Here is a 71,614-nt window from a genome sequence, read left to right as displayed (position 1 = left end):
CCCCTTAAATATTTTTCTTGGCCTCCTTAGTAACAAAAAGGTGCGCTGGAGCGATGGCCCGGTGTGTTGCGTGAGTTCCGTTCCTTTAACTGACAACCCCGGTTCGAAACTAGCCGCCTACAAAATTTGTTTTTAGCTGTTTTACTTTTTATAACGAAAAATATGTGTCACGATCCAATTTCTCCTATAGTCCGTGATGGCAACGCTACCTATAGGCAAACCAATAGTGAACTAACTCTGTGATCATTTCATTTAAAATTTAAATAGTTGATTTTTAGTTTGTGCATAAGTAAGAACTAAGAATTTAATAAAATGAGAGATTAAGATTTTTAAAGCAAGTGAGATAGACAAAATAACCCAAAACCATAAAGTGTCTACTAGCATGAATCTCCAAGACATGGTGTCACAAGTATATGAGCTAATAGTAGAATATACAAAAGAATACTACACTATTGTCTGAAGTGAAATAGACAGAAAATACAGGGAAAAGAAAGACTTCGACTGCTGTAAAACAGGCTCAGAAGGCACCTCACTGCCAAGTCTCGTAGTAATCACGGATGCATGCCGAACTGATATCCAGATGCACCTGCCTCAGATCCTGCACATTTAGTACAGAAGTGTAGTATGAGTACATAAACAACATATACCCAATAAGTATCTAGGCAAGAAAAATCCCTACATCGCGAACACGAGGGTAGCCTCGCGATCGCAAAGGCTTGAGTTGTCTGGGCATCGCGAACGCGACTGTACCAACCCGAACGCGAAGGGCAATGTGAATTGACCCTCCCCGACCCCTTTCTCTACGCGAAAGCGAGAGGGACTTCGCGAACGCGTAGTCCTAGGATCACAAGACTTCGCGAATGCAAGAGCCTAACTGCGAACGCAAAGAGTAATTGCTCACTGCCCCCGGATCCTTTTTCGCAAACGCGATTGTCCTCCCGTGTTCGCGAAGAAGGAAACCAGAACTGGAAAAATCTGATATCCTCAACTTAGCTCCAGGCGATCCGAGATACACCCGAGCCCCTCGAGACGCCATCCGACTACACCAACATGTCTATAAACATAATACGGACCTGTTCGAACTCTCGAAATGCGTAAAACAACAATAAAACCAAGAATCACACCCTAGAACCAAAATTGAATCAAGATATAAACTTCAAGTTTCCAAATCGCTCCGAACGCGACAAATCATACTTAGACTGCTCGGAATGACACCAAATATTGCGTGCAAGTCTTAAATCACCATATGAAACTATTCTCGATCTCGAATCCAATTTGGAACTCGATATCACCAAAACCTACTCCAAACCAAATTTAAAAAACTTCAAAGAACCAACTTTCACTATTATGTGCCCAAATGCTCCCGGGTCATCTAAAATCTGATCCGAACATGCGCCCAAATCCGAAGCTACCATACGAACCTATTGAAACCGTCAAATCCCGATTTCGAGGTTATTTACTCGAAACATTAACCGAAGTCAAACTTAGCTTTTTTAGTCAATCTCTAGGAACCAAGTGTTTCGATTTTAACCCGAACCCTTCCAAATTCCGAACTAACCATCCCCCCAAGTCATAAAACAGTAAAAGCACGTATGAAGAGTCTTATTTAGGGGAACGAGAATCTAGAAAAAAAGACTGATCGGATAGTTACAATATGTATTAATACTGCAGTACAACTATACTTTTTATTAGTTGACTTATTTATTTTTTTTATCTTCCTTTTCTGAATTTAACTTTATTGTAATAATTATACATAATAGTCAACTTTATTATTTTATTCGTTCTCCAAAATCCTACCTCCAAAATAGAGAAGGGAATATAAACCCTTCTTCTCAATTTCTCTCATTACTTAGAAAAAGTAGCATGCATCAAATTTCTGTTTAGTGTTTTTCTTACTTTGATACTTATTTTTTTATTTATTTACAAGAGCATGGAGAATTGGAGATGGAGGTTATACGATTTTATTTAGCTTTCAAATTTTTGGTTCAACAATCGTTAGTAAAGGCATTTTCAGTAAACCCTAAATCTATAATGTGATTAACTCTTTAAAAAGTTTCACTCTATATATTGTGATTACTTTTGGAATATAGCGTATAGGTAACACTATTATTGAGTATCACTGTCCATTTTTGGTTTTGTGTGGTTTTCGAATGGAGACATATTCACTTGCTTATTTACTTGTGAAGTTAACTCTAATTTTAGCTGTCGCGACTGCAACGGTAGAAAGAGCATTTTCATCCAGTATATCAAAGATGAACTGCATAGTAGTATTAACGATGCATTTTTAAATGATTGTTTAATTTGTTACTTTGAAAAAGAAGTATTTGCAAATGTAAGCAATGATGCTATTATTGACCATTTTCAGAATATTAAAACGCATCGAGTTTAAGTATGAGTGGTTGATATACTTTTGTTATATTAGTATCAAATTAGATATTCTATAACATTGAAGTTTGTATTTTGATGTAAGTTATGCCTTCTTTAGTTCTCTTTTTGGGACAACCGTAGATATTAATGTATGTCGCAAATTGCTATTGAGGCCACTAAGCTAGTTTTACATTTTAAAGTTTATTCCAGTTTAGTCCATGTGTGTGCAAGGATGTGCAGGAAAACTTTTTTATTTATTGGAAAGCTTATTTTAAAATTTGTGTTCGCAGGTCAATTGGGAAGTCTGATGAAATCAAAGTGTAAGCTCCTCTTATTTTATTTTTGCTTTTTGCTTATCAAGTTTATATTATATAGTGGATTATGTTGCTTATTTGGTCTATCTTAGAGTTTATATGTATTCTTTTATTGACTAATAAAATTTTAGGTATGTCACTCTAATGACAATGGTGTCCTGTCGTATTCAAATCATGGGTCCGCCTAATGCTATATTTCATTGTCATCTCCACTAACTTTTGAAAATGATCAAAATAACGCCTATGGACGAGTGGGGATTAGAACTTAAACATCAAAACGAAGACAGAATTAAAACACCCTTTTCAAGAAGGAGGAACGTTAAAATGAAAGATTCTTTTTCAGATAGGAAAGATCCTATTTTTTATTATTTTTTTCAAATTGCAGAGGTGCATAAAAATATTTAAAGAGGTTATAAAAAGACAGTCAATATTAAAATCCTAGATCCGTCGAAGAAAATAGTCGTAATCTAACCCAAATAGGAATCGAAATCCTAAATCTGATCCACAAGTCCCATCCACTTGAGGTTTTTAAAAAAAAATACTAATCAGTAAGTCAGAAGTTGCAAATTGTACATAAAAATATCTTGGTCAAAAGGCACAAGTTGCAACATTCCTACTTCCTAGTCATGGCAAATTTTGGTGAAGGTTGACCCCTCTCTCGTCCCATCCTTTGACAAGAATAATTTGTCCCTCCTATTATGTATCTTCAAAAACAAAATTTAGGCCAGTTTAGTATTAAGTCTAATAGTGTTCCACATGATAAGTGAATTTGGAATTTAATTTTAATACTACAATACTATAATAACAATATCAACGATTCAGTAAAATTCCACAAGGATCTAGGGAGAGTAATGTGTACGTAGACCTTACTCCTAGTCTGAATGGGGTAGAGAGGCTATTTCCGATAGACCCCCGGATCAAGAAAACGAAAAGAGACAATATATCAGTACCATTAACAGAAACCATAGAAATAATAACAACATCATAAGAACCATGAAATAGATGAAAAGTAAAAATAATAACCAGTAAATAAGGCCTGACACTTTGAAAACAGAAGGGAAGTGTGAACACAATATTGACCACTAGCCGTCTAAGATAAAATCCTATCATACTAGCCTCACACTCGTACGAATTAGAAATATTTTCAACTATCTCCTAACTTACAACCTTAATGTTCGACCTCCACGGCTTCCTATCAAGAGCCATGTCCTCGTAGATCTGAAGCCACGTCATATCCTGCCTGATTACATCTCCCCAATACTTCTTAGGTCGCCCTCTACCTCTTCTCGTACCCACCAAAGCCAACCGCTTGCACCTACTTACCGGGACATCTGGGCTTCTTCTTTGTACGTGCCTGAATCATATGAGCCTCGTTTCTCGCATCTTGTAATCCATAGGAGCCACGCGTACCTATCCCCGAATATCTTTATTTCTATTCTTATCCATCCTAGTTTGCCCGTACATCCACCTCAACATTCTTATTTCTGCTACTTTCATCTTCAAGTTATGCTGGAATTTAATTTTAATGCGTTCAAAATTTACGTTTTTTTTTTTCTGAAACATCAAGTTGAAAACATAAAACCATATAATATACGTATGTTATAAATTAATAAATAATGAATTCGATTAAACCTAAGCTTAAAATTGTAGCACTTTGGTGCAAGCATTTGCGTTTTCTTTCACCTAACCTTTGTTCCCCTTTGGGCAAAAGAAAATTCTCTTTCTCTCTAGGTAAAAGTTATCTTTATGTTACTTACTATTGTTGAGTTTTTTAAGCTTAATTTAGCTTTAAAAAGAGTGAATGAAAAATGAAAGGAAAAATAAAATATTTGAGTTTGTCTCCTTGACAAAGAGACATTGTCTTATATTGGAAGAAGAAAATTTTTTTGATGAGTATATATATAATTGCTCTTCTTCTAGCTCTTAAAGAGTTAAGAAAAAGGCAAGCCTCGCGCCGTCGTCGTCGCTCGGCTTCGGCTTCAGCTTCGAATTTGGTCAATTGATTGATTAATTTTTCGGACCAAATTTATTTGTTAATAGTAAATATTAACGTAATATTATTAAATATTCGGTTTGTAAATGAAAAATTAGTATTAAATTCAAAATATCAGTTTTTCTTATTATTTTTTTTTGTAACGAAAAATTAAGTTCCCTTCCCGTCCGTTTTCCCTTTTTGTAACGGAAAAATAAGGTTTTGAATTCCCATTTTATTATTGCGTAAATAGCCATTTATGTTATGGCCGTTTTGCGTAAACGGTCATGATAGCCCTTCTGAAGAGTTGCATATCTTCAATTTGAACTCAACATATTGGCTATATATATCAACTCATTCTCTCAAATTTTCCATATGAACTTCTGAATTCTCTTCCTTTCTTCTGCATTGTTTTAACTACAAAGAAAGCAACAGTAAATGTGATTTGTTACCGATCTTTGTGTTCGCTGAAATACTGGGGTTTGTAGTGCCGCTATACTAGTGTGTAATTCGTTCTATCCTGGGAGGAAATAATCCACAACCTTGGATACTAGGAGGGGATTAAGTTTCTTAAGGAAACACTGTGAATTCAGTGAGCTCGAATTAAATGCTATTTCATTTACATTTCTATTTATATGTTATTTTATTTTCTCCAGAATTATTTTACAAAAACAGTATACTAACAAATGTTTGACCACGTCCTTTTCTTTTTTAAGACTTAACATGTCTAATTTTCTTACTATATATTCCTCTGGCGTAGGCTTATGTAAAGCATATGTTACAGTCTTCCTAAATGCTAAAGTGATACTAATGCACAGGGAGTTCAATTGAGGAGTAGGTTTTTATGCTGTCAATATTAATATTCGACCTAGTCATGATGCAATAACTATAAAGTAAAATCCAAATATTTACAAATCTTAAGCTAGTCCCTCTTTATAGGCCTCGTATGAGTATAAATTTGAGAATCCAAATCCAACTTTGATTTTGTGGGTATAGTTTCTTCTCTTTAAATCAATTTCTTCTCTTTAAATCAATTTCTTCTCTTTAATTTTGTGGGTATAGAAACATGCATAAAATGACAAAAAAAATTGTTCCTAAAACAAAGAATTAAAGGGCTTGTGCTTTATTGTAGCAGCCACACCCAATTTCAAGATCCAACGCTTTTTTCACAAAAGTATAAGATTTGTATCCAAGCAAAATTTTGAATTAGACAATAAATAAGGATATTTTGAACAAATAATCAGTCGGATTCATTATTAGTTTTTTTAGTCCATATACATAGATTATATATTAATTAAATATAACTATACACATATTATACATCTGCCGATCATTTTTCGTTTAAGCGGTTGAGTAGCGACTAATTCGGTTAATTCTTCAATATAATAAAAGAAACTTTTTATTGAATCATTCTTTATTGAAGAATTTATGCAGCAATAAGTGTACTGTGCACTTAATTAGCAGCCTCGTAATACAGCTGCTAAGCACTCTTATAATATCCATCACCTTTATTTTTCCGATTAATATTCCTTCTTTTATCCGCGCTAAATTATTAGATTCCAACTTTGATGGAGACAAATCTATATTTAACATGTTTGATTATACTCGTGTTTAATTAAGTGAAAATTGTTAATTTAAGTCTGGCTTAATTTAACAAAGACTACGCCAAAAGAGATTTACTTTAGATCTTCCAATTGTAGATAGAGATTTGCTTCCTATTTTAATTTTTACACAGTGGACGTGATCTTGTCTGGGTTGAGTGCGCGTGCAAGTGGGGAAAAGGGAACGAGAAATTGTAGATCAATAGATCGTATTATCTGAAAAATTATCAAAATACAGCCTAATCTTTATTACTTTGGTAGTTGTTAGGGACCTCAAACTTGACATCGGACGTGGCGCGGCTGTGGTGAGAAATGGGCGTGATAGCCTTGTCATTGGTCTATGTGTGGGCAAAACGACCATGCGGGCAATGGACAAAATAATGTCATGTGGGCTGTTGCGGGCAAGTATTGGCCAAGGTCTTGGGGCAGGCAAGACACGCTTGGCAAAGACTTGACAAGGCAGTGTGGGCAAAGTTGGGGCGACATGGCATGGCGTGCGCGCCAAAATCTGTGGCACGAGCACTTTGGGTTGTGGCAACGACAAGTGCGGGCTAAGCTAAAGCACGGCAGAGCGGGATGAAGTCAAGGCTTTCAATAGCTAAGGCAAGGCTATGTAAAGGAAAATACAAACAATGGCACGGGTAAAACAAGGGTTGACATAGGCAAGGCAGAAACTCGGCCAAGGCATATGCGGACGGCAGTGACGTCAGGCGTGTGCGGCAAAATCATGGGCGGCAGGTTGCGAGCAAGGCATTGGTGCGAAGCAATGTCAAAATGAGCCAAGGCTGGGCGCAATGCCAGCCTTGGGCGTGCAGCAACTGACCAAGTCAAAGGGCACATGTAGTGCACATGCCAAAGCAGTTGGCGGTTTCCTTTTTGTAACCACTCGTACCCATATCTGATTTATGCTTGTATCCACTATCATTTCGTGTAGAACATAGCCTATGTAGTTTGGGATGTCAATTACAAGGTAGGAACAGATTTAGTCTTAGCCCGCCAAGTGACAAAAGCTGTAGACAATAAGTGTCCATGTGCTGTCAAGTCCCAAAGGCTGCCTATGTGCTATAAATAGGTGCCTTTGGACTAGCTTAGCCAGATTTGAGGGTGGAATTTCGCGTGAAGTTCAAGTGGGAAACAAGAGAGAGAAACGTGAGGGTTTCTAAGTGTTTCAAAAAGGGACTAAGGCTAGGCATTGGGCAGGTCTTAGTGTTGGCTAAAGAACGACTTGTGTTCTTTATCAAAAGTGAGGCTATGGTTGACTTGTGATCATAGCCAAGTAAGGGTTCCTTTGTAAGTTTTCGAGATTAATACAAATGTTGGGGGTTTTCTCGTATTTTGATTGTGTTCTTTTAATTTGCTGCCAAAATTCATTTAAGGTCAAACTTGCTAAAAAATTGGCCAAGGGTTCGAAAAGGCTGAGTCAAGTGCGCAACTTAACTGCCGCACGGCGTGTGATTTTGGGCTGATCAAAAACGCCTCGTGACATTAGTCATACTTTAACTCCCTTATCTTTTAGATTTGGTAAACAATACCCCTTCATAATTAAATAGAATAGAGAATCATATTGACTTCAAATTTAATTGTAAAAATTAAATAATTATTGTCAGAATTTTCGAAGGTCAAAATGACCCTCAATTAGTGGATTGTAATAATAATTTCGCAAACAATGAAAAGGTGCAAAATTGGAATTTCAGACGTCTCTTGTTCTCCCTCAACTTTCTTTTTAACTTTGAAGCTTCATTTTATTTTATGGGATTCTTTTGCCTCAGAAATTCAAGATTACGTTGATTTTTATTTTTTCTTTTTCTCTGATATCATATCCATCAAAATCGTTACTGGCTTTGGTGGAAGCTCTTCTTGGTCGCTGGACATATTGGTGGTAATTTTATTTTTAGATAAAAATAAAATATAAAACAAGAGGTTCTAGCATTTGCTTTATCTAGAAAGTTTGGTACCCAAAGTGTTCAAACATTTGCTAGAGCTCCTTTATAAATGAAGGACATTTATAATAGTTTGGTAATGACAAGATTATTTTTAGAGCAAATTTTTAACTAAGGACATATCGGTGTGGTGTAAATAGTTGGTGTTGGTAAATATTTACCGACATGAATTTGTATTTCGATATGTTTACTGGCAAATTTAGACCTTTTACCAAAAATTACCATATATAGGTGTGTCTGTGCCAAGTCAAAAATGGGTGTGTTTGGATCGGTTGTCACAGAGCTAGTCTCTAAACCAATTAAATGGAGAAAATTCTTATTAGGGGTGTCAATGGTTCGGTACAGGTGGTTATATTATAAAATTTATACCATCCCAAATTTTTGGTTATTTATTTTGAATAACCAAAATTATACTTTTAAAAACCGTCCTAGTTATTCCGAATTCTCTTTGGTTTGGTATAGTTCGGTTAATTTTAGGTTTTTTAAAAAAAAAATAGAAGTTAGAATGTGATAACGTGTACTTGCATAGGACTTCGGCAAAACTCTCTAAACATTTTTAGTATTTTAAAGGTGATGATCATAGGAACATGAAAGGTGTCCATAATAGAGATTCATGTCACTATTCTACGATAGCGTAAAACTAATTAAGCAAAGACAAGAGAATAATAAATCATGCGAGTGAAAAAATACTAATCAAGTTGCGACTCAAGAATAGAGCTTATTAAAAGATTAGTATCCAACAAGAGAAATCCAAATCATACGAGAGGAAAGATATCCAATACCTTGTGGCTTGCTACTGAAGATCACTGGAATACATGGTGGCTTGCTACTCAAGATGTTAGAACTAATTCAGTTTCGATATCAGTAGTAGAATATGTTTGAAAGTTGGGACTTTGGATATTAATTATTTGATCACTTGCAACCATTTCCATAATCCCAAGACCCAAGAAGAAAACTTAATCCTTTGTTTGTTTTAAACTTAGCATATAAAATATATTTTTCATATATAAATTTATTCGGCATGGTTCAGTATTTTTTCGGTTTATTTTTGTAAAATTAAAAATGTATCATATGATTCGGTACAGTTATACGTTTATATAAAAAACTACAATTTTATTAAAATAAACTTAATAATTAATTCAATATTAGAATAGTCGCTTCTTAAATATCCATTGATACCTCTAATTCAATAATTAATTTTTCATTATATTCGAATATTTCCACTTACGGTTTCCCCGGGACTGCAGATGTTGAGCCCAAAGCTTTTGGACGTCCGATCCAATAAAACTGCTTGCAATGTAACACACCAATGGGCCTATATGTTGAGCAAATTGGGAGAATGACAAAAATAGCATACTTTGCTGCTACTATTGATTTTTTAACCCTAGTAACACAAGTTTGGGAGGGAAATCACATGACAGTATCTTAAAGTTTGCTAGGCAGGATTTTTATCCATCACAAGAAATTTAAAGCACTCAGCAATTATAGTGATTCTCATGATTTTGCTACATATTTTGATAGATCACAAGAATATCGGATATCATTGAGAAAGAAATAGGAAGAAGTGTTATCGAACGATTTCCTGCAATTCTTCCCAGTATGGAATGAGTAAAGAATCAAGTTTTAGCATTGTGGTAGAAAATTTTAGTGATAGTCATATTTTTTTGGTACTTCAAAATTTTGGCAAGTGTGTTTTAAAATTCTGACACAGAGGTATTCCTTAAAAAAAAAATTCTTAACATGGTCAAATTATAAAACAATAGTTTAAAAAAGATTCACCTAGCGCAATTTTTAGGAATAAATTTATGGAATTTTTACCTCCTATAGCAAAGGTTAATACCTTATTTATTTTAAATAAATACTATTTAAAAAAATTATGTTCTATAGATACCTTTTAATGTTTATAGCAAAATATCTAATTTGGTTACCTTCTACCTCTAAGCCACTAAATACGCTATTCAGTTGCACTATTTTCTTTCTCTCTCTACTTTGATACATGCCATTCTCTTCCCCCCATTCCCTGAAAACACGATGTCCAATCTCAAAATTCCTCTAACTCACATCACCTACTATTAGTCACAAACGGTGATTTTGCCTGGTATACCACGAAGACTTCTCTAACGAACCAACTCTGAAAGACGGATAATTCGTGCTTAGTTTGTGAACTCTCTAATAATGGGGACGCCTTTGTTGTTGGTGATTGCCATAATAATTGGGTGAGGAATTTCGTTTGTGATTATGGGGAAGTTAGGAAGAACGATGAGTTTGCAGAGTACTCATAGTTTCTTTGATGGAGAAATAAACGAACAAAGTTGTGGATGTTCTTTGAGTTCTTGAAAACAAACAAAGAGCAGCATAAACTAATTGTAATGAGAGCTGGAAATTAAGGTTTGTTCTTGAACAAAGACGACGAAGTTTGGGGCTGAGCAACTTGATTTTTTGTTACTATATTTCAATGTATTTTCAACGTATCACGCTGTATTTTTATGTATTTCTTTGTATTCATTGTCTTTTTTTTTCCATTGTAATTCAATGTATCTCGCAGCATTCCTTGTATTTCATTATATTCACTGTCTTTTTTTTCATTGTATTTCAATGTATCCCGTTGTATTCTATGTATTTCATTGTATTCACTGTCTCGCTATATGCCGTGAATGTATTCATATGTTTTTTTAATTAATATAATTTATGTATTCAGATGCATTATATAATTTCTCTGAAGATTGCTATATTTTCGGGGTATTTTTCGGTTGACAATCTTTTTTATAACTGGAAATACAAAATTTGTGTGTTATAATTGAGTTTGTTGAGTTATATTAGGAGTCTATTATGTTAATTGATTCACTTTCCGTTTAAAAACAGTGTAACCCCCTATTTCACGTCGTGAATACAGTCGAATACAATAATCTGTCCAGATGTAATCCCATGTTTCACGCCATGAATACATTCGAATATACCCGAATACAACAACTAATTAGCTGGACTTTCCTGATTCACGCCTATTTTTGCTACTATATTCATGAATACAATAGCTTAAATACATCTAATACATCTTATAATAATAGAAAACGTATCTACAATCCGTAATATAACAAATAGTATCTATAGATAGCTAATTACCACTAAAAGATAGTGTTTTATGAAAATTTCTCTAAATTTATTTAGAATAAGCCCAATTCCAAATACTAAATGCAATTCCTCATTTTATTTCTCTTTGAAGATACCATGCTACTCTAATAGGTTAATAATGTTTTGGTTAATAGTGGTTAGGCATGAAATGCTATCCTATATGCTAACAATATTTAGGCAAACTGTGGAAAGTCTGGCTGGATTGGGGGGGGGGGGTAAACGTGGCGAAACTCATTGGACCCGCCCATATTTTAATGGGTTGATAATGAGCTACTTTAATGATGAATTAAGTTTGGGCACAACCTAACTAAACCCATTTATTTTCATAATCTCAAATCAACCCATGATTTCAATCTAAACTGACCTATGAAATATGAATAGCATTTGCCCGCTAAAGCTTCTAAAAGGAAAATATTTTCCTACAAAATGAGTGATTTTATCACTTATTTTCTCATGTTTGATTTGTGAGTGAAAATATTTTTTCGAAAAATATTTTCTTATGTTTAGTTAGATAGTCGAAAATATTTTTTAGGAAAATAATTTTCTATGTTAGTCTCCTCACCCTCCCCCTCCCCCTCCCCCGCCACCCAATTCCCCATGTTTCTTGTGCCTCTCCCCCTCCCCCAAATGCCTAATGTTTTCATGATTCTATTTTCTTCAAGAATCCAATTATTCTTCAAAAAATTCACACAAATTCAAAGGAATTAATGTGCTGCTTTACTTTTTATACAAGAACAATGTTGAAATTTTAGTTTCATAGCAGAAAAGAAAATACAATTTTTCTTGTTGAAACAAAATAAAAATACTATTTTTAAACATTATAAAAAGTGCTCATTTTATTGAAATGGACGAAAATACTTTTTTACCATATGAAAAGAAAGTAATCTTTTTGTTAAATTAAAAAATACGTTTTCTACAATATGAAAAAAAAAGTACTCATTTTGTGGGGAAAAAAAATTCTACATTATGAAAAGAAAGTACTTATTTTGTTGAAATGGTGTCACACCTCCTTTTTGCGCGCCCGCCCCGAAAGGTTAAATGCGCGAGGGAGAGTTTTTCCAATTTAAGTGACAATATTCGAAACGGGATTATTTATTTAATTCACAGTCGCCACTTGGGAAAGGTTTGGTTTTTTGGTGTCCCAAGTCACCGGTTTATCTTGAATCCCAAATCGAGGAAATTTTCGACTTTTCCAAATGAAGTCTGCAAACCAGAAATTCTAAGTAAGAAATTCTGTTGACCCGAGGGAAGGTGTTAGGCACCCTCGAATCCCGTGGTTCTAGCACGGTCGCTGAAATTGTTATAATGGCTAAATATCTGATTTAAATACATGTTGTGACTTATGTGCTTTTATTAAGTTTAAAACCGCTTTTATTATTATCATTTATTTTTATAGAATTGCAACGTCGTAAAAATGCATCTTGAACCACGTCGCAATCAATGCACCCGTAGTTATTAATACATTTCGACTCCGTTGAGATTTGGATTCGGGTCACATCAATGTGCACCCGAGTTTAAGAATGTAATTTAATTAAGCCGCACCTAAAGGGCCTAACGCGTTATTATCTTTGGGGAAGGCCATGAAATTCACTAAACGGCCTGTCCTGAATTCTAAATATTTATTATGTTTAGTTATTGAGGGCCCCGCAATTGACATTTTTATTTGGCGAGGCTCGTCTCATTATTCTAGAAAAGGATATCCTGAAACGACTACATTTCTATTACATTTGTCTCTAAAAAATAAAAGAGAAAGATACCAAACTTACTTGTTTAAGCAACTAACATACTAAATCTCTACTATGTGTGACGAGTCCGGATTTTGCTTGATTACCTAATTGGTTGTTTTATGAGGTGAGAATTATTTCATGCCTTGTCTTCAAAGAGTGAATAAGGTTTGTTAATTTGATAAGGGAGATTGCAAGCAAACAAATAACACATACTAAATTTACATTAAACAAACCTTAAGTTTGAATTTTAAAATTAACTTATTTAGGCTTGATAAATGAAATCCGCTATTTATTAAGAAAAACTACTATTAATTGGATTCGAAAATGCTTATTAGTTTTCCTAAAAAAGTCATCGTATTATTTCGAAACAATGAATCTATATTGAAGCCCATATCGAACCTATATAGGAACAAGTAATCTAACAAGAGGGTTGGCATACATTATCACCCTGTTAACGTAACGCTGCATGAGAATTAGTTTGGGGTACACTTATCTTGAAATTAAATGGAACCAAATATAACAGATTTGACAGTTCAGAGATCTAGACAAGAATACATACAGATGCTTGCTATGATTCTATGTTATAATGTCATAACTAAAAACAAAACCTAATGGTTGTATGCATTAAAACACATCTGATCTAACAAGCAAATGCTATCTAATAGTTCATCTCAAATCAGAATGTATGTTAATTCATACAGAGTATTTGCAGTTTGAAGTTAAACAAATACAGGCTAAACTAACATTCGACCTATTTGAACACAAGTATTATAAAGTAAACAGACATTCGTTTCTTTATTTCTGCTCCCAACTTCAAACTTTCAACAACATATGGTTTCAGAAGTTGTGTACCTGGAAGTGTTTACAATCGAAGAAGAAAGGAAGTCAGTAGAATGACAATGGCAACAGAAACAGCAGTAGTAACAGCAGGTAGCAAGCAGAACAACTCCCAGTGCAAGATACAGTTAGAGCCGATGAAAAAATGGCAGAAAGACAGCAATAACCAGTAGCATAGAAACAGAGATCCAGGCAATCCAATTCCGGGAGAAACAACCAATACAAACCAAACAAATAGACTTAGCTGATGCTTGAAAGAAGACATCACTGATTTGAACAGTTTGAACAAACTAAGAATCGAACAAACAAGCAGGAAGAAAACAGTTTCTGATTTTTGTGATATCCCTCTCACTATCTCCTTTCTTTTCAAAATCCAATGTCAATTTTCCAGTCTTGAAATCTATTTTAACTCCAAGAGAATTCTTTCTCAGTATTCTCTCCCTTTTTCTTTTAGAACTTCAGTTCTCAAATGCTCAGTCTGAGTTCCTCCCCTCTGTCTCTATCTGTGTGTATCTATCTATTTCTCCCTTTTTATTATCAATGTCTCGTCCTCCCTCTAATGGAAACCCCCCCCCCCTTTATAAGCTCCAAATCAGGCCATTTGAACAGCCTGTTAATCAATCAGGACCCCTCCCATGTGCTGTCCCTTTTCAGTTTCCTCTTAGCTATTTAAGTATAAACCCCCCCCCCTCCCCCATGATATTCCATGGCAGACTTACCTTTTAAGTGAGGTTTCATATTTCTAAACTAAAGCAGGGCATGGGCAGCAGGGGTGTGTTATGATAGCACATGCTGTCCATTACATTGTAATGCACATGCTGCCCAAGGCTGAGAGATGAGTAAACAATGCTATCAACTAAATTAAAATCTGAAACCTAGCTAATAAATCAATCCTTAAACGTTTTTCTGATTTGGCTAAACAAATTAATACCTAGTGGTAACAAAACTAATCTGATTCAACAATGCTTCAGTAAATCACAAAAGCCTGAGTCAAGTCGCTACCATTCTAGTATGAAATTAATTGACGACGTATATCGATTCGACTATACTAGTTATAACACATACAATCGAAACCAATAATCAGAAATCCAACAGTATCAACACGGGGTTCAGATTGCACTGTCAAAACAAAAATGGCCCTGGGAACTAATTAAACGAACCAGTTCAAATTCGTTTGATTGTACAGCTTACACATACACACATTGTCCGTAAATGGAAGAAAAACTCGATCAAACAGAGGGGTACAGGCAAGGTGGACAATCAACAGTTGATAAAAATTCAAAGACACAAATTACACAAAACATTCGGCCATACGAACAAACCTTTAAACCACACACGTTTTGAATAAAGAAGAGAAAACAAACTTACCTTAAAATCTTTGAAAGAAGAATCAGAAAAATCAACTTGTGTTTGAACAGACCCTTCTCAAGGTTGAAAGGACTTTAATCGAAGTGTTTCTTCGATTAAGGTCCATTAGACCCTAATCTCTTGGCTTGAACAGACACGGACCAGGCTTGGGGTTTCTAGGGTTTGTAGATGGTAGATTTGGGACTTGGTTTTCCTTGGTTAGATTCGGACCAAACCAAGCATAGTTTGGTCACGATGGAGGTCCGGGGACTATCTGGTATGAAACTGGGGTGCATCGGTGTAAGTCGAGTTTTGACTCGAATCTTCAAATGAAGATTCGAGAAGGTGGGATGGGATTCGAGCTGAACGGTTGGTGGATTCATGTTCAGGGTGTCAAGGTGGTCCTAGGGTGTTAAGGTGAAGGCCACCGGCGTTCATGCCGCCGGGATTAATGGTGAGGAATAAGGGGGCGGCTAGGGTTTCGTGGGGAAGGGGATGAGGACGAAGGCGGGGGTCTTGGATAGGGGGGCAGGGTATGGTAGGAAACTTATATATGGGATGGGTGGATTGATTTCGGCCGTTGGATGAGGCGAGATGGATGGCTTGGATTTGAAGGCTTAAAAGAAACGGTGTCGTTTGGCTTAGTAGGGGTCAGAGTTGGTTCGGGTAACGGGTCGGGTAATGGGGTTACGGGTGAGAGATCCAGACCGTTGGATCAGCTTGGTTTGAATGGTCGAGATGGATTGGCATTAAAACGACGTAGTTTTGGTGTCAAACTACGTCGTTTTGTGGCATGGGGGTGGGCTGTTTGGACTGGTGGCTTGGGCTGCTCGTTTGGGCCTCAGATTTTGAAATGGGAATCGGCCCAAATTCATTTAAAACAAGTTTCACCCTCTTTTTCTTTATTTCTAATTTTCTTAAACACACAACCTAATTAAATAAAACTAAACACCATTAATTAACACTTAATATTTTTTATTACACGCATATAAAAAATGTTAAAAGTAGGTAAAATTGAACAAGACAATAATCACGGACAAAAAATGCATATTTATGATTTTTCTATTTAACAACCGGATTACGGTTCAAATTACGCATGACACATACATTTTTTTTGTATTTTGTTTTAATAAAATAAAAAATGGGCAAAAATCATAACTAATTAACAATGTGCCACGTAAAATCCAAAAATTGTACAGCAGGAACATTTGTTATTTTTTTATTTCTTTTGGAGCGATTGTCGCGTAACACAAAAATCACGTGCTCACAGCTACCCCTCTTTGTTCGGAAACACGAAGAATTTTCGTGCAAAGATAAAGTGAGCGGATATGAGCGATTTTTGCCTATGGACTAACTCCGTGTGAAGCATGTTTTGAAAGTTTTTGACCGAATCTTGCTTCAAAGATTTCCTACATATCCTGGGCTAAACAGGAATCAGGTCAATGTAGTTCGGGAAGTTTTGGCAGCTGGGACTACCATGGGATTGCAATGCTTGCTGTTACTGCTGTTGCTGTTGTCACCGTTGCTTTACTGACCGCCTTATTACAACTAAAGAAAAAATTGAAACTGAATTAAATACTTATATGCATGTCAACTGCTAGTTACAAGATCCCTATCTATGATTCTTTTGCGACTTGATCTTGGGTCTTAGCTGATTGTGCTTGGAGACCTCGATCCGAATCTTGATGCTTGCGAGTTGCGGTGACTTGTTTAATCACTGGGATACTGAGTGAGACGCGACTGGCGGAGTTCGGGACCTTAACCAAAACTTGGAACGATCCGCCTTCCATTTTCTCCGGTATCTCGGGACATCTTCTCTTTGTCATTTTCTTCTTTGACTCTGAGTTGAAACTCATCTCGTGGGTCATTTCGATCCGTGTGGCTCGAGGTTAGACCTGCGGGAAAAACAAACGAACGAAATTTTCTGTCCCGGTGTCACTAGGAAAATTTCGTGAATTATTCGCCAGGAAGATCATAAAATCGATGAAAGAAGATATGAATGCTCAGTTCAGGGTTGGAGCCCTAATACCGACTAGCTGGGGAGAAGTTCAGTTTTAGAGTTGAAACTCTAATACCGACCAACTGGGGAAAAGTTCAGTTTAGGGTCAGGGCCCTAATGCTGACTGAAGGAAAGGTTCAGTTTAGGGTTTAAAACCCTAATGCTGACTGAATGGAAAAAGTTCAGTTTAGGGTTTAAAACCCTAATGCTGACTGAAGAAAAGAGTTCAGTTTTAAGGTTTAAAACCTTAACGCTGGTTAAAGGGAAAAGTTCAGCTTAGGGTTTAAAACCCTAATGCTGACTGAAGGAAAGAGTTCAGTTTAGGGTTTAAAACCCTAATGCTGGCTAAAGGAAAAAGTTCAGTTTAGGGTTTAAAACCCTAATGCTGACTAAAGGAAAAAGTTCAGTTTAGGGTTTTAAAACCCTAATGCTGACTAAAGGAAAGAGTTCAGTTTAGGGTTTAAAACCCTAATGCTGACTAAAGGAAAAGTTCAGTTTAGGGTTTAAAACCCTAATACTGACTAAAGGAAAAGTTCAGTTTAGGGTTTAAAACCCTAATGCTGACTAAAGGAAAGAGTTCAGTTTAGGGTTTAAAACCCTAATGCTGACTAAAGGAAAAGTTTAGTTTAGGGTTTAAAACCCTAATGCTGACTAAAGGAAAGAGTTCAGTTTAGGGTTTAAAACCCTAATGCTGACTAAAGGAAAAGTTCAGTTTAGGGTTTGAAACCCTAATGCTGACTGCAGGAAAAAGTTCAGTTTAAGGTTTAAAACCCTAATGCTGACTAAAGGAAAAGTTCAGTTTAGGGTTTAAAACCCTAATGCTGACTGAAAGAAAAAAGTTCAGTTCAGGGTTTAAAACCCTAATGCTGACTGAAAGGAAAAGTTCAGTTTAGGGTTTAAAACCCTAATGCTGACTGAATGGAGAGAGTTCAGTTTAGGGTTTAAAACCCTAATGCTGACTAAAGGAAAAAGTTCAGTTTAGAGTTTAAAACCCTAATGTTGTCTAAATAGAAAAAGTTCAGTTTAGGGTTTAAAACCCTAATGCTGACTGAAGGAAAAAGTTTAGTTCAAGGTTTAAACTCCTAATGCTGACTGAAAGGAAAAGTTCAGTTTAGAGTTTAAAATCCTAATGTTGACTGAATGGAGAGAGTTCAGTTTAAGGTTTAAAACCCTAATGCTGACTAAAGGAAAAAGTTCAGTTTAGGGTTTAAAACCCTATTGCTGACTAAAGGAAAAAGTTCAGTTTAGGGTTTAAAACCCTAATGCTGACTGAAAGGAAAAGTTCAGTTTAGGGTTTAAAACCCTAATGCTGACTGAAAGGAAAAGTTCAGTTTAGGGTTTAAAACCCTAATGCTGACTAAAGGAAAAAGTTCAGTTTAGGGTTTAAAACCCTAATGCTGACTAAAGGAAAAAGTTCAGTTTAGGGTTTAAAACCCTAATGCTGACTGAAAGGAAAAGTTCAGTTTAGGGTTTAAAACCCTAATGGTGACTGAATGGAGAGAGTTCAGTTTAGGGTTTAAAACCCTAATGCTGACTAAAGGAAAAAGTTCAGTTTAGGGTTTAAAACCCTATTGCTGACTAAAGGAAAAAGTTCAGTTTAGGGTTTAAAACCCTAATGCTGACTGAAAGGAAAAGTTCAGTTTAGGGTTTAAAACCCTAATGCTGACTAAATGGAAAAAGTTCAGTTTAGGGTTTAAAACCCTAATGCTGACTGAAAGGAAAAGTTCAGTTTAGGGTTTAAAACCCTAATGCTGACTGAATGGAAAAGTTCAGTTTAGGGTTTAAAACCCTAATGCTGACTAAAGGAAAAAGTTCAGTTTAGGGTTTAAAACCCTAATGCTGACTAAAGGAAAGAGTTCAGTTTAGGGTTTAAAACCCTAATGCTGACTAAAGGAAAAGTTCAGTTTAGGGTTTAAAACCCTAATGCTGACTAAAGGAAAGAGTTCAGTTTATGGTTTAAAACCCTAATGCTGACTAAAGGAAAAGTTCAGTTTAGGGTTTAAAACCCTAATGCTGACTAAAGGAAAGAGTTCCGTTTAGGGTTTAAAACCCTAATGCTGACTAAGGAAAAGTTCAGTTTAGAGTTTAAAACCCTAATGCTGACTGCAGGAAAAAGTTCAGTTTAAGGTTTAAAACCCTAATGCTGACTAAAGGAAAAATTCAGTTTTGGGTTTTAAACCCTAATGCTGACTGAAAGAAAAAAGTTCAGTTTAGGGTTTAAAACCCTAATGCTAACTGAAAGGAAAAGTTCAGTTTAGGGTTTAAAACCCTAATGCTGACTAAATGGAAAAAGTTCAGTTTAGGGTTTAAAACCCTAATGCTGATTGAAGGAAAAAGTTAAGTTCAGGGTTTAAAACCCTAATGCTGACTGAAAGGAAAAGTTCAGTTTAGGGTTTAAAACCCTAATACTGACTGAATGGAGAGAGTTTAGTTTAGGGTTTAAAACCCTAATGCTGACTAAAGGAAAAAGTTCAGTTTAGTGTTTAAAACCCTAATGCTGACTAAATGGAAAAGTTCAGTTTAGGGTTTAAAACCCTAATGCTGACTGAAGGAAAAAGTTCAGTTCAGGGTTTAAAACCCTAATGCTGACTGAAAGGAAAAGTTCAGTTTAGGGTTTAAAACCCTAATGCTGACTAAATGGAAAGAGTTCAGTTTAGGGTTTAAAACCCTAATGCTGACTAAAGAAAAAAGTTCAGTTTAGGGTTTAAAACCCTAATGCTGACTAAAGGAAAAAGTTCAGTTTAGGGTTTAAAACACCCTAATGCTGACTGAAAGGAAAAGTTCACTTTAGGGTTTAAAACCCTAATGCTGACTGAAAGGAAAAGTTCAGTTTAGGGTTTAAAACCCTAATGCTGACTGAATGGAGAGAGTTCAGTTTAGGGTTTAAAACCCTAATGCTAACTAAAGGAAAAAGTTCAGTTTAGGGTTTAAAACCCTAATGCTGACTAAATGGAAAAAGTTTAGTTTAGGGTTTAAAACCCTAATGCTGACTGAAGGAAAAAGTTCAGTTCAAGGTTTAAAACCCTAATGCTGACTGAAAGGAAAAGTTCAGTTTAGGGTTTAAAACCCTAATGCTGACTGAATGGAGAGAGTTCAGTTTAGGGTTTAAAACCCTAATGCTGACTAAAGGAAAAAGTTCAGTTTAGGGTTTAAAACCCTATTGCTGACTAAAGGAAAAAGTTCAGTTTAGGATTTAAAACCCTAATGCTGACTGAAAGGAAAAGTTCAGTTTAGGGTTTAAAACCCTAATGCTGACTGAAAGGAAAAGTTCAGTTTAGGGTTTAAAACCTTAATGCTGACTAAATGGAAAAAGTTCAGTTTAGGGTTTAAAACCCTAATGCTGACTGATGGAAAAAGTTCAGTTCAGGGTTTAAAACCCTAATGCCGACTGAAAGGAAAAGTTCAGTTTATGGTTTAAAACCCTAATGCTGACTAAATGGAAAAAGTTCAGTTTAGAGTTTAAAACCATAATGCTGATTGAAGGAAAAAGTTAAGTTCAGGGTTTAAAACCCTAATGCTGACTGAAAGGAAAAGTTCAGTTTAGGGTTTAAAACCCTAATGCTGACTGAATGGAGAGAGTTCAGTTTAGGGTTTAAAACCCTAATGCTGACTAAAGGAAAGAGTTCAGTTTAGGGTTTAAAACCCTAATGCTGACTAAAGGAAAAGTTCAGTTTAGGGTTTAAAACCCTAATGCTGACTAAAGGAAAGAGTTCAGTTTAGGGTTTAAAACCCTAATGCTGACTAAAGGAAAAGTTCAGTTTAGGGTTTAAAACCCTAATGCTGATTGAAGGAAAAAGTTAAGTTCAGGGTTTAAAACCCTAATGCTGACTGAAAGGAAAAGTTCAGTTTAGGGTTTAAAACCCTAATGCTGACTAAAGGAAAGAGTTCAGTTTAGGGTTTAAAACCCTAATGCTGACTAAAGGAAAAAGTTCAGTTTAGGGTTTAAAACCCTAATGCTGACTAAAGGAAAAAGTTCAGTTTAGGGTTTAAAACCCTAATGCTGACTAAAGGAAAGAGTTCAGTTTAGGGTTTAAAACCCTAATGCTGACTAAAGGAAAAGTTCAGTTTAGGGTTTAAAACCCTAATGCTGACTGAATGGAGAGAGTTCAGTTTAGGGTTTAAAACCCTAATGCTGACTAAAGGAAAAAGTTCAGTTTAGGGTTTAAAACCCTATTGCTGACTAAAGGAAAAAGTTCAGTTTAGGGTTTAAAACCCTAATGCTGACTGAAAGGAAAAGTTCAGTTTAGGGTTTAAAACCCTAATGCTGACTGAAAGGAAAAGTTCAGTTTAGGGTTTAAAACCCTAATGCTGACTAAAGGAAAAAGTTCCGTTTAGGGTTTAAAACACTAATGCTGACTAAGGAATAGTTCAGTTTAGGGTTTAAAACCCTAATGCTGACTGCAGGAAAAAGTTCAGTTTAAGGTTTAAAACCCTAATGCTGACTGAATGGAGAGAGTTCAGTTTAGGGTTTAAACCCCTAATGCTGACTAAAGGAAAAAGTTCAGTTTAGGGTTTAAAATCCTAATGCTGACTAAATGGAAAAAGTTTAGTTTAGGGTTTAAAACCCTAATGCTGACTGAAGGAAAAAGTTCAGTTCAAGGTTTAAAACCCTAATACTGACTAAAGGAAAAGTTCAGTTTAGGGTTTAAAACCCTAATGCTGACTAAAAGAAAAAAGTTCAGTTCAGGGTTTAAAACCCTAATGCTGACTAAAGGAAAAGTTCAGTTTAGGGTTTAAAACCCTAATGTTGACTAAAGGAAAGAGTTCAGTTTAGGGTTTAAAACACTAATGCTGACTAAGGAAAAATTCAGTTTAGGGTTTAAAACCCTAATGCTGACTGCAGGAAAAAGTTCAGTTTAAGGTTTAAAACCCTAATGCTGACTAAAGGAAAAGTTCAGTTTAGGGTTTAAAACCCTAATGCTGACTGAAAGAAAAAAGTTCAGTTTAGGGTTTAAAACCCTAATGCTGACTGAAAGGAAAAGTTCAGTTTAGGGTTTAAAACCCTAATGCTGACTGAATGGAAAGAGTTCAGTTTAGGGTTTAAAACCCTAATGCTGACTAAAGGAAAAAGTTCAGTTTAGGGTTTAAAACCCTAATGCTGACTAAATGGAAAAAGTTCAGTTTAGGGTTTAAAACCCTAATGCTGACTGAAGGAAAAAAGTTCAGTTCAGGGTTTAAAACCCTAATGCTGACTGAAAGGAAAAGTTCAGTTTAGGGTTTAAAACCCTAATGCTGACTGAATGGAGAGAGTTCAGTTTAGGGTTTAAAACCCTAATGCTGACTAAAGGAAAAAGTTCCGTTTAGGGTTTAAAACCCTAATGTTCACTAAAGGAAAAAGTTCAGTTTAGGGTTTAAAAATCTAATGCTGACTGAAAGGAAAAGTTCAGTTTAGGGTTTAAAACCCTAAGGCTGACTGAAAGGAAAAGTTCAGTTTAGGGTTTAAAACCCTAATTCTGACTGAATGGAGAGAGTTCAGTTTAGGGTTTAAAACCCTAATGTTGACTAAAGGAAAAAGTTCAGTTTAGGGTTTAAAACCCTAATGCTGACTGAATGGAAAAGTTCAGTTTAGGGTTTAAAACCCTAATGCTGACTAAAGGAAAAAGTTCAGTTTAGGGTTTAAAACCCTAATGCTGACTGAAAGGAAAAGTTCAGTTTAGGGTTTAAAACCCTAATGCTGACTGGAAGGAAAGAGTTCAGTTTAGGGTTTAAAATCCTAATGCTGACTAAAGGAAAAAGTTCAGTTTAGGGTTTAAAACCCTAATGCTGACTAAAGGAAAAAGTTCAGTTTAGGGTTTAAAACCCTAATGCTGACTGAAAGGAAAAGTTCAGTTTAGGGTTTAAAACCCTAATGCTGACTGAATGGAGAGAGTTCAGTTTAGGGTTTAAAACCCTAATGATGACTAAAGGAATAAGTTCAGTTTAGGGTTTAAAACCCTAATGCTGACTAAATGGAAAAAGTTCAGTTTAGGGTTTAAAACCCTAATGCTGACTGAAGGAAAAAGTTCAGTTCAGGGTTTAAAACCCTAATGCTGACTGAAAGGAAAAGTTCAGTTTAGGGTTTAAAACCCTAATGTTGACTGAATAGAGAGAGTTCAGTTTAGGGTTTAAAACCCTAATGCTGACTAAAGGAAAAAGTTCAGTTTAGGGTTTAAACCCCTAATGCTGACTAAAGGAAAAAGTTCAGTTTAGGGTTTAAAACCCTAATGCTGACTGAAAGAAAAAAGTTCAGTTCAGGGTTTAAAACCCTAATGCTGACTGGTTGGGGGTAAAGTTCGAGAATGCTAGCTAACCTCTTTTTTTTGGATTTTCTTGTTTTAGTAGAAGATAAAAGGGAGTCTCGTGGAAACTTACCTTTCGAGTGAGTTCCTTATTGCCAAGATATTTCTTGTACCCATGTACCTTCTTCTTTGGGTGACACCTGCCGCTTGCACGGTTGTCTTGGATTATACCTGTTTCAACTTTTCAGACAAAGAACAATTGTTAGTTTGGAAATGACGGTCGGTTCGGTGACCTTGATCGTTCCCAGTTACTTTGTTGCGTCCTTATTCCTGTTGCAAAGTCCTGCCATAGATTGGATTTAAATGGCGAAACCCTTTAGACTGCTCAGGCTTGTACTTCCGGATTCTGTGATGATTTGCCTCGTAAAGCTCCTTTTTTTGTTGTCCCGTTTTGCTTGGAGATTCTCAATGGGGATTTTATTGGAGCTATTCTGCGGGGATTCGTACAAAAGGAAACTCTGTGGGGGGAATATTTACAAAGTGGATTCTTTGTGTGGATTTTGTACAACGGGGCATGCTGGGGATTTGTTTCAAAACGGGCTTTCTAGGATTTGTTGGGGTAAACTTGTTGGGGAATTTTTACAAAGGGACTCACTGGGGATGTGATGGGGATTTGTGTCCCATTTTTTTTTTTTTTGACAAAGGGAAGACCCTGTGGGGATCTGTACAAGAGAAAATCTGTGTGGATTTCGCTGGAGCAGACCTTTTGGGGAATACTTACAAAGTGGATTCTTTGTGCGGATTCGTACAAAGGGAAACCCTGTGGGGATTTGTCCGAAGCGGACTTGTTGTGGAAATTTCTCTTTTTCCTCTTTGCTTCGACGCCGTCAAACGTCATGATTCTTCAGGTTTAGACAGACATACCAACGAAACGAGGTGTTATCCTTCATTAAACGGAATTCCGTGCAACCAAACCTGCCACCTGTCTCCTCCGGTATGTCTAGAACTTGGGGTTAAAAAAGAGAAAAACAAAGAAAAGATAAAACAAATTTCAGAAAGGGAGTGCCCCCTTCGGGACGAGAAAGACTTATCTGAGGAAGATAATGTTGGCTTTAAATGACATGACATGCTCTTTGGACTGGATGCCTGACCTTCCATGAGCTTACGTTTCCCCGAACCAAAACGGATCTATGATTCCAAACCGGTGGAACTTTGCCGAGATCTCCTTGGGTGGAGTCATTCTTTCGGCCAACAGCGCCCTTTGCAGGTTTTCGCTGGCTGACCTCTGTCATTTCTCTTCCTGTCATCGCTTGATAGCACTCTTTGTGAGTTTTTACTAAACAAGCTCTCTCATTTTGGTCTCTCTACTCCCGTCGCCTCGCGGTGCCCGAAGGTTTTCACCGGTGAGACTCTCTCATTTTATCTCTCTCAATTTACAGTGTAGCGGTCTTCATTTGTGACATTTTTGGTTCCCCGTTACCTTTGGTAATTGATCTGAAGGCTTGGGCTTGGTAAAGAAGGGTAGATGATACTAACTTCTAAACCGCTCGACGTGCCCTGGTTTCAATTTCAGGGCGAATAGGATTTTATTGTTGGTGTGACTGAACCTCAGGGAGAGGCTGCCTACGTATCCTTTCGGAATCAAGTCAAACGTAGTTCAGGCCTCAATCAATGTTTTTTTTTGTAAGCGGCTCAAAAGCTTGTAGAGAGAGTTGGTAGTGGAAATAAAAACCTTCAGCATTTCAAATGTGTCAGGATTGCCGAGGCGTCGCTCAGACGTAGTATCTTTTGACTGCATCTGCATTTACTGCTGTTTCGGGGTCATTTCCTTCGATATCACCTAGATACAATGCTCCTCTCGGCAATATTTTCCTGATGATGTATGGGCCTTTCCAATTTGGAGCAAATTTCCCTTTTGCTTCCTGGTGATGTGGCAGAATACGCCTCAGTACCAGCTGACCTACTTCGAAATTCCTGGGTCGAACTTTCTTGTTGTAAGCACGGGCCATTCTTCGTTGGTACAATTGTCCGTGACAAACCGCGGCCATTCGCTTTTCATCGATCAAAGTCAATTGCTCTAACCGAGTCTTGACCCACTCGCTGTCTTCGATTTCTGCTTCGACAATGGTTCGAAGCGAAGGAATTTCTACCTCTGCCGGTATTACAGCCTCGGTCCCATAAACCAAAAGATAAGGAGTCGCTCCTACTGATGTGCGTACCGTAGTGCGATACCCTAACAATGCAAATGGTAACTGCCCATGCCACTGTCGGGAACTTTGGATCGTTTTCCTCAAAATCTTCTTGATGTTTTTGTTCGCCGCTTCCACAGCACCATTGGCCTTCGGCCGATAAGGAGTAGAATTCCTATGCGTTATCTTGAATTGCTCGCATACATCTCCCATCAAGTGACTGTTCAAGTTTGCTGCGTTATCTGTAATGATAGTCGTAGGAATACCGAAACGACAGATAAGATTTGAGTGTACAAAATCCACTACAGCGTTTTTAGTGACCGACTTGAGAGTGACAGCCTCTACCCATTTTGTGAAGTAATCGATGGCAACCAGTATAAATCTGTGTCCATTTGAAGCCTTTGGCTCGATTGGTCCAATGACGTCCATGCCCCAGGCGACAAATGGCCAAGGTGCAGACATGGGATGCAGTTCCGTGGGAGGTGCATGAATCAAATCACCGTGCACCTGACACTGATGACACTTCCGAACAAAGCTAAAACAGTCCATTTCCATGGTCATCCAGTAATAACCTGCTCGAAGGATTTTCTTCGCTAAGACATACCCGTTCATATGAGGTCCGCACACACCTGCGTGTACTTCGTGAATGATCTTTCTTGCCTCCTCGGCGTCGACACATCTTAGTAGGTTGAGGTCCGGGGTTCTCTTGTACAACAATTCACCGCTCAGAAAGAAACCGCTTGCATGTCGCCTAATGGTTCTCTTTTGATCTCCAGTAGCATGCTTGGGGTATTCTTGCGTCTTCAAAAATCTCTTGATGTCATGGTACCAAGGCTGCGTATTTGATCCCGCCTCGATTACATTGTAGTAACCGTGTCTTTCCCTGATTTGGATTTCCAAAGGATCGACGTGGGCATTGCCCGGGTAGGGTAGCATTGAAGCCAGAGTAGTAAGTGCATCTGCCAGTTCATTGTGACACCTCGGGATATACCTGAATTCTATTGATTTAAAACGCTGGCCGAGGTCCTCCACGTGCTGTCGGTAAGGGATAAGTTTGACATCCCGAGTTTCCCATTCACCTTGGGCTTGCCGGATAATCAGGTCAGAATCTCCCATAATCAGTAAGTCTTCGACATCTTGATCGATCGCCATATGCATGCCCATAATGCAGGCTTCATACTCAGCTGTATTATTTGTGCAAAAGAAATGCAGTCTAGTTGTGGCGGGATAATGCTAACCAGAAGGCGAAATCAAAATTGCCCCAATCCCTACACCTTTGGCGTTTACAGCTCCATCGAAGAACATCTTCCAAACAGGAGCGTCCTCCAAGACCACTTCTACAGTGTTTACTTCCTCATCTGGAAAGTAGGTACTCAATGGCTGATATTCCTCATCGACTGGATTTTCGGCCAAATGATCCGCTAGCGCCTGGGCTTTCATTGCCGTGCGAGTGACATAGACTATGTCGAATTCAGTAAGCAAGATTTGCCACTTAGCCAGTCTCCCAGTAGGCATCGGTTTCTGAAATATATACTTCAAAGGATCCAGCCTGCTTATGAGGAAAGTAGTGTGGGCTTGGAGATAATGTCTCAGCTTTTGAGCAACCCACGTCAGAGCGCAACATGTCCTTTCCAGCAGAGTGTATTTGGCCTCGTAGCCGGTGAATTTCTTGCTCAAGTAGTAGATTGCTTGCTCCTTCTTTCCGGTTATGTCGTGTTGCCCGAGGACGCAACCGAAAGAGTTCTCCAAGACTGTCAGATACAAGAAAAGTGGCCTCCCTGGTTCTGGAGGGACCAAGACTGGGGGATTCGAAAGGTATTCTTTGACTTTATCAAAGGCTTCTTGACACTCAATTGTCCATTTGATCGCCGCATCTTTCCTTAAGAGCTTGATTATGGGCTCACACATGCTTGTCAGCTGGGCAATAAATCGACTGATGTAGTTCAACCTGCCCAACAAACTCATCACGTCTTTCTTCGTTCTCGGGGGAGGTAGATCTCTGATAGATTTTATCTTAGTTGGATCTAGTTCGATACCTCTCCTGCTTACAATGAAGCCCAAAATCTTGCCCGACGGAACTCCAAAAGCACATTTGGCTGGGTTCAGCTTCAAGTCATACTTCCTTAGTCTCTCGAAGAACTTCCTCAAATCTTGGATGTGATTGTCCTGCGTCTGGACTTGACTATCACGTCATCCACGTACACCTCTATTTCCTGATGCATCATGTCATGAAAAATGGCAGTCATGGCCCTCATGTAAGTAGCCCCGACATTCTTCAGACCAAATGGCATGACCCGATAACAGTGGGTGCCCCAAGGCATGGTGAAGGCAATTTTCTCGGCGTCCTCTTCATCCATCAATACCTGATGATATCCAGCGTAACAATCTATGAAAGACTGTATCTCGTGTTTGGCGCAATTATCAATGAGGATGTGGATGTTTGGCAGTGGGAAATTATCTTTGGGACTTGCTCTATTCAGATCTCGGTAATCTACACATACCCGAGTTTTCCCGTCCTTTTTCGGTACTGGAACCACATTTGCCAACCACGTCGTATACTGGACTACCCGAATCACTCCCGTTTTCAGTTGTTTGGTGATCTCCTCTTTAATCTTGTCACTGACCTCAGTTTTGAACTTTCGTTGCTTTTGTTGAACTGGGGGACAATCAGGATGAATCGGCAATTTATGAACCACTAGATCAACACCTAGTCCCGGCATGTCATCATATGACCAAGCAAACACATCTTTAAATTCAAAAAGAAGTTGAATTATCGCATCTCGCATTTTCTTGTCCGTGTGAATGCTTATTTTGGTCTCCCGGATTTCTTCAGGAGTTCCTAGATTAACCGGTTCAGTGTCATTCAGATTTGGCTTAGGTTTATTCTCAAAATGTTCCAACTCTCGGTTTATTTCCCTAAAAGCTTCTTCTTCATCATATTCTGGTTCTGGGTTCATTAATTCACAGTTAAATAGCTCGTTGTGATCTGGGCGTGAAGTCCGCAAGCATGTCATATTTAACGCCGCATTATTATAACTGAAAGGAAAGATAAAAGGAAAACTAACAAAAATCAGAACAAAAGAAAAAATGGGAAAGCAATGATGATTTTTTTTTATTTTCTTTGGGAAATTGGAAGACAACAACGTTTACAACTTAGGAATTCAAAACAACAATTGAAAGGAAGAAAACGTTCAAGTTATGTCCTGGAGATAACTTGCACAGGAAAGGTGGCAAGACAAGTCTACCCGGACTTCCGTCTAGTCGGGAATGGCGTGGCCTCCCAGTTTCGAAGTTTGGCGTTTGGCCCCACATACAACATCTCAGCAGTGCTTGTGCCTTCACCTGGTTGAACCATGTGAGTCTCGTAGAGCATTTCTCTCATTGCCCCACATATCTCCTCGATTTCCTCAGTCGTGAAGACCTCATCGTCTTCCTCTTCGGTGTATCTTGTCCTGATGAAAGTTTCATATAAATCCAGCAATGGTTGAGGTAACTTCCAACCCTCATTTCTCCTTTTCTTCGCCAACTCTTCGTCTCCTGGAGTGGGTTTGAAACCTAGTCCAAAAGGTTTCTTGGTGACTGGCAAGGTGATGGGTTCTGTTATTCCCTGCAGGGTTCGTCCAAGCCCTTTCCCTGGCCTAAATCCGTGCCGGATCATCTCTTTGGCCACCATAACTGAGGCGTTAGACAAGAAAGGCTGGGGGCAGGGTATTCCCTCTTCATACTGCTCTGCCAGTACAATCTCGAAAGCTTGATAGACCGTATGTTCGCTCCCTTCTCTTGGTTCAAGATATGGGATGGATGGGTCCCGATAAATAGCATGCTCGTCCTCTCCATGGACCACGATCTCTCGGTTTTCGTACTCAAACTTCACCATCTGGTGAAGAGTGGAAGGCACAGCTCCTGCCGCATGGATCCAAGGTCTGCCGAGGAGAAAATTGTAGGATGTATCCATGTCGAGCACCTGGAAGGTTACTTCAAACTCGACTGGTCCTATGACCAACAACAGGTCTATTTCCCCCATGGTATCTCTCTTGATGCCGTCGAAAGCCCTTACGCAGACATTATTGGGTCGGATTCTTCCGGTCCCAATTTCCATTCTTTGTAGCGTGGAGAGCGGGCAAATGTCAACACCTGAGCCCCCATCCAACATTACCCGCTTGACATAGTAGTCCTCGCATTTAACTGTTAGATGTAAAGCCTTGTTGTGTGTCGCTCCTTCTGGGGGTAAATCGTTCTTGCTGAAAGAGATTTGGTTGACGGCGAAGAATCTTTCTATCATCCGCTCCAATTGTTCAACCGAGGTTTCAACTGGCACGTATGCTTCATTCAAGGTCTTCAGTAAGATCTTTTGATGCTCGGCCGACCTCATCAACAATGATAGCATGGACACTTTCTCGGGGCAGTTGCGCAGTTGATCTATCACTTCGTAATCCGGCATTTTCATTTGTTGGAAGAACACTTCCGCTTCTTCAACTCTCACAGGCTTCTTTGGTGGGAAGCGCCTTTGTGTGGCGTTGTTCAGCTCTTGGGTATTTGAATACCTTCCAATAAAAGTATTTTCTGGAAGTTCTCCCGTGACCTCTTTACCTTTGTACATCACCAAAGTCTTTTGATAATTCCATGGCACCGTGGATGGGTTGATTATTGGCTTTTGTGGCACGCGTCCGATAACTACTGGCTCATTCAGCCGAAGTGGTTGAATCGTCCCCCGGACCACATAGGCCCCTTTTGGCACGTACATAGGTTTTGCCTTTTTGATCCCGAAGTTCTGTGTCTTCTCAGCTCGACCTCGTGGTATGTAAAGAACTCCATCCTTTACCATTACCACTTTCTTCTCCACCTTCTTTTCAGGCTCGCTCTTTATAGCATTGGCCTCCTCCCCCTTTTCTGGTTTCTGGTCTGCTTCAGGCCTTTTCCCCGTGTCGACAATGGCAATTATAGCTTTCAGAGCAGGGTCGAATTCTTTGTCTTCGCAAATCATTCCGATCAGCGGCCCATTATTGTGAGCAGGCAACGGATTGTTAGTCACATTTGGGATCTCCTCGTCCCTTAACACTATTTTCCCTTGCTCTATCAAATTCTCGACCACTCTTTTCAACGACCAGCAGTCATTTGTATCATGTCCCTCGACCCCTGAATGATAGGCGCATCTGACTCCAGCTTTGTAAGAAGGTGACGTCGGGTTTTGCCTTGTTTGAGGGATTGGTTGCAAGAAACCCAACTGGACTAGCTTCGGGAACAAAGTAGAGTATGGTTCACCGATGGGCGTGAAAGTCTGCCTTCGAGGTGGCTCCTGAGGGCAGAAGTTATTCTGCGGGGGTTGTGGGTTATAGTGGTTGCGGTAAGGAGGCTGATTTCTGGGAGGTGGAGCTGGGCCTCGGTTGGCTTGTTGCGGCGGATGGGCATAAGGATGGGCATTCATGACCATATAGGGTTGATGAGCATATGCCAGATTTGAGTGGTGGTAGTAGTGTTGTGGGGTTCTTTCCGGAAAACGGGGCCTGGGATGATGATATTCTCTCGCTTCTGAGGCTGCCATGGTCGTTTCTTCCTTTTTCTTCCCTCTTACCATTCCTTCGGACCCGCTTTGGACGGCTTGGGAGGTCGCCCTTATGGCTGCTTGACTCAGAATCCTACCTGTTTTCAGACCATTCTCCACCATCTCTCCAATCTTGATTGCTTCTGCAAACGGCTTTCCCATGGCTGACATCATGTTTTGGAAATAGTCAGACTCTTGAGCCTGAAGAAAGGTAGTGGCCATTTCTACCTCATCCATGGGAGGCTTCACCCTCGACGCCTGCTCACGCCACTTAATAGCATATTCTCTGAAGCTTTCTGAAGGTTTCTTCTTCAAATTCGACAGAGAATTTCGGTCTGGTGCAATGTCGATGTTATACTGGAATTGTTTCACAAAATCTCTGGCGAGATCATCCCATATATGCCATCGGGACATTTCCTGGTCCATATACCATTCCGAGGCTATCCCTACTAGACTTTCCCCAAAATATGCCATTAGCAGTTCTTCTTTTCCGCCGGCTCCCCGCAATTGGTTGCAGTATTTCTTAAGATGTGCAACGGGGTCACCGTGCCCATCGTATTTCTCAAACTTTGGGGTCTTAAAACCTACTGGCAGGTGCACGTGAGGGAACATGCATAGGTCGGCGTAAGAGACGCTCTTCTGTCCGCTTAAACCTTGCATATTCTTCAAACTTTGTTCAAGGCTTCTCATTCTTTTGGCCATCTCATTTTGTTCTGCAATTCTGGGGTTCTGATCCTGCCTGGGTGCAAGGTCGCACTGAGGCGGTGGAGGATTAGTGCTGGTAGCGAACCTAGTTGGTTCTATTGAGAACGAGGGTGCTTGGAATGTAAAAGAGGATGAGTCAAAGCTTGGCTTGTACGTAGCAGGATGTGCCGTAATCGGGCAGGGCGGTGCAGTAAAGATGTTCATGCTTGCATCGGTGGCTGACATTCGGGGATGAGGCTCAGAAGGCGATCCAGCAGAGAAGGCTGAGGTGGCTGGGTACCCGAATGGGGTAGCAGGATAATTTATGGGGACATTAGAAGTCCCACTTGACCTGGAGAATAATTCAGGGAATCCGGGGACGACACTTGGCGGCTCTTTCCCATTATTCCAGTCGTCCAGCATTTCCAACATGCGGAGCCGTAGGATTCTATTTTCCTCCGCAGTTGCGGATTCAGGTGTGAGGACGGCTGAGATCGAGCTCTCCTCGGAAACAGGGATTGTTTGCAATGGAATTTCTGAAGACATTTCCACACTTCCTTTTGACCTGGTGAAGTAAGTGTGAGTACTGCTTCTGGTCCTAACAACAGGTAGTTGAACACTTCTCTTCGAACTCGTAAAGTATGAGTGCGAGGCCAGACTTTCACCAAACCAACCGTCTTTTCCAAAGACTTGGGAGAACTCAACGACACACGAGTGGTTAATTCGAAATAAATAACAGATAGGCAACCTCACGTTGAGCATGATGCACCTATACAGTTAAGTGAATTCTACATGTTTGCGACGAAAGCATGCGTCATTCCGGCATTCTTTTTAGGCTTCCCTTTTCTTATCAATTTTCTTCTCTTTTTGTTTTTCTTTTATGTTTTTATTTTGCGGTAAAAATACGACCGGATCCGATGAGGATTGCCTACGTATCACGACGCCACGTGAATCAGATCATTACGTAGTTCAAAAACACAAATGAGCGTAAAAGAAACAACCTTTTATTGTTGAAACGGTCTATTACAAACTACATTTTGCAAAAGAAAGAGCAAACTTTGAAAATAAACCTAGACTCAAAAAATAGACTAAAAATCACCCTGATGGGAAAAACAGGCAGAAGATGCTAAGATACAGACTTGACTTATGAGTACATTATGGATTTGAAAATTTGTGTCCGCGGGGCATCGTTCGGCCTCGCCGCGGTCCTAGGTGTGAGATCCCTCTCAAGTTGCTCCAGCTCATGCATGGTCTGCTTGACATAACTCATCACTGCCGAGAGGACGGTAACGTTGGTCATGTTCTCACATCGTAGACATCGTCTGGTGATGGCATGGGCAATGGCCTTGATCCTATCTCTTGTTTGCTTCTTCTCTATGAGTAGGCGTTTTATCTGATCGCTACATATCTTGAATACCTGAGCATCCTGTATATGCTGATGCTTCAGTTGCCGTACTTCTAACTTCATCTGGGCCAACAAATCGTACCAGTATCTGCTCTCAATTTGGAAATCCTTGGCCTGATTAGCTGCTTTGATCTCAAGTGTAGCCATCTCTCTCTTCATTTTAGCAACAGTTTTCTCGTGGTCGCCTTCCAATTGATTCAAGTATCGGCGATGCTTATCTGCTCTTGTATCCCACTGTGCCCTGAGCTCTGCTATGACGTTTTTAGATTTCTCTAAATCCTCTTTCCATTCCCTGACTTTGCTTTTTAGCCTTTTTATCAACTGCTCATCTGATCGACGCCTTGGATGTTTATCCGCATCCATCCTTATCTGTTTGATCTGGGCTTTGAGCCTTTCGTTTTCCTGAATCAACCGGTTCCGTTCTCCCAGATTGGTAGCAACTTGCACGTTGTGATCATATTTCAGGCTTTCCCACTTATTGCTTCAACCTGCCGATTTCGGCGCAATAACCTCTTTCTTTTGCTAGCCAATCCCACTGTTTTCGCGACGATTTGGCGAAATTCAGGATGTGGGGTCTCTTAGCCGGCCTTTCATGCTCAAGTTCCATTCTATACCATGCATGGTAACCTGGCGCCGTCTCACCTTTGGCTCGATCCCGCACGCAAGTATCTGATTTCAAATATTGATACTCACTCCAGATTTGGCGAATTTTCGCCTCTGGAAACTGTCCGTTAGGACTTATCTCAACTGCTTGAGTGCTAAGATCTTCCTCATGAGGTACTGTCTGGCATCTTCCGAGCTGTCTCAAAACTCGGCAGGGCGCGTAAGGTTGAATGCTCTTAAGCCCCATCAGTAAGAAATGAATTTTCGTTGCCGGCATATATATGACCTCATCAACAGGCAACCATCCCAGCGTCCATTGTATTTGGTTGGCAGTAAGAGCTTGAAAGAACGAGGTCCATGCCAGGACTCCTTTGGGCAAACTGATCTCTTTGGTTCTCGTGTAAAATTCTTCTATGCAAGTCTTTTCCGGGGAACCATGGCTCAAAATCTCGGAACGATGGCAGAGGTGCTCGGTCATCCACATTTGTAGGAGCAAGTTACAACCTTCGAAGAAATTTCCCCCAGCTTTACAAGCTGTAAGAGCTCGAAAGATGTCAGATACCACCATAGGCGCGAGAGTACTGTCACTTTGCGTGAGTAAAGTGCTGACGACCCCGGATATCTTCAAATCAATGTTTCCGTCTTTCCTTGGAAATACCAGAAGGCCCAGGAACATCATCATGAAGGCTACCCGTCTGTGTTTGTCCCACTTCTGACGAATACCTTTGCTGCACAGTTTGTTGATTGGATTATTGAATCCCTCTTCATGACCGTACCTATCATATATGAAGCATGGAGTACAAAATCCGGCTGCCAGATCCGGGTTGTGGACCGTTCTGGGTATCTTCAATGAATCTAGGAACCGATGTACCGTGACAACTCTTGGGGCGACCAAGTATTTTTGCCTCAACGGAAGTTCAGCATTCCCGATGTACCCGGCCATTTCTTCCAAAGTCGGGGTGAGTTCAAAATCAGAGAAATGGAAAACATTGTGCGCCGGGTCCCAGTAGGTAACCAAAGCTCTTATGATATCTCCCCGAGGCTGGATTTCCAACAAACCCACGAGACCTTTCAGATATTTCTTGACCTCATTTTGTCCTTCAGCACCTAGATCATTCCACCATAGCCGTAACTTGACAGGGATTTTGGTCATTATTGAAAAATGTTCATTTTGCATTGTGCTCATCCTGCACATTTATTAAGGTGTTCTTTAACAAAAATAACTTGACTCAAAATATTTTACAAGGAGGATCAAGTTTTCGAACACGGCCTTTCAGCACTTCGGGGACGAAGATTTTGAGGCTGTGTGGGTCAATTGGATGAAAATCCTAAAAAAATGACCCGAAGGCGGTTATTTATGCAAAGTCAGCCTTCCGGCGTCCCTTTCGGGAACATTCGGCTATTTATGACAAAACAACATTACCTGATTTATTCGTGACAAAATTAAAATTTTGACACATTTTTTTTTATTATTATTACTATTTGTTCCCTTTTTTGTTTTTAGTAAAGGTGGGGTTGAACCCGATGGGGGTTGCCTACGTATCTCACATCCGGTGAGAATCAAACCGGCGTAGTTCGGTAACATCGTGAATAGAGAAAATTAATTAAACCCAGAAAGCAAAAAAAAAAAAATTCTTTATTATTTTTTTTTTAAAAAGAGATAAGGACTAAAGAAAATATTTATTTATTTTAGGAAATATTTGGACTATTAGTCTGAATTTATAACAGAGGTATTAGGAAAGAAACAACATTTTTTTTTGAATTATGAATTTTCCGTTTTTTTTTTACTTTTAAATAAATACCTTCTTTTTTTTATTTTGAAAGTGATAAAAAGAAAATTTTTACATATTTTTTTTTAATAATCAAACAAGAAGACTAATTTTGTTCTTATTTATTTTTTTTTAGAAAAATTCCGGCGAGGTTTTGACACTACTTGGACATTGGTTTTATTTTTTCAAAATAAGTAATTATCTCCCTACGCTGCTATTTTCCTTTTTTAGAAACCGGTCAGCATGCGGAACCGAAGCAAATAAATGCGCAAAACAAATAGGATGCAGCAGGATGGTCTTTTCATTTCAGGTTGTCTGTCCTAGACAGACCCAACCCCTGTGTTGAGTCCCCTAAGTCAAATGCAACATGATGCAAATAAGCGTTCCTACTAGGGATCCGGCATGAAGTTTCGTTATACTAGGTTTATAACCTGGGTATTTGTTCTAGACTGTGTACTCGAGCGGACAACTCGAGTCGAGGAGGGGGCTACGTACCGGGGACCCGCGAGATCGTCCGGCTTTGTAACTTGTCCGACCTCTTTCTTATTTCAGGTATTGACACTAACAGAATAGGGAGTCTCGACCAGCGAGCTTCTCCCCGGAGGTAAGAAGAGAAGGGTTTCGGCACAGTTTATATATAGTTCAGATAATATCAAAGCGGTAAAAGACAACATTTAGCACGTTATGCAAAAACATGTAATAAAGATCAGATAATAAAGCCAAATATAACAATTATTCTAAGCTCTAATTCTTGAACCCTGAACCAGTGGTTCTGGGTTAATACATCCCCAGCAGAGTCGCCAGAGCTGTCACACCTCCTTTTTGCGCGCCCCGCCCCGAAGGGTAAAATGTGCGAGGGGGAGTTTTTTCAATTTAAGTGACAATATTCGAAACGGGATTATTTATTTAATTCAGAGTCGCCACTTGGGAAAGGTTTGGCTTTTTGGTGTCCCAAGTCACCGGTTTATCTTGAATCCCAAATCGAGGAAATTTTCGACTTTTCCAAATGAAGTCTGCGAACCAGAAATTCTAAGTAAGGAATTCTGTTGACCCGAGGGAAGGTGTTAGGCACCCTCGAATCCCGTGGTTCTAGCACGGTCGCTTAAATTGTTATAATGGCTAAATATCTGATTTAAATACATGTTGTGACTTATGTGCTTTTATTAAGTTTAAAACCGCTTTTATTATTATCATTTATTTTTATAGAATTGCAACGTCGTAAAAATGCATCTTGAACCACGTCGCAATCAATGCACCCGTAGTTATTAATACATTTCGACTCCGTTGAGATTTGGATTCGGGTCACATCAATGTGCACCTGAGTTTAAGAATGTAATTTAATTAAGCCGCGCCTAAAGGGCCTAACGCGTTATTATCTTTGGGGAAGGCCATGAAATTCACTAAACGGGATGTCCTGAATTCTAAATATTTATTATGTTTAGTTATTGAGGGCCCCGCAATTGGCATTTTTATTTGGCGAGGCTCGTCTCATTATTCTAGAAAAGGATATCCAGAAGCGACTACATTTCTATTACATTTGTCTCTAAAAAATAAAAGAGAAAAATACCAAACTTACTTGTTTAAGCAACTAACATACTAAATCTCTACTATGTGTGACGAGTCCGAATTTTGCTTGATTACCTAATTGGTTGTTTTATGAGGTGAGAATTATTTCATGCCTTTTCTTCAAAGAGTGAATAAGCTTTGTTAATTTGATAAGGGAGATTGCAAGCAAACAAATAACACATACTAAATTTACATTAAACAAACCTTAAGTTTGAATTTTAAAATTAACTTATTTAGGCTTGATAAATGAAATCGGCTATTTATTAAGAAAAACTACTATTAATTGGATTCGAAAATGCTTATTAGTTTTCCTAAAAAAGTCATCGCATTATTTCGAAACAATGAATCTATATTGAAGCCCATATCGAACCTATATAGGAACAAGTAATCTAACAAGAGGGTTGGCATACATTATCACCCTGTTAACGTAACGCTGCATGAGAATTAGTTTGGGGTACACTTATCTTGAAATTAAATGGAACCAAATATAACAGATTTGACAGTTCAGAGATCTAGACAAGAATACATACAAATGTTTGCTATGATTCTATGTTATAATGTCATAACTAAAAACAAAACCTAATGGTTGTATGCATTAAAACACATCTGATCTAACAAGCAAATGCTATCTAATAGTTCATCTCAAATCAGAATGTATGTTAATTCATACAGAGTATTTGCAGTTTGAAGTTAAACAAATACAAGCTAAACTAACATTCGACCTATTTGAACACAAGTATTATAAAGTAAACAGACATTCGTTTCTTTATTTCTGCTCCCAACTTCAAACTTTCAACAACATATGGTTTCAGAAGTTGTGTACCTGGAAGTGTTTACAATCGAAGAAGAAAGGAAGTCAGTAGAATGACAATGGCAACAGAAACAGCAGCAGTAACAGCAGGTAGCAAGCAGAACAACTCCCAGTGCAAGATACAGTTAGAGCCGATGGAAAAATGGCAGAAAGACAGCAATAACCAATAGCATAGAAACAGAGATCCAGACAATCCAATTCCGGGAGAAACAACCAATACAAACCAAACAAATAGACTTAGCCGATGCTTGAAAGAAGACAACACTGATTTGAACAGTTTGAACAAACTAAGAATCGAACAAACAAGCAGGAAGAAAACAGTTTCTGATTTTTGTGATATCCTTCTCACTATCTCCTTTCTTTTCAAAATCCAATGTCAATTTTCCAGTCTTGAAATCTATTTTAACTCCAAGAGAATTCTTTCTCAGTATTCTCTCCCTTTTTCTTTTAGAACTTCAGTTCTCAAATGCTCAGTCTGAGTTCCTCCCCTCTGTCTCTCTCTGTGTGTATCTATCTATTTCTCCCTTTTTATTATCAATGTCTCGTCCTCCCTCTAATGGAAACCCCCCCTCCCCCCTTTTATAAACTCCAAATCAGGCCATTTGAACAGCCTGTTAATCAATCAGGACCCCTCTCATGTGCTGTCCCTTTTCAGTTTCCTCTTAACTATTTAAATATAACCCCCCCCCCCATGATATTCCCTGGCAGACTTACCTTTTAAGTGAGGTTTAATATTTCTAAACTAAAGCAGGGCATGGGTAGCAGGGGTGTGTTCTGACAGCACATGATGTCCATTACATTGTAATGCACATGCTGCCCAAGGCTGAGAGATGAGTAAACAATGCTATCAACTAAATTAAAATCTGAAACCTAGCTAGTAAATCAATCCTTAAACGTTTTTCTGATTTGGCTAAACAAATTAATACCTAGTGGCAACAAAACTAATCTGATTCAACAATGCTTCAGTAAATCACAAAAGCCTGAGTCAAGTTGCTACCATTCTAGCATGAAATTAATTGACGACGTATATCGATTCGACTATACTAGTTATAACACATACAATCGAAGCCAATAATCAGAAATCCAACAGTATCAACACGGGGTTCAGAATGCACTGACAAAACAAAAATGGCCCTGGGAACTAATTAAACGAACCAGTTCAAATTCGTTTGATTGTACAGCTTACACATACACACATTGTCAGTAAATGGAAGAAAAACTCGATCAAACAGAGGGGTACAGGCAAGGTGGACAATCAACAGTTGATAAAAATTCAAAGACACAAATTACACAAAACATTCGGTCATACGAACAGACCTTTAAACCACACACGTACTGAATAAAGAAGAGAAAACAAACTTACCTTAAAATCTTTGAAAGAAGAATCAGAAAAATCAACTTGTGTTTGAACAGACCCTTCTCAAGGTTGAGAAACACTTCGATTAAGGTCCATTAGACCCTAATCTCTTGGCTTGAACAGACACGGACCAGGCTTTGGGTTTCTAGGGTTTGTAGATGGTAGATTTGGGACTTGGTTTTCCTTGGTTAGATTCGGACCAAACCAAGCATGGTTTGGTCACGAGGGAGGTCCGGGGACTATCTGGTTAAGAAATCCACCTTTTAGCATTAATTAACAATGTACTTAACCATATTAGCCTTAATTTATTTATTGAAAATACAACAAATACTCATAGGCTCTTCACTCCAAGAGTAATTTTAGAAAAAAGAAATTAATTCTTTTTTAATATTTAAAAAATCAAATATTATGAACGAAGACTTGAGAGTCAACGAACGGACATAGTGCATATTGGGAATATTCCTAACAACCACCCTTAAATTCCATGTTTTCCCGTTTTCTAAAAAACTTTTAAATCCATTATTAATTAATATTATATCTCATAGCCACAATGGAACAGTTCAGTGGTCAATAGGTTGTAATTTGAACCCTTTTTTTCCCTTATATCATTTTAAAATGAGGTAAGAAAGTTCAGCCGTTTATTTTATAGACTGAAAATATCATAAAGTCAAAAGATCCTAACCAACAAATGCGACCCGACCCACGCAAGATCACGGCATTTTCAACGACTTTACACTTTTTAAGTATTTTTTATCTTTCAATTAAATAAGTTCCACGAAGGAAGCAAATCATATCATGTTGTTTTCAGTGGGTTCGGGTTCTAATTTTTTTAAGTTACTAAGTTCTAAATTAATAATTTGTACATATTCAATGGATCTTTTACGATAAATACATGAATTGAACCAAAGTAACTAGGTTCGACCGAACCCGTACTCGATGGGCTAGCTCCGCCCCTGCATACGTGGTGCCTATTTTTCCTGTAGCTAGTAAGCAAGAATGCATTAACACTCCCCAAAATTACATTACACTGGAAATTTAAATCATGCTATATTATAAGTGTGAAGCCCCAAAGTAAAAAATGAATTACTAAAATATCCCATAAAAGCTAAAAGACCATTTTATCCTTTTTTTTGAATGCTATTTTTATAAATTATTTTTGTACTAAAAAGTGTAAGGTCTCCCCAAGACCAAGAGGTTGTGAGTTCGAGTCTCCCCAAGAGCAAGGTGGGAAGTTCTTGGAGGGAAGGATGTCGGGGGTCTATTTGGAAACAGCCTCTCTATCTCAGGGTAGGGGTAAGGTCTGCGTACACACTACCCTCCCCAGACCCCACTAAGTGGGATTATACTGGGTTGTTGTTGTTGTTGTACTAAAAAGTAAATTTAGCTTTCAATAAATAACAGTGTGTACTATAATCTACATTAAATCAGATAATTGAGAAGACAATAGTTTGAAAGATAGCTACGGTAAATAATAAATGTGTATGTTGCACCCTTACAACTCATAGATGAAATTGTTTACTCTGCAACCTTTAAATTCCTAAATAGAATTAGTTCATCTTCTCTCTTTCACTGGTCACCATGTCAAATAAGATATATCTTTTTCTTTCATGTTATTTTTTACAAGTGTTTTGTTAATACCATACATTTATTTTATTTATTCCTTCAAACTATATTCTTATATAAGGTAGTTGGACTATGTTTTGAAATTTTAATATAACTGATTAATCTGGAAAATATTTTATGACACTAAAAAGCTAAAAGTTGGACCGGGTTTTTGGGACCGAAGTAGTAAGACAATTTAATTAATTGCCAACTTCATCATGGCTCCTAACTGGTGTAATTAATAATTTTTATTATGTTTCATGGTTTGTTTCTGTTTAAAGAATATCTTTGTTTATGAAGAACTTTTGCGACGATACGATTTATCATTTGATCATATGATTCTTAATCTTTGTTACTAAAATTATAAGGCTCTCTTTGCTATTTTTTCCAGTAATCATATATATAAATGCCAATTTTTTAAAGGGCACATTTAATAGTTTTGCTCTAACTTATAAGAAATTATTTGAATTGCATTACAAAATTAGATCGAACCTAAATTAGTTTTCCTTTATTGGTAATAAATATTCTTAAAAATTGCCGACTCTTTTGCTCAGCATTGTTTATAGAAGTATCAAACTATTTTGTTAATATATTGTGTAATTACTCAAATATCTGTGCTCATTTTTTTTGTGTTTCTATTTTATTAAACTTTATTTGTTTACTCTTTGAAAAGGTGATGCTTCAATACTAATAATTAAGAAAGCAGTAATATAATGGTGCTAAAAATATATTGTTGTCAAATATATGTTATCTTTAATTTTCTCCTATTGATTTTTGCTATTGAAAAATCAACCTCCACTTCCAACCGAGAGGTTGTGAGTTCGAGTCTCCCCAAGAGCAAGGTGGGAAGTTCTTGGAGGGAAGGATGCCGAGGGTCTATTTGGAAATAGCCTCTCTACCCCAGGGTAGGGGTAAGGTCTGCATACACACTACCCTCCCCAGACCCCACTAAGTGGGATTACACTGGGTTGTTGTTGTTGTTGTTGTTGTTGTTGTTGATTTTTGCTATTGAAATTGGTCTTCCTTTTCTTCTTATTAGAATTATTTTCTGCTCCTTATTATCCCTTCTTTATTTTAAGCCTCCAAATAGTTAGAGACAAACTTTTGGCTTTTCATGTAGCTATATTTTTTAGATTCTGAATCCTCTTCAAAACAACAATTTTCACTTGAAAATAGACTCCACGAGAAATAAATTTGTTTTCTATGGTATACTTAAAAGATAGATTAGGTGTTCCATGTATATTGACATTTTAAATATATGAAGCAAAATTATATTCAAAATTTTATATTGGTATCTCCTATAAAGCTTTTTTAGTAAATATTTTTGAAGCGTGATGTACAACGGACGAGTCAAAATGCTACATAAGTTTGGTTTGTGCTTATATGTATACATCACATCTATCTAACTAAATTTAGCTAATTATTTTTATTCAATAATTAAATTTGAGCCTGTATTTTTTATTTTTAAAATTTGTGCCTCTTATAAAAAGTTTATTTAATATTCTTTTATATTAATTTAAAAGTTTATATCGATTGTTATGGAATACACGTGCAATGTACGTATTCAGAAACTAGTAGGATAAAATAAAGGTAAAGCTACATATATAAACAACCATTACCTTACTTGAAGTAGCGTTAAAGTTAGTATTTATAGTTTATGGTTAACTTGCTATTGAATTCCATAACTCATCTTAATTATTAAATTTATAATTAAATATTTACATATATATTTAATGAATTCCTAAAACAATTAGACTTTTCTATAATAATCCTCCTTTATATAGTGGTACTTCACTATAACGATCACGTTTTCTTTTATACTATTTTTCATGTTATATTATAATATTTATTTTTTATAATAGTATTTTACCATATTATCCAAAAATGTCGGACAAACAAAATTATTATAAAAAAAATTAATTGTACAAATATAATAGAAACAAAAATTACTAAATTCGGTCGAATCAATAAGTCATACCCTACCTCCGCCCCCTTGATTTTAAGAAATGTGAATACTACAATGTGACGCAAATTTGTGTATCTTTGTATTCATGTGACAAATTTGCATTTGCATTGGTGATAAAATTGTCCGTAGCTTTACAAATACAACAACAACAACCCAGTATAATCTCATTTAATAGGGTCTGGGGAGAGTAGTGTGTACGCAGACATTACTCTTACCCTGGGGTAGAGGGGCTGGCTCCAAATAGACCTCCGGCATCCTTCCCTCCAATAACTTCTCACTTTACTCTTAGGGAGACTCGAACTCAGAACGTTTTAGTTGGAAGTGGAGGTTGTTTAGCGTCGTAAACCCTGTTGTCGTAGCTTTACAAATGACATAAGCACTTAGCTCAAGAAAATGTATCTTTATTCACAGCAGGGATAGAACATGGGGTCTCGCGTCTTGGTCTCCAAGAAATTCCCAAGCACTTCCTTTATAACCTATCAATGCTAGACGACAATTTCCTTTTTTCCAATTATATATAAATAAAAAATACTGCATATAAGACCTTCCCCTCATCAGCTACCCATCTCAGTTTCTGGTTTTCAGTTTGAACTTAAAAACTGTAGCGAGCGAGCGAGCTCAATCCATGAACTACCATTCAGGAATGCATGGCCATGGCCATGGCCTTGGTGGTGCGCGAACTCCTCTCTTAGATAGAACTGATGTAAGTTTCTTTATATTTTTCTCAACTCTGCTATTTTTCATCTTTAAATTAAATTCCCCTTTCTTGTTGGTTTTTTTTTGCAAATTTACATTCATAGGCCTCTACACGTCCATCATTTTTATGTCGTCAATCCTCTTTCATCGTACGTAACATTTATTTTATTGTGTCACATAGCATGAGCTGCGAATTTAGGTTGTTAGGTCATGAGGTTCTATATTGTTGTAATTAGCCAAGTTTCAATTGTATTTGCATGGGGTTTTATGGTTCAAGGCAATCTCAGAGTAAATGGAACTGTCTAAATGGAACTTACAGTCATAAACTTCCTGGTATTTAGCTTGGTTAGAAAGGCAGAACGCCAATTTGAACATTAAGGGTTTCAATTCGAGATTCTATCACAGCCCATTTGATTTACTGGGTTCTAAATCTATTACTACATATTTATTTATTTATTTAGTAAATTTTAATACAGAGGCAGAGCCAAAGCCATTGGGTTCGGATGAACCCATTAGTTACCTTCTACGCCGCCCTTGTTAGAAGTTAGAACATCGACATGAGCAAGAAACTTGACTTAATCCATCTCTCTTTGGTTCGACCTAAGGGAAACTTGTCCATTGAAGTTTATTGCATATAAAGGCTGTCTCTAGTTTATAACTTATTTGAGATTCCTATCATTGAGCATGTAGTTTTCTTTGTGATGCACATGAGTTGCTATTGTAAATAATACTTTGTTAATGGTCAGGAGCATCACATTAGTAGTTTCAGAATTTGGCTTGGGCAAGAAGATCATTTGTCTATTAGTAGCATCACATTAGTAGTTCCAGAGTTTGACTTGGGAAACAAGATCATTGGTCTTTTAGCAGATTAATTTTTTGGTTTTTACTGTTCATATCTATCTTTATAGTTAGGGAGAAAGAGAAATGGTGCTGAAAATGGTCAGCTACAAGACCTTGAGCATGGTGATTCTGTTCCGGTAATTTACCTTTTGCTTTCAGTTTTCAAGTCATGTCTTACGGTCCATTGTTAGTGTACAAAGAGCTAACTTCATCTTCATCTTCAGGCACCAAATATTGGATTTGGCAGAGTCCTTTCACTTGTAAGTGGATGTTGTTTGTGTATGTACTGGCAAACAGTGTGTACACTTGAATTAAAGCAAACATGCTCCTGTTTTGCAGGCGAAGCCTGAAGCAGGAAGTTTGGTAATCGCGACAATTGCCTTGCTGATTGCGTCAACATCAAGCATTTTGATTGTAGGTACCTCTTCCAATTCACTGCTTTTATACTGAAGCGAAAGCTGGATTTCCTGGATTCTCTTATCACTGACTTTATAATGCTCAAATTTGCAGCCAAAATTTGGGGGCCAAATAATTGATATTGTTTCAGGTGATATCCAAACACCTGAACAGAAATCAGAAGCTTTGAATGCAGTCAAGAACACAATACTTGAAATCTTTCTGATTGTCATAGTCGGGTATCCCCTGCAACTTTTGGCCAACTTTCTTATTCTCTCTTTTCATGCTGCTAAAGAAAAGCTTCAGTATCTTTATTTTCATTATCAGTAACTTGAGATTGGAGATTGTATTTCTATTATTTTAGGCTTTCACAGGAGGGTGACATAATGAGACACTTAGTTCTACATTATGTTTTTTGCCTTCAATTGCATTTTGTTATTTCTAATTTTGCAACAATTGCCTCTTTCAGTTCTGTTTGCACAGCACTCCGAGCATGGTTGTTCTCTTCTGCCAGTGAAAGGGTTGTAGCCCGGTTAAGAAAGAACCTGCTCAGTCACCTTGTTCACCAGGTAAAGATATACTCTTGGCTAATTTCCCCTAATTAGTTTTTTTATATCATTCTCACTTTGATAGGGTAGGTCTTGTTTTTTCTTTCCATCCTTGAGATCTTTCTGAAAGACAAAATGCATTCTTCAGGAGATAGCGTTCTTCGATGTTACTCGAACAGGGGAGCTTCTCAGTAGGCTATCTGAAGATACCCAGATCATAAAGAATGCTGCAACTACTAACCTTTCAGAGGCTTTGAGGAATCTTGCTACTGCATTTATTGGACTAGGGTTTATGTTTCAAACATCATGGAAATTAACATGTAAAGAGATAAAATCTTCTTAAGAGGATACTATTTGTTCCAATCTTTTTCTTTTTATTATTTTGTATTTTTACTAATTTAAACAAAAAATACAAATCTAGTGTTGTCGCTAGCTGTTGTACCAGTCATATCAGTTGCAGTACGCAGATTTGGTCGCTACATGCGTGAACTTTCCCACAAAACTCAAGCTGCTGCAGCAGTAGCCTCGTCCATTGCTGAGGTTTGTTACTCTGCTCGTATAGGTTGTCTATTTCTTCCTGCATTCTAAATACATCAGTTGTATTCTAGTTGAAGTTCTTGCAAAGTAGACTTCCCAAATTTGCATGGATACAGTGATTGTTGCTTGGACCCTACCAATAAACCATTGTCTTTCAAAGGGAGTTTGTAGGGATGACGCGGGGCCGGGGTGGGTTGATTTTGTTTTTAAAAAAAGATCTTGGCGGGTTGCGGGTTGACGCGGGTGTTGGTGCAGGTTTGGCAAAGCTAGAAACATATACTGATTTATGCAATCACCAATAATGACTCTGGCTTGACAGAAGAGCTTTGATGCTTACAATAGTCTGGTGTTGTAGTATAAAATCCTAATATCATATTTGCATGCTTATGATTAATATCAGCTATTGTTTTCTGGGTAAGTATTAATATCAGATTCTTCACTCCTCCTACTGCTTCTTCACTTGCAAATTTCAGCACATTCTTTTGTTGACCATTTTAGTAGTTGTTACCTCTCAATTCTCACCATTGATGTTGATTAATTGTGAGTGTCTTAAATTCATCATTTTTGTTATCGGTGGTTTTGATTTATGCATTTTATCACTAAACTGAAATAGTGAATTACTTGTTGAGAAGTTAATGATAAGAGTGGTGTCATATATTTTTTAAACATCTCAAATGGAAAGACAAAAAAATCAGAGGAATTGAGACATGATGAGTAGCGTCTGATGGTTCTTTAAAATCTATTAACTATTTTCTTTTTCTCTCTTATTGTCCATAAAAGAAAAAAGAAACTTAGTAAAACAGTTTACAGTTGCACCCACGTTAAATCCTTAACTGACATAGAGAATTCCAATCAAAAGATAAAAAAGAAATAAAACTGACAAAATGAAGAAGAAAAAGTTAAGCAGGGCGGGGCGGGTGGATGCTGGGTGTGGGATGGGTGGACGCGGATGAAAATTCTATGCAGGACGGAGCGGGTTGAAATTTTGCGGGTTAAGACAAAATCCGCACACGCATCGCTTTCCGTCCCTACCAGTTATAGAAACTAAATCTTACATCCTTTGAATATGAACGTTTGCGTGGAGTTTTTCATTGAAGTAGTGCTAAAGTAGTTCATAAATGCGCCATCACTGTTGGCTGCCATCATGTAGGCTTGTTATGTGTACTCCCTTGAAGCAGTGTGGTAACTATCAACAGAGAAATGATACTAGAAAGTCTTGTTACTTAATTCTGCTGAGTTCAAGTTTCTGCTGGGATCTTGCAGTGTTATATGAACTTTCACGTTGCCGGGGAGTACATGTTTGCTGGCAATTAATATGTATCCTTTATTTTATTTTATTTCAAATTAATATGTTTCCTTTATCACCTCACTTTTTTTGTTATGTTTCCGAATATTGTAAGAAACATAGTATCCTAGAAATTTATCAATGGTTTATTCTCATGTAATCAAGGTGAACTTTGTGTTTAGGAAACTTTTGGCGCTATACGCACAGTGAGATCATTTGCACAGGAAGATTATGAGATTTCACGCTATTCAGAGAAAGTTGATGAGACCTTAAAGCTTGGGCTTGGACAGGCTGTGAGTTGCTTAATTCTTCCACCTCTGCACAAGAAAAGAAGAGAGAAAGAGAGAGATTTATGGTGAAAGGATGAGAAGGAAAACCTGATATCTCGTTTTTTCTTCTGCAGAAAGTGGTTGGTCTTTTCTCTGGAAGCTTAAATGCAGCATCTACTCTATCAGTTATTGTAGTAGTAATATATGGAGCCACTCTAACTATCCAAGGCGCTATGACACCTGGAGCTCTTACATCCTTCATACTCTATAGCTTGACAGGTGACTCCCTCATTGGTTGTCTTGAGTGAATTGTACCTCTGGATGCCCCATAACTTATAGTAATATTTTAGCATTTATCAATTTCTATCTTAGATCATTTGTTCACTACTAATATTTTAGCGTTTATCAATTTCTATCCTAGAACCTTTGTTGCCTAATATTTTAGCATTCTATCTTAGATCCTTTGTTTACGTAAACAATTGAATATGCTTACAGTTGGATCATCAGTATCTGGACTATCTGGATTATATACTGTAGCAATGAAAGCTGCTGGAGCCAGCAGACGGGTATTTCAGCTCTTGGATCGTACGTCGTCCATGCCAGAATCAGGAAACCAATGTCCTTTGGGGTTTGTTCCTTTATTCTCCTAATCCAACAGTTTTCTTTTTGTTCTTTTAACAAGTCAATAGTTAGTTGTTCAATACCTCTTTACCGCTAAAAGATTTCAGCAATGTCAGGGTTTGTGGCATAAACACTAATTAGTGTCACTGGAAGACATTCTATGAACAGATGCTTCTCATCTGGTAATATGTAATCAGTGACCCATGGTGAAAATGCCTTTCATTTTTCTGCATGTTAAGAAGCTATGTTTAATGGAATATTCAGGTTTTTTAAAAATAGAAGCATGCCTTTTGATGGGTGTTCTCATTCATTGGTTCTCACATTGTGTACGCAAATTCCATTTCTTTTATGTCTGCCAAAATTTCGATTAAAGCTGGCCTATGCTGTTGCAACTTCAAGCTGTTCTTGTGCCTTCAATTCTGATATGCATCCATGCTCACGTACCAATATCTTTTAATCCGTCATATCAGATTTTGCATTGTGAAGCAATTAAACCTCTCTGATTCTCAGGATCAGAGACAATTATCTGACTATTATACTCAAATTATGTTTCTCTAGCCAGTCACACTCCACATGACTAAATTAAATGTCGGTTGCTTGCTTTTGTTACAGTGATCAAGCTGCAGAGGTAGAATTGGATGATGTCTGGTTCGCCTATCCGTCCCGTCCTAGCCACACGATCCTCAAGGTTAGGAGCATATCTTTTTATAAAATACCTATATGAACAAAAATGGCTGTTGACCAAAAAAACACTGTTGGTTCAGGGTATAACATTGAAGCTGCCATCTGGTTCAAAGGTTGCACTGGTTGGTCCAAGTGGTGGTGGAAAGGTAAGACCCTCTGTTATTAAAGTTCCATATCATGCCTATGCTGTTCCACACCTCCAGTTTCTGTTCATTAAAAAGAAAGAGTTATGACCGCTCATGAATTCTTTGCTGCAGACCACAATAGCAAATTTGATAGAAAGATTTTATGATCCCATTAAAGGGAAGGTCTTGCTCAATGGGGTTCCTCTGGTTGAAATATCTCATAAGCACCTACACCATAAGGTAATGCTGGAAATAAATAGAGTGTTTGTGAAGCTAATATTCTCTTTGCATGAAAAGTAGCTCAGATATTTCACCGTACAATTCCTCAACATGGAGGCACCTTAAAGGCTTCGCCCCTTCCCCAGTCTTTTTTAAGATAAAAATGACGTTTTTCAGCTTTTACAACTTGTAGATTCCTAAAGTAATTCATCTCTTCCAAAAAATGTCAGGTTAGTATTGTGAGCCAGGAACCTGTTCTTTTCAACTGTTCCATTGAAGAAAATATTGCCTATGGATTGGGTGGCAAAGCAAGCAGTGATGATATAGAAAAAGCAGCTGTAAGTTTCAGAGTCTTTAATGTCTAATTGCATTCTTCTGCAATTATTCTAACTGTTATCACGTTGCTGTTTGAACAGAAAATGGCGAATGCTCATGAATTTATATCCAATTTTCCTGAAAAATATCAAACCCATGTCGGAGAACGAGGATTGAGACTTTCTGGTGGTCAGAAGCAGAGAATTGCAATTGCTAGAGCGCTGCTGATGAACCCAAAAGTTCTATTGTTGGATGAGGCCACGAGCGCTCTGGATGCTGAAAGTGAATATCTTGTTCAGGTCTGCTTTTTATCTGATACTGCCTATCTTATATCTCCCTTGATTGTTTAACTAAATGACTTGAGATCTCTTGTAATAGGATGCCATGGATTCCCTAATGAAAGGCAGAACCGTTCTTGTCATAGCTCATAGGCTTTCGACGGTCAAGAGTGCAAACACTGTGGCTGTTGTTTCCGATGGTCAAATAGTGGAAAGTGGCACACATGATGATCTTCTAAACAAGAATGGGATCTATACAGCACTAGTGAGGAGGCAATTGCAGGGACACAAATCTGATAGCTAGTTCTCACCTTTATTCAAAGCCAAGTGATAGACTGAGTTAGCAAGAAGAAATGTTCAATGATTTTGCATTCACATATAGAAAGTGTAAGGAACAGCAATCATTCCATAAATGACGATTTGTAAACAGTAGTTTCATATCATATGTGCAAATCATGCATCACTGCTCTTTGAGCGAGTTATGAGCATCCCCCATGTCATTAAACCTTGGAATTGGCTGGTTTTGCCCCTAAAGGGTCATTTGTTTAGCATCTAATAGCCTGTTTAGCCAAGCTTCTTTGGCCAAAGTGCTTTTTTGGGCCAAAAGAAGCTTTTGGAAGGAAAAAAAATGTTTTTGAGGAGTAGCAGAAACAGTTTTAGAGAAACAAAAAAAAGTAGCTTCTCCCCAAAAATATTTTTTTGAGAAGCATTTTTGAGAAAAATACACTTAGAAGCAATTTTTTAAAGTTTGAGCAAACACTAATTGTTGTTCAGAAGTGTTTTTCAAACTAATTAGTCAAACACAAACTGCTTCTCAGCAAAAATACTTTTGAGAAAAGAACTTTTGAAAAAAAATACTTCTCAAAATAAACTGATTTTTGCAACTTGGCCAAACGGGCTATAATTCCGGTATAAAATTTGGAACTACTTTTATCGATTATGGTTATTAGTTAATATCGGCCTAAATTAATATCACATTGAATGCGAGATAATAATCCCCTGATAGATATGTACACAATACTTTAATAATGAGGTCGTCCTAATGGACAACTCACCCTGAAACACTACACTTTTTGTCAGTTGGTCAATTGTTGTACAGTACAGTAGAGCCAATTCTGCGAGCTTAGACTAGGCATCCTTAATTAACTTTCTGAAAAAGAACCCTATTGGCAGGCGTTTCCATTAATTACCTCCTTCACTTTTGTTACTTCTTAATCAGACCCCGTCATCTTTACTTCTTGGTGGAGGTATGCATAGGTCGGGTTGGTTCGTATTTTATAATTATCAAACTAAACTAATTGTGTCAGATTATTAAATTTAAAGACCAAACCAAACCAATAAAATTCGGGTTTTTCACTTTCAATTTTTCTCGGGTTTTCGGGTTTTTCCGGTAAAATATTCGTAAAACAAAACATATAAATTATGCTCAAAATATTTCTTTAGTCCTAGTAAGATACAAATATATAATGTATTTTCCAAGAAAATAATACAAAATATGAGATATATCATGATATTATTCTAAAATATTCAATAATAAAATTATGTAATATAAATATTGCTAATTAAAAAGTCATATTAAAAATAAACATAATCTAAGAGTACTAAATCATGCTAAAATAAGTAGACTAATAAGGGAGTATTAAATATATGACTAAACGCTAAAGAAAAAATAAAAATAGGTTATGCATTTTCCCATTCGTAGTATTGAATTAAATTAGCAATAGTATTGATTTGATTTTGGTTTGGGCTTTTGTTAGCACTATTTAATTTACTAATGTTAATGGCTATAAAATTTATTAGAACATTCAAAAGTTCTAAGTCCAACCTTGAAATAATACATCAAAAAATAAAATTATTAAATCTTTTAAGAAATATTTATAAATTACATCACAATAAGTATATTTATATATTAAATATATCTAAAATTTCTATATATGTAATGTCGGGTTGGTTTGGTTTCGGTTTGACTTTCTTTAGTGTTAATTTGTTGAATCTACACTCAATGATCTTAGATTGATAGCATGCAATCGAATTTGGGAAGAGTTATGAAGGATCTAGAAGAAGGAAATGAGGAGAAGACAAATGCATTTTTGCTTCTGTTGAAGAAGAAGAAGCAGTACAGCTGATTTTTGGAGGGGCACTGTTTATTTAACAGAAAACACGTGCCCGTTTCCACTTTCTAACACTATGACCCTCAACTTCCTTTCTTTACATTTAGGTCCATCTATTAGCTTTCTAACTAACTAACAACTAACTTTAATTAGTGTTCCTGATACTCCCCCTCAAACTGGAGGATGGAAAGCATCGAACATTCCCAATTTGGACATCAACATTTGATGCTGAGCTACTCCAAGACCCTTTGTCATCATGTATGCTACCTGTTCTCTTGTACAAATGTAATGAGTAGATATTAATCCACTTTTGATCTTTTCTCTCACGAAATTGCAATCAATCTCAATGGGTTTTGTCCGTTCATGGTAAATTAGATTTGCAGCTATTTGTAAAGCTGTTTTACTATCACAAAAAAACCTTTACTGGCATTTGCAAAGATACATCAAATTCCTTCAGCAATCCAACTAGCCATACCAATTCTTCACTAACTGCTGCCATGCTTTTGTACTCTGCTTCTGCTGAACTTCTACTGACTGTCTGTTATTTCTTGGACTTCCAGGAAATCAATGATTCGCCAAGCTTAATAACATAGCATGTCACTGATCTTCTGGTGTTTGGGCAAGATGCCCAGTCTGAATCACAATAGGTTGTGATCTCTTCCAATGTCCCCATCTTCAATAGTATTCCTTTTCCTGGTGATCCTTTTATATATTTCACCACTCTCATAGCTACCTCCAAGTGCGACTATTTGGGATGTTGCATGAATTGACTTAGGAACTGCACTACAAAGCATATATTCGGCCTTGTTATGGTCAAATAAATCAGCTTTCCAATCAACTTTTGATAGCTTTCTATACCTGTCAGCTCTTCATCTCATTTGAGTCCTGCATGCTTATCATAGTCAATGGTTGTAAGCTTTTGATTTTGTTCAAGAGGTGAACTTGTAGGCTTTGCCCCACTAAGTCCTAAATCTGATATGAGCTCTAGTGCATACTTTCTCTGATTCAATAGTATGCCTTTGTGTGACCTCATGATTTCAATCCCCCAAAAATACCCAAGTTCTCCTAAGTCTTTGAGTTTGAAGGACTTATGTAGGGTCCTTTTAACTTCATCTATCATCTCACTGCTGCTGTCAGTGATCATCAAGTCATCAACATATATCAAAATGATCACCAAGTCTGTTCCTGGCTTCTTTGTGAACAAGGAATAATCATAGGCATTTTGCATATATCCTGCGTCAGTCAGAGCATTGGTTAGCTTGATATTCCATTGCCTTGATGCCTGCTTGAGTCCATAAAGAGACTTAAGTAGCTTGCAAACCTGAGACTCCCCCTGCCTATGGAATCCTTGTGGCAAAGTCATGTAGACTTCTTCATAAAGATCACCCTGCAGAAATACATTGTTTACATCCGTTTGGAATAACTTCCAACCTTTAGAGGCTGCAAGGCTAATCACAATCCTTACAGTGACCATATTTTCAACAGGAGAAAAGGTCTTATGGTAGTCAAGACCTTCCTGTTGGGTGTAACCTTTAGCAACTAAGCGTGTCTTGAACCTATCAACTTCCCCATTGGCCTTGTATTTGATTTTGTACACCCACTTTGAACCAATTGCTTTCTTTCTTGGTTGCAAGTCTACAATCTCCCAAGTGTTGTTAGCCTCAAGTGCTTGAATTTCTTCTTGCATAGCTTGAATCCATCTCCCATCTGTAGAGGCTTCATAGAATGTCTTAGGTTCTGTGAGAGTAGAGAAATTGGAGAGGTAGGCTTGATAGTGTTCTGGCAAATGTGTGTAATTGATATAGCTTGAAATTGGATAGGCAATATCCTGATGGTTTTAGACCAGTGACATAATCTTTGAGCCAAATTGCTGGTTTTGTACCCCTGGTGGATTTCCTAAGAATAGGAGCTTCTGCATTGATAGCAGGTTCAACTGACTATGATTGTTGAGTGGTACCTTGTTGTTCCTGCAAATCTGCTTCAACTTCCTGCATAGTGGCTAGAGGTTTAGCTACAATATCTTCAGATGCATTTGGAGTAGGTGCATCAACTCCTGTTGGCTCAACCAAAACTGCATCTGATAGTTCAATAGCAGGGATTCCTTCTTCCTCCATGTTTTCATTGCCTAAGTCTTCTTGTGAGTCAAGAGGGACACCATCACCATATGCTCCTAGTGTATTAGTGTTCATATCTGTTGGTGCAAGAATAAACAAGTCCTCCTGGCAAACTTCATCACCTTGGAAAGGAAAAATATCTTCTCTAAAAGTCACATCCCTGCTGACAAAGAAAGTGTTAGATTCTAAGTTAAAAAGGTTGTATCCTTTTTGTGTCTCTGAGTACCCCATGATTACTACTCTTCTGGCTCTAACAACAAATTTGTCACCTCTAGGAAGGGTACTTGCATAGCATAAACAACCAAACACTCTCAAATGATCTATGCTTGGTTGTTTGCCATACAACAGTTCATAGGGAGATCTTTTGTTCAAAACCTGTATGGGTATCTTGTTGTTGAGATACACTGCTGTTTTAATACATTCTCCCCAGAATCTGATTGGCACATTACTCTGTAGCTTGAGTGCTCTATCCACATCAATGATATGTCTATGTTTTCTTTCCACCACTCCATTCTGCTGTGGAGTGTATGGACAAATGCTTTGATGAACAATCCCAAGTGCTTTAAACAAGTCACTACACTGGCTATTGAAAAATTCTGTACCATTGTTTGTTCTCAATGTCTTAACCATCACACCAAACTGATTTTTTACTAAAGAAAGAAAGTCTTTCAGCACAACAAAAACTTCACATTTGGACTTTAACAAACAAGTCCAAGTATATCTACTATAGTCATCAACCAGAGTAACAAAATATTATTTTCCATTATAAGTTCCTACCTTGTAAGGACCCCATACATCAGCATGCACTAATTGAACCACACAGTTTGAACTACTGTTACTTATGGGAAAACTCAGTCTGCTTTGTTTAGCTAAAGGGCAAATTTGACATTCCTTTTGCATCTTCAGCCTCACTTTATTCTTTAAATCTGGCAAATGCTGCATAGCATATGTGGAGGCATGTCCTAGCCTTTGATACCACAATGTGGTTGTTACTCCCTCTCTGTGAAATGAACCAGCAGCAACTACATCTCCTCTACTGAGTATGTAAAGTCCACTATCTTCTCTACTAATCCCCAATACCATGCCACTGCATAGTCCCTGAAATACACAAAAATCAGGGAAAAAACATGCAGAGCAACATAGGTCCTTAGTCAACTTGGATACTGAGAGTAAGTTGAACTTAAAATTTGGTACATATAACACATTCTTGATTTTCTGACTCCCTAATATTGTAGCATCTCCAGCATGCATGATTTCAGATCTATATCCTGTAGGTGTTTGTACTCTAAAACTATTATGTCCTTCTACAGGTCTAATAAAATCCAATACACTATTGCAAAATGTTATGTGGTGTGATGCACCTGAGTCTATTATCCAATCATATGCATAAACATTGGATACATTAGACATCAATGACATAATACCTGCCATGTTTGAAGATCCAGTCAACTTTGATGGCCCTGCACTCCTCTCTTTTGATGAAGTTTTCTCCAGCAGGCTTATCAACTGTTTGTACTATTCTGCTGTGAGATAGTTCCCCTGTGGTTGATTTCTGGCTTCAGCACCTGCATCTGTGTTAGCATTGTTAGCAAAAGGTTTATATGTACCTAGTTGTTCCTTCTTTTTGCTCTTGAAATCCGGAGGATAGCCTATTATTTTGTAACAATTTTCCTTCAAATGACCTTTATAACCACAATGCTCGCATATCAGCCCTGGCTTCTTGCCTTTGAACATCTGACCCCTTCCTGCTAAAATTGTTAGTGGTTCCTTATTTGTTTCCACAACACCTAGTGTTCTCTGACTTTCTTCCTGTATAGCTACTGCATATGCTTGAATAACTGACAAAACTGGCCTTTTCTGCAATATATTGCTCCTTACTTGACTGTAACTCTCATTGAGTCCCATAAGAAACTGCAACAATCTTTGCCTCACTAGATGTTCCACATAAGGCCTCGATTCTTCACCGTCACAAGAAGGTAATTGGGCCAAAATGTCTAACTCATCCCACAGATCTTTCATTTTTGAGAAATATGAAGTAACCGACTCAGTTCCTTGCTTTAGGCTTGCAATGTCAGTCCAAAGTTGATAGATTCGAGTCAAATTATCCGTGTCAAACCTCTCTTTGAACTCATCCCATACTTTCTTCGCACTTGAAGCATACATGATGCTAGGTACCAACTCACTTGCTACAGTGCTACTCAACCAGTAAACCACAACAGCATTACATCTCTCCCATTGCGTTTCCAATTCTCCTTTGTACGATTTCTTTACACATGTACCGTCCACAAACCCTAGCTTATTCTTCACTAATAGTGCAACCGTCATTGCCCTGCCCATAGGGCATAGTTTTTCGGCCCTGTGAGCTTCAACGAGATCAATGTTGTGTCAGGTGCATCTGAATCTCGAAGAAACAGTGGGTGATTGTGAGGTAGTTGTGCAATTTCATCTGTCGCCATAGCTGAACTTCAAAAAATTCTGCAATTTCTCAAAATTCTGCAACTTCAATCACTTCGATCTACGCAATTATAACGATCTAGGCTCCGATACCATGTTAATTTGTTGAATCTACACTCAATGATCTTAGATTGATAACATGCAATCGAATTTGGGAAGAGTTATGAAGGATCTAGAAGAAGGACATGAGGAGAAGACAAATGCATTTTTGCTTATGTTGAAGAAGAAGAAGCAGTATAACTGTTTTTGGAGGGACATTGTTTATTTAACATAAAACACGTGCCCTTTTCCACTTTCTAACACCATGACCCTAAACTTCCTTTCTTTACATTTAGGTCCATCTATTAGCTTTCTAACTAACTAACAACTAACTTTAATTAGTGTTTCTGATATTTAGTTAAAACCAACCCAACCCAATTATGGTCAGATTTTTTTTCCAACACCAAACCAAATCAAACCAGCCCATAGTCGGGTTTTGTTTCTCGGTTTGACTCGAATTATCGATTGATGCGGTTTGTCAGTTTCCTTTGTAAACCCCTACTTTTTGGCAGAATGTTTTTTCTTCTTCACTCTTGACGCTTCCACTTTCCATTCCATTTTATGAGAATCTCTTCCAACCTTCAATACTTAGAGCCCAAAAAAATTTCACTTGTTTTCGAAATCAATGCATTTTGAAAATTTTCCAAAATTTGAAAAATTCCAAAAAACTGTTTTTTCAAAATTTTCTTTCAAATCACTCTCAAAACTTTAAAAAACTAACCAAAATTATATTCATGTCCAAACACAACTCTAAATTTCAAATACCATTTTCACTTGATTTTTTTTCTTCACTTTTTGAAATTTACAATTCGTATGTCCAAACGCCCACTTAATAGTGGAGTAGTAATATTTTAATAGTTTTACTTCTTTGATTTGACCAAATCCACTCATATGACATGCCATATAAGAATGTAATTTGTTCTAAACTTGAGTTAAGTTGTCATTATGATCATTACTTATCATAACTTGAATTAAGCAAATTTTCATTATTGCTTTATATGTTTTAACTCAATTGAACTTTTAACCTGTTTGGTCAAACTTTTTCAAGTTGAAAAGCACAAAAAATGTATTTTTTTTCAAAATTGAAGTGTTTGGCCAAACTTTTAGAAGGAAAAAAAATATTTTTGAGTAGAAGCAGGAGCAACTTTGGAGAAGTAGAAAAAGTAGTTTCTTCCCGAAGTACTTTTTTGAGAAACAGTTTTAAAAAACTTGGTCAAATACTAATTGATGCTTCGAAATATTTTTCAAATTAATTTGCCAAATACAAACTACTTTTTACTCTAAAAGTACTTTTGAAAAAAAATAATTTAAAAAAAAATACTTTAAAAAAAATACTTATCAAAATAAGTTTCCAGCTTGGCCAAATAATCTATTAAATCCAATCTAAACTGCTTTTTAACACCCCTAAATTAAAGAATACTGACTTCTCATCGTAGTATTTGTAATTTGATTCGGGCGCTTTTTGGGTCCCATGGATAACTTATCTTTATTTGCATCAATAGTCCCCAATGTTTGTGAAATGAGTACAATTTCCACTCCCTGTTGTACAGACTCTGGAGACTGTGACACTTGTTAATGGCCGTTTCTCACTCGCCTGTCGCTGCATGTTATTAATCTCAGTCATGAAAACGCCAGAAACCCATTTAACCTTAATCGAAACTTAGCATAATAACACTCTCCTTCTTTGTTGCACATTTTATTTATTTTCCTAGAAAAAAACCTAGGCTTTTGATTAGATTATTGCGGTGCGTTTGGTTTGAGTGGAGTTGTTATTAAGCATGAGATGGGAAAGAGTGGGTGTACATGGAGGTGGTGGGCCTGGGAAAAGGTGGGGCCACACCTGTAATTCTGTCTTCGGAGGTAAGCTTCTCTACGTCTTCGGTGGCTATGGCAAAGACAACAGACATTCCAATAAAGTTCACGTCTTTGACACTGGTATGCGTTCTTTTTCTTTCGTTTTTTCCAAGTAAAAATTGCACCTTTTCTTGTTTCTGGCTTTTCGTTTCCTGAAATTGTTGTGTCAGTTCATATTTTCTTGTGGCTTTTTTCAGTATGCTTGTTTAGGGTTTTCTTAATAGTATTAAATTTTTTCTGAAGACATAGGGCTTTAACGTTTTGTTGCATAAGTAATTGGGGAGAGGTTTTGATAAATCTATCCTTACATTGTTCTGCTATTTTGCAGTTAATCGAATGTGGAGTGAGCCAGTGATGAAGGGAGCATTGCCCACACCTAGGGACAGCCACAGTTGTACAAACATTGGAGATAATCTCTTTGTGTTTGGGGGCACAAATGGGAGAGAGCCTCTTAACGATTTGCATATTTTGGACACTTGTTAGTGCATTTTGATCTTAAGACCATTTTCTTATTGCTTAATCTTTTAATAGTTGCCTCTGTTGTCTGTGTAATGCTAATTTAAATTTGCTTTCTAGATTTTCTGATTAGAATATCTCTAGTCTAATGTTATGAGGATAAACCCTTAAGTTATTACATTTTGTGTTGTTCTACTTAGAAAGTTGTGTTACATTCCATTCTACGAGATTAGAAAATCACCATTAATACCTCGGTCGAGATGGAAGATAATTCTTTCTTTCATTGATTTGGGGCTATTTACAAGATTTAGGCTGGTCTCTCCTATCAGAAACCAGGAAAGAGCTTCAAGATAATCTGTTAGTAGTTTCTTTATCTTACCTTATCAGAAAGAAAAAAGATACTCCGACTTGTTATTCCCAAAAGTGCGATGTTTTCCAGAGAGACGATAACATGAGATAAAACATGTTCTGTTCTTCCATTTGTTTGGACGTTGAAAGTTGGCACATATAAGGAATTCTATCTGTTGTTCCAAATGATTTTCACTCACTACCTAATAATTTGCTGAATCTACTTGCTTTTAGCTTCAAATACATGGATATCACCAAGTCTAAGAGGCGATCGCCCTAATCCAAGGGAAGGCCACAGTGCAGCACTTATTGGAAAACGGCTTTTCATATTTGGTGGATGCGGCAAATACGATGACACTGAAATATACTATGATGATGTTTATGTATTGAATACAGGTCTCTCCTCTCTCTCTCTCTCTCTCTCTCTCTCTCTGTTATTAAGGTGGCTAATGGTAGACTGCACTTAGCCAGTACGGTGAATTTTGCATTATGACTTGAGCGTAACAATGTGAAATTCCGAACAACTTCAAAAACCATCGAACTACTGATAGAAAGATGAGGGCAATGGGGAGGGTAGTGATACAAACTTTAAATTGGTAATAATGGAAGAGGAAAGTGAAGAAAAACAGGAGGCATCAGCCAGTCGTTTCTGTCTCAAAATTTTAGTTCTCTTAGGAATTGAACCCTAAGCATTGCAACTCCTCGGAAAAGAAACCTCCCCTGTCTAGTAGTTTATAATCTGAGAGAAAGTTAGACGATCTCTTCAAAGGTGCACTCACATTGTTCTTATCCTATTGTTCATATGCATTTTGTATTCTACTGCTACTTAAATCACTAAAGTCTTGCACAGTTGTTAGGAATCCAGTTTTTAGATCTCATACAGCTCTTGGTTTTCTTTTCTATGAAGTTTATGGTTTTTAATCTCATATATACACACACAAGAGAGAGAGAAGAGCGGACGCCGGGGAGGGGGTGGGGAGCTAGTGATCCTGGTGGTGGTTATTTCATAAACTCTTTTTTTTTAATGCTTCTTCTCATTTGGCAGAGACATTTGTTTGGAAACGCATTGCGCCATCAGGCACTCCGCCATGTAAGCGTGAGAGCCATTCCTGTTCGTCTTGGAATAATAAGATCATTATCATAGGTGGTGAAGACATATCTAGCTTTTATTTGTCAGATGTTCATATACTTGACACAGGTATTCACAAAACTCACTCTTGAAGTGAAATATAGAAAAGGTTACACTTGTATCACAGTTCTGTTTCTAGTACTAAGTCTGCATTTGTTTTCACAGATACTCTGGTTTGGTGCAAGTTGAATACTACGGGCCAGAATTTGCCACCGCGAGCTGGGCATACAACCATTGCATTTGGGAAGAACTTGTTTGTCTTCGGGGGTTTCGCTAATGACCAGAGCCTATTTAATGATGTTTACGTGCTTGATGTTGGTATGTTATCTATTGAATCATATAAACTTTTAAGCTCTTTTCCTGTAAAACGAAAACCAAACAAATGAAACTAAATAATATGATGACATCAGCTGTTCCATCAAGCCTCTTGTCCCTGATCCTCTTATATGAGAGAAGCTTTAAAAAAAAAAAAAAAAGCGTAAGGACATAGTGAAGAGGGCAGGAGGAAGAAGAAATCATGTAAAGTATGGAAGATCACGCCAAGCCCATGACTCTTCCTGAAAGTAGGAATGGACTGCAGTGACCATATTTGACATGGATCTGAGCTGACGATAATGGAAGAGATGGAGCCAGGGGGTTAAATTTGTTTGTATATATGTGTCTGCTTCTCTTTGTGGCGTTGGGGGAGGGTGGGATGTGGGGGGAGGAACCCGACTTTCATGTTGGCTAATGAGAATAGAGTGGTTGAAAATGATTGGAATATTGGTCATGCTTTATCACTTTTTGTAGTCGGAATGCTGTCTCTTTTTTCTATTCTTTGCTCTTCTTCGATCAGCATTTAATATTTTCCCAATCCCCAGTCTTACAAAATGAGTTTGTCTTTGTGGTTCTTCAAGTGCATTATCTTTCTGTTTGAATGAAGGGGCTTATGTGTCCCATGTTTTCTTTCCTTAATTATCAAGTGCATTATTGTTCACCACTCCAGCACTCCTCTTTTGTTTGTGATAATACTTGATATGGGATAGAGCATTTGAGTAGGAGGAAGTGCAGTTACTTTCTTCTAAACCAAACATCTAGGAAAATTTTGGTCTAAATTGTCTTTGTGTCTGTCCTTGTGTGGTCCCCAACATCAACGGGGTACCTCAGAACAGTTAATAAGAAATTAATTATTCTGAGATCATATTATTTCGCCATTGTTTTAAAAAATATTCAGCAAATGATGCTTGGTGGATCTTAGTTAGCATTCATCATTGAGAATCAGAAAAGATATTTTAGAACTATACAGGAAATCTGTGCTGCTGTCAACTTCTAAATGATAATTTCTCCGACTTATTGTGCTGTTTGTCATGATTGGTTTGTATTAAAGAGATATATGATATTCAATTGATCGCTATCTGAAGCTGGATGTCTGTGTACTGTTCTTTGTTCGAAATGTCCCTGCAGCTGCAGGTACATGGACTGAGGTCATGCCCACTGGTGAGGGCCCATCTGCCAGATTCTCAGTAGCTGGGGATTGCTTAGATCCACACTTGGGAGGTGCTCTTGTGTTCATAGGTGGTTGTGATAATAACCTTCAACCCTTGGAGGACATGTATTATCTATATACAGGTCTATCTTTGAATCCACCAACAACCACACACTGCTTTCCATTGGCTTGTACTTATTTATGGTACAATATTGATTTAGAACTTTCCCTTTGAGAAATTTATGAAATCTATGTTGTATATTCATATCACTAGGCCTTGTTAGAGAGGCTGAACGAGACGAAAGAAGGATAGAGAAGTTGTCTTTGAGGAAGCAGTTGAAGTTAAAATGCCAGGAGCAACAAGCTTTAGCTTCTCCCTATGATAATACTCTTGTTGGATTTGAGAATAACGCTAATGTCCATCACCAACTGCCTTTGAATTATACACAGCCAAGTGAGAAACTTTTTTTGTATCTTCTTTATTTTATTTTGTAGTTTCCCACCTTGTACTTCCTCAGAATTTTCTTACTGAAGCTGCTCCTTGTTAATGCATTTATGAGTTGCTTTCGTTTTCTCAATGCGATTGCTTTAACTGTTATCGTGACAATATGTTAGGTAAGAGGAGACCTTAAAGACAAGAATAACTGAAGAGAGGAACGATTGGATGATAATCCATCTAAGCAAGCTTCCCTGATGATCCAACAGCTATATATAACAAAAAGATTTGTTGTTGTTTCTTTGCTATAAGCTATGCGTAATTTTATGTAATTATGCGAGTGGATACTAAACATGTACACTTCTCTATGAATCTCTTTTTTTCCAGGAAAATTAAAGTGTGCTAGCATGTCATATGTTATCTGATATATAGTACGTTTTGGTATAGACCCTGTAGTGATACATTGTGTAGTGCATTTAATGCTTGAGGCAGTGAAATTGGTTTTGACTGACTTCTGAAGGTGCACTGATATTGTGGCAGGTCGGCAGAACATTTATTTGAACGAATACCAGACTCCTATGGGGAAGAAGACTTTTCAAGCCAAGGTCACAAAGAGTTTTCCAGATGGGTATACCATTGAAACTGTTATAGATGGAAAACCCCTCCGTGGAGTGCTATTTTCCAACAAACCAAGACCTGAACAGACTCCCTGCAATGATTCTATCAGGTGCATGATCTTCTGAATTCTACACTTGATGGATAAGAGCAGCAAAATTTCAGTATTTATCAATTCTTCTGTTCACTTGTTGCCTTTTGGATGATGTTATCATATTTCCAGAATTACGAATACTGGAAGTGGTGAAACTGGTAATGAGAAGCCGAACAACGACCATAATTCTGTTAAAGAAGTTACAAGACCTACAGAAAAAAATGTAAACAACTTCCAGCAAGCAGATGTCTCTGGTGGGAAATCTATCAGAAATGAGGCCCCGGTTGGAGATGTTACAGCTGAAATGAAGAGTCCATCCCCCTCTGATGCTTCAGCAGCCCAAGAGGTTATACCTTTTCGTGTGGAATAAATAGTTTAATCATGCCATACAATCTTAAAGAGAAAATTTTGTACTAATGCCTGCGTGGCTGCACAAGAACATGAAATTTCCTTCCTCGTTAGCTTGCATAGATCATTTTTCTTATTGCACTTGCAGCATTTCATTTATGAAGCTGCAGAATTGGTTTTAGCATTTGACTTGAAACCATGGCCTCAAACCGTGCTTATAATCTGCTATCACCCGTGGGTTATAATCTTCTTCCCCTCTTTGGTTTATAATCACAGTCGTGAGGGCAGCCTACTTACATGCCAACATTCAATCTTCATCTTCAGCATTTGACTTGAAACCACGGCCTCAAACCGTGCTTATAATCTGCTAGCACCCATGGTTTATAATCTTCTTCCCCTCTTTGGTTTATAATCACAGTCATGAGGGCATGCCTACTTACATGCCAACATTCAATCTTCATCCTCTTGTCGAACTAACATGAGGAATCAGTGGTGACCATTAGTCTGTATTGTGAAAATTTATATACAGAGCTTATGATTAAGCAACAGATTTGAATTGTTTCAAGTTTAGTGAACGATATAGGCTTTTATGACCAAGCTCTGATATATTCTTTTCTTGTTAATTTGAGATATCAGTCCACAAATAGCAGTCCCCTCTCTCTCTCTGCCCGATTTAAATTATAATCACTATTGGAGCTACATACTTAATCAAAAAAAGATTTACACTGATGCTTACATATCTTCCATTCCTGCTGGTTTCTGATCTTCCATGATTCTGTATTCATACCTCCCTCGTTAGCGAAGTCGAGTTATTTATGTTGAAACTTTTACTTTGAGATCATTTATGATGAAGTGCCTTTGTAACAGGTTCATGACGTCTCAAAGTCTTCAGCGGTGCCTGATGTAAATTTGGAAAGTAGTAGAGCGAGTGATCCAGTAGATTGTGGTACTAGGATTTCTAAGGAGAATGCTACTGCAAAAAATGACTCGTAAATCCTTTACTGAGGTATGTGCCCCACACATCTTGCAAGTTTTGGGTGATCTTGTATCAAAGTGCTGTAAAAATTTGAAGTCATAAAAGTACCATCCAAGTCCTGCGACTGTTAATTTCAGACATCATACGCCAAGACAAAATGTTGCTGATTTTACAACTATCTTGCCTTGACCATTTGTGATACGTATATGAAATTATTCTTTCGAACCTCAGTTTACTGAAGAAACTGTTGATGGTTAGTTTGAAATATTTAACTTTTTACAGAATCCCCAGCAGTGTTCTTTTTTATTTGAACTTGCCTTTTCGTTAAGATGGCTTCACTCATTTTCTTCAAGTGATCGTGGCCTTTGGTTTTGAATCTATCTTTAAGGAGAATGAGATTTCCTCCATGTGGGTAGAGGCCCATATTAAAGATTATTAATCTTAGTTCAATAACTTTAATTGATAAAAATATGTACTTATATATGTGTCGTAGTGTACATTTATTAACCGTATCCCAAACCCGTATCCGCACTTAGTTCCATACCCCAAATCCTAAAATTTATGTGATGAAGAATCATACCTCTAGATCCACACCCGCATCGTTTACCCCCACCCAAACTCAAGCAATATTGCAGTCAGGCAATGACGCAAAACAAGATTTCTAGATTTAGGCTGTGCTGCTCTTGCCTTGTGTCTTCTTAAATTGTAAATTTCTTTCAAAAGTCAATGGCCAAATGCAAACGAGATTAAATGAAATATCGGTAAATATCTGTCTTGGCTTTTAAGTTACAATGATTTTGGACAAACGTGTAAGTTAAATTTAATTCTGTGTCATATCTGTGCTTTGTTTGCCTGTTTGATCTGCAAGCATTTATACCATTTTGTTTTTGTTCCAAAACCATGTAATGAAACAGAAAAAAAATGAGTTTCTGACATCCTGATTTTGGGCTGGCAATAGAAACATGTTAAAATGTCTTCTTACTTCTTTTTTCGTTTAATTAAATACTTGAAGCCAATTCATCACACGAGTAAATAGGTACTTGGAGTCCTTTGATAGGTGGTTTTTCCCTTTTCTGCTAGTATAAAATCTTTGCTTTTCAACTATAGATATGTATGAAACTCCTGTCATCTCGTATTAAGAATTGTTAAATTAGCTTTTTCTGATTGATTGTGCTATCTTTAATGTCTGAAAAAATGTCTATTTGTATCGTTACCTTTTTTGTGCCAGAAAATTTTCCTAAATTCCAATTTACTTGCTGTCTCGTGCATTGTCTTACCTTGTTTGCTATGGCATATAGATCTTATCGAGCAGAAAAAGGCTGTTATTTTCCGCTAATATAACTAAAACCATTTGCCAATGGATATTTTATACATAAGAAAGGAGCTTGATGTTCATGGGAGTAAGATAACTTGGTTTTTACCAAACACATTTCACAACATTTCTATATCTGTCGGTTTTTCCTTGATCAGAGCTTGGTTGTCTGCTTCAGTTCTTATCTTTCTGCTTTCTGCACTGGCAACAATTTGGATGATGAAACCTATACCCCTGGTAGCGCTCCCTCTTTAGCCCAACTCCTAGGACTAATCAGCTTTGACATCCTTTCACCGATTTATCACTTTGTCTATTTTAACTGTTGCCAGAACTTTATGCTTTACATATATGCATGAATTGCGACATTGAATTGACTATTGCATTTGTGGAGTTGCAGAATCAAACAGCTTGGAGAAAGATTCTCTTGATCAAAGTCAATTCATGGAAATCAAAACGTATACGGAAACCAGATATGATCCTCACATCTCACCTTAGGGCATCTTAATGTAGTCCTCTAGGTAATTTTACTACTGAATGTTTAATTTAGAAATATATTACTTCTGAAGAAGTGAAGATAGACACTTACCTTAGCATATCAGTTGTGCTCCTATAACCATAAGATAGCAGCAGACCTGCTTCTCAACTAATTGGTGATATTAGCTAACTTTTTCTTGTTCCTTTTTTGCAGATAGAATCAAATGGAAAACTGATTAGCCTCTCACAATTTTGTCATCAGAGGGTGGTTATTTCCTTGAATTCCCCTTTGTCTACGACCCCCAGACTCTTTGACATACACCCAAAGAACTGTCATCATTTAACCATTTCTTTTTCTTTTTTTAATTATCAAACACTCCTGTTTTTCTCCTTTTCCCCTCGTTGGTGTCTCTTTTCAAGGTGGTGGAAGCGAGGGTTGACAGGATGAATTTCAGAGTGATATGATTTCTCTGAGGAACTGGGGTGGAAATGCTTTAGATCCAAGGACTGCTTTTTTTGTCAATAGCTCCATCGCCACCACTGTTGTATATATTAGGATATCGACTAGAACTTTTTATCTTCCCAATATGACAAATACTGATGTTTGAAAATTGAGAGTCCTCATATTTTTATGCTCCATTTTCATCCCCTCTTTTGTTTTTTTCCTGTTGCATTTCCTTTTCCCCTTTTTTATTATTTTTTTTTGGGGTGGGGGGGGGGTGGGGGGGGGGGGATTATGAGGGACGAGAGGACGAAGAGCCAACTTAATGTGAAGGTGGCCGAGGGAATTGAAATATTTTATCTCTGCAAAATTTTCATGGGAATTTCACATTTTCATTTTCCTCGGGTTTACGAAGACACTGCCCTTTCACCCATACTCACTGTGGTGACAGTGGTCACCATCTAAGCTAATACTAGAAGCTGAAAGAAAACAATTTACAAATTTCCCAGTCTTATCGCCAAACTGTCTTTGTAACTGTGAAACACCAATGCTTATTAATCCTCCTCCGTTACAATCAATTACTGCAGTTTACCATGTTCTGCTCATAAGAGTACTTCCTCAAGGATATCACAACGTTATGATTCGAGTCATCCAATGACAAGAGCATAATAAATTCACTGATTATAGATAGCATTTCAGCGTACGAAGTTTTGCGCTGAGTAATTTTCATTAATTTAAAATGGTTTCAGTAGTAATTATAATGCCATTCACTGAATTACCACTCTGAATATTTGTAGTTGTAAATATCATAATGTCGCTAAACATCTTTACAATGAAAAGAGCAATTGTTGCAGTATCATGCATGTTCATAATCATTTTAGGAGATGGATGCAAAACGATTGAGTTTTTTAAAATCATTGCACCCTAACACAACAGTAGCACGAATTAAAACTTGATTTCTGTAAGCATGCGTTGAGGATTGTTCACAGTTGAAGCTTATCCGGGTGAATCCCAACAGTGGGTAGGAAAGGATTATCATATTACAATTGGATCATCCAAATGCCGACACTGTTTTCCCAGACACAAAACAAACCAACATACAGTAACAGCAGTCTCATCATTTTTCATGAAAACATAGTTTCATCTTTGGACAGAAGGAACTAGTTTTTTCCATCGCCAAACAAGTAACCCAGGGAAGATCCACCGCCTGGGGCCGCATGCACTTTGGTAGATGGGCGATCCTGGAAAGAGACAAGATTCAAACATTTAATTGACAAGATAATATCACCCTGTGAACTAGAAAAGAATAAAGGGAATATGATGCAACAGAATTAGCAATGCGAGAAGCTTATGCTACTGAGCTAGATGAAAATGGGAAAAAAATATCTGCAGAAGAGGATGGTTCCGTCCTCAAATTCCCCTCCTGAAGTGCTAAACTTGGGCAGCAGCAATTGACACAAGGGTGATGTGACAGAATCAAGAACGCAAGAAGCATGTAATACTGAACTAAATAGCAGACGGAAAAGAACTTCCTTAAGAAGAAAAAAAAAAGATGCTTTATCCACAATTGCCTCCTGAAAATGGCAAAAGGTAATAAAGGAACCTATCATGTTAATTGCTTCAATTGACCTACTTGGAAAGCAGAAGTGCTTCTACAAAAGCAGCAAGAACTGAAGGGGTGACAGAATTAAGAATGTAATAAGCATATAGTACTGAACAAAACAGAGAATGGAAAAGAATTTTCTTCATAATAGAACTGCTTTCAAACTCACCTTCTGAAAGCAGTCATTTCAAAAACTATTTTATTTGATCAAAGCCATGAGGTGAATCATAAATAAAGAAACCAATAAGTAGGAGAGGATAAGTAATCTGCAAGGAAATGCTAAAACCGACTTTGAAAGAAAAATGATTCGGATCATACTGTGAGGAAATTCCCAGTGTTTTGTCCATCTGCGCGGAAATAGTTATTGGTGTTGCTCCCCTGGATGCCAGCTGGAATCTGCTTATTAACATTTGCAGCTGGTGCAGCTGCAGTAGTTTTCTGTGGATCACTTGTAGTTGCTCCCTGATTCTGTGGAGCTTCTACCTTGGTGACAGTAGGTTTTGGAGCCTCACCGTCTCCAAAGAGGTAACCCAAGGAACTCTGTCCTCCACCACTACTGACTCCACGACGACCCATGATCTCTCTACTTTTAAATGCTAGATTCTGCTCAAAGCAGCAACACACATTCTCAGAAAAGATTTTAAGACATTGTAACCAAAACTTCTGAAGTACAAATAAGCTCTATTACCCACCCCGTGTACCTCCTAAAGATGAACCATAAATCCCAATGAACCACCCTATAAGAAACTAAGCAATTCTATTACGAAATCACAAAGACAATTCACAACTTGGTAACATGCGACTACAATTAAGGATATCATCAAGACTAGTACGGCATAAATATTGTGAATATACATGTATACACAGAATTCTGTCCTATTAAGACCCATGTAGATCAGTAGATTCATGATAATGAAATAGCTGCAGACGTAGAACTCATATCTATCTGAATCTATGAACTTAGGATTGTAGCTCTTGTATCCATTTAGACCAATTACATGCCTGTTACGCAATTATCTCCGGGTTTATCATTACCATTGACTCGTCTATCTATCGAAACCAGATAACATCCCTCAAATAGGAAGCAAACCTCCAACCATGGAAATCAAGTTGTACGCTGAAAATTTAGACATAAACACAAATCTCCAGCACATTACAGCATTGCAGATTGCAAAAACATCTGATTACAGGAAATGCAAGTTTGGTGATTGTTAAATCATCCAGAACCAAAAAACATCGCACAGTGACGCTACTAATGATGGAAATAGTAGTAACAACTGTCAGGAATGTCAAATATTTGATTTATTCTGTCAAGTTTATCAGTTTCTTCTATTAATTCGTTTAAATTAATTTTTGGAATTTCATCTGAACGAAACCCTGAGAGTGACATTAAAAGTCAGCCAGCAATGCACATTGCACACACATATATTATATAAATGCATGATAATTAAAGTAGTTAATACATTTAAAACTAACAATAACGCGAGATTATGACAGAGTTTATAACGAGCTCCATGGATGTAAATCTACCGACAAGCAATCATAATTCATAAATCGCTAAAAATTCAACCTCGCCATCGCAGCAGCATTCTAAACTCAGATCCGAAACCACGAAAATTATTATAAAATAAAACGAATGATGCATACATAAATGCTAACCAAAACACCGATCCAGATGAAAACGATCGACAACAAAAATGAGATTCAACTTTAAAAAAAAAATTAAAAATGAGATTCAAACGGAGTAGCGAAAAGAGAGTGCAGGTACCTGGACAGTAGGGATCAGATCTGTAGAGAGAAGAAACGGAGAGAAATTGTCTTGAAAAGGCAGTAGGGCTTTTATAGTTACGACTAAAGTCTATAGTGAGTGGGTGCCTGCTAGCTTGCATGGCTGGACAGGACTGTTGTGCAAATAATAACGGGATAATGGGAGGTTGGTTTTGTAAATATTTTAATTTTCTTTTTGACCCCTGTCTTTTTAGCTTTGTCTAGTTCACGTGGTTTCTCTTTTAGGATTAAATTACTAGTTGTAAAAGCACTAGATAAAGTGATTGGTGAATTGTCGAACCCGTGAACAATTTGAAATGAGACAAATGTTATTCCCTAGCTTGTTTGACCAACTTTCTAAAATCACCTTATTTTGAAAAATATTTTTATAAAAGTAATTTTGCTAAAAAATAATTTATATTTGACTAATTAATTTGAAAAAGACTTTTAAACATTAGTTAGTGTTTCACCAAGTTTTTAAAAAGTGTTTCTAAGTGTATTTTTCTCAAAAGTGCTTTTAAAAAAAATATTTTAGGAAGAATCTATTTTTCTCTATTTCTCAAAAATTGCTTCTGCTTGTACTCAAAAGCATTTTTTTTTCTTCTAAAAGTTTGACCAAATACATAACTTTGAAAAAAAATCACTTTTGGCCAGAGGCGGAGCCGAGATTTGAATATTATGGGTCCGAGGTTCTAGCTCGTTTAAGTTATTGGGTTCTAAATTAATAATTTTTGCATCTATACCCGGTTTTGGGGTAACAATTGAACTTATACCCACTTTGAAAGAAAAAAATGCAAACTTACCCACTTTACGATCAACTTCAGACTTATCGAATGTGAAGTTTAAAAAAAATTAGTATAAAGTGAAAAATTACACTTCAGATGCACTTAAGGCCAAAAGGTCCAAAGTGCAACCAAAGTTTTCATGTACTTAAGGTCAAATGGGCATAAAGTGCAAATTGCCCAAAAACAGATTGTTTTTCGAATTTTAACAATCTAATATACGATTTAATGCCTAGATCTACTCCAAATGAGCTCAAAGTTGAAACATTTCCACCAAATATCATCAAGAACAAACCTCAATCATCAATTTGTCAAAACAACAATAAATCTAACGAATCCATTTTGTAATTAAGAAAAAGAAAAAACCCTAAACAATAGTAAAAAAATAAAACGCCACAACAGCTCACCACGGTAAAACATCATAAACTACCTAAAAAGTATGTTCACAAACACCGTATAAAATCATTGTTACCCGAAGAAGAAGAAGAAGAAGAAGAAAGGGGAGAAAAAGGCATGAAATTGTTTAAATAGTGGATACAAGTAAAAAAAATTTAAAAGGTGGTACAGGTTAAATGGAGGCGACGAAATAAGGTGTCCCGTGCAATTTTTACATTTATACATATTCGATGGATTTCTTACATAAATATAGAATTTGGACAAAAGTTACTAAGTTCGACCATATCCGTAAGTCTTATACTAGCTCCATCCCTGCTTTTTGCAACAACAAAAAAACAGACTTGGCCAAAAAAAATAAAAAAAATTGACCCAATAGCCTATTAGTCTCAAAAGACATTTTTCTCAAAGACATTTTTTACCTTCCTACACTATATGAAACTATATTACCCTCCCTACTCAAGTTTTACTATAATTACATTTTATATACCCAATTACAATTTATGTACATTTTAAGGGAATTAATGATAATAATTAGTGTCCTAAAATTACTCTAGCATATCTTCCACTCCCACGTTTCTCTCTCCACATCCCATCCCTCTCCCCCCGTATCTTGCACCCACCCACGATTCCACCATTGACGG

The 71,614-nt window shown here is 37.5% G+C and overlaps 4 protein-coding genes across 4 annotated transcripts; 2 read left to right on the top strand and 2 right to left on the bottom strand.

Annotated features, from left to right (window-relative positions):
* The first annotated feature begins 43,492 nt into the window (after nt 1–43,492).
* Nucleotides 43,493–50,271, top strand: LOC104218465 (ABC transporter B family member 25). Its single transcript, XM_009768963.2, has 17 exons — nt 43,493–43,648; nt 44,550–44,618; nt 44,706–44,741; nt 44,821–44,895; nt 44,992–45,116; nt 45,347–45,446; nt 45,574–45,745; nt 45,847–45,965; nt 47,430–47,540; nt 47,651–47,795; nt 48,012–48,144; nt 48,750–48,825; nt 48,902–48,967; nt 49,079–49,186; nt 49,396–49,503; nt 49,582–49,779; nt 49,859–50,271. The coding sequence occupies exons 1-17, from the start codon at nt 43,571–43,573 to the stop codon at nt 50,060–50,062; spliced, it is 1,923 nt and encodes a 640-aa protein (XP_009767265.1). The 5' UTR covers nt 43,493–43,570; the 3' UTR covers nt 50,063–50,271.
* Nucleotides 50,272–55,498: 5,227 nt separating this feature from the next.
* LOC138888696 (uncharacterized) lies at nt 55,499–56,308 on the bottom strand. The gene has a single exon (XM_070170608.1). The coding sequence runs from the start codon at nt 56,306–56,308 to the stop codon at nt 55,499–55,501; it is 810 nt and encodes a 269-aa protein (XP_070026709.1).
* A 1,780-nt stretch (nt 56,309–58,088) lies between these two features.
* LOC104218464 (protein GLUTELIN PRECURSOR ACCUMULATION 3-like) lies at nt 58,089–66,622 on the top strand. The gene is made up of 12 exons (XM_009768962.2): nt 58,089–58,411; nt 58,659–58,808; nt 59,369–59,530; nt 60,180–60,332; nt 60,429–60,581; nt 61,707–61,871; nt 62,003–62,182; nt 62,705–62,891; nt 63,003–63,219; nt 64,089–64,227; nt 65,907–66,027; nt 66,198–66,622. Exons 1-10 carry the CDS (start codon nt 58,255–58,257, stop codon nt 64,212–64,214), a joined length of 1,650 nt encoding a protein of 549 aa, XP_009767264.1. The 5' UTR covers nt 58,089–58,254; the 3' UTR covers nt 64,215–64,227; nt 65,907–66,027; nt 66,198–66,622.
* A 739-nt stretch (nt 66,623–67,361) lies between these two features.
* LOC104218463 (protein SPIRAL1-like 1) lies at nt 67,362–69,938 on the bottom strand. The gene is made up of 3 exons (XM_009768961.2): nt 69,797–69,938; nt 68,347–68,631; nt 67,362–67,666 (listed from the first exon to the last, which is right to left on the bottom strand). The coding sequence occupies exons 2-3, from the start codon at nt 68,602–68,604 to the stop codon at nt 67,586–67,588; spliced, it is 339 nt and encodes a 112-aa protein (XP_009767263.1). The 5' UTR covers nt 68,605–68,631; nt 69,797–69,938; the 3' UTR covers nt 67,362–67,585.
* Nucleotides 69,939–71,614: the final 1,676 nt, after the last annotated feature.

Source organism: Nicotiana sylvestris, chromosome 3 (genome assembly GCF_000393655.2).
Source record: "Nicotiana sylvestris chromosome 3, ASM39365v2, whole genome shotgun sequence".
Taxonomy (NCBI): domain Eukaryota; kingdom Viridiplantae; phylum Streptophyta; class Magnoliopsida; order Solanales; family Solanaceae; genus Nicotiana; species Nicotiana sylvestris.
The sequence above is the reverse complement of the archived record's forward strand: the minus strand, read 5'-3'. Positions and strand labels throughout refer to the sequence as shown.

What these genes read in the sequence shown, in the direction of transcription:
- LOC104218465 (XM_009768963.2), top strand. Translation starts at nt 43,571, where the DNA reads ATGAACTACCATTCAGGAATGCATGGCCATGGCCATGGCCTTGGTGGT. An exon ending in TCAGTCACCTTGTTCACCAG is followed by an intron (nt 45,447 to 45,573) that starts GTAAAGATATAC and finishes TGCATTCTTCAG; the next exon opens with GAGATAGCGTTCTTCGATGT. An exon ending in AGCTTGGGCTTGGACAGGCT is followed by an intron (nt 47,541 to 47,650) that starts GTGAGTTGCTTA and finishes TTTCTTCTGCAG; the next exon opens with AAAGTGGTTGGTCTTTTCTC.
- LOC104218464 (XM_009768962.2), top strand. Translation starts at nt 58,255, where the DNA reads ATGAGATGGGAAAGAGTGGGTGTACATGGAGGTGGTGGGCCTGGGAAA. An exon ending in TGTTTATGTATTGAATACAG is followed by an intron (nt 59,531 to 60,179) that starts GTCTCTCCTCTC and finishes CTCATTTGGCAG; the next exon opens with AGACATTTGTTTGGAAACGC. An exon ending in CATGTATTATCTATATACAG is followed by an intron (nt 61,872 to 62,002) that starts GTCTATCTTTGA and finishes TCATATCACTAG; the next exon opens with GCCTTGTTAGAGAGGCTGAA.
- LOC138888696 (XM_070170608.1), bottom strand. Translation starts at nt 56,308, where the DNA reads ATGACGGTTGCACTATTAGTGAAGAATAAGCTAGGGTTTGTGGACGGT.
- LOC104218463 (XM_009768961.2), bottom strand. Translation starts at nt 68,604, where the DNA reads ATGGGTCGTCGTGGAGTCAGTAGTGGTGGAGGACAGAGTTCCTTGGGT. An exon ending in ACACTGGGAATTTCCTCACA is followed by an intron (nt 67,667 to 68,346) that starts GTATGATCCGAA and finishes GTCTCTTTCCAG; the next exon opens with GATCGCCCATCTACCAAAGT.